This window comes from Mizuhopecten yessoensis, unplaced genomic scaffold (assembly GCF_002113885.1).
Source record: "Mizuhopecten yessoensis strain PY_sf001 unplaced genomic scaffold, ASM211388v2 scaffold213, whole genome shotgun sequence".
Classification (NCBI taxonomy): Eukaryota; Metazoa; Mollusca; class Bivalvia; order Pectinida; family Pectinidae; genus Mizuhopecten; species Mizuhopecten yessoensis.
The window spans coordinates 855,921-928,009 of record NW_018403434.1 but is presented as its reverse complement, the minus strand read 5'-3'; the positions used below and the strand labels follow the sequence as shown (position 1 = coordinate 928,009).

The following is a 72,089-nucleotide window of genomic DNA, read 5'->3' as shown; positions in this document are numbered from 1 at the left end:
AATGAAGCTATGAATGAAACACGATGAAGATCTAACTTCACATCAACGAGATTTATGGATTTATGGTCTAATGGGCCATTAGACCTCATAGCAGTCATCTTGAATGCCGATAAAAAAGCAGACCTTGGAATATATCATATTCCGCCAATGTATAACATATACAAATAATAACAAACATGGAGTTATTTGTCAAACAGATGCTAGAGCACCAAAGTCGAATTTCATTATAAAGTATATCCCTCCGTAACATTTTACGAATTTTAGATTATTTATATGTAAACTGATAATGTATATTGCGAGGTTGTTCTATTTTTGTATACATAATTCGAATTCTGTGTATAACCTTTGTATTTTGGCATTCCTGTAAAAAAGATGTTTTCAATTATATAAACTACATGCATGTTTGTGTATGCCTGTATCAACAAACATGTTCTGTTCGACAGCGGTAAATTCCGGTCCCTCAGCAGGCTTCGGAGGAGTCGAAGTGTGAAAAAGGTGTTCAGGGCTGTAGAGGGAGACAACTGCGATAGCTGGAATCGTCCAGTGTGTAACATCGATTGCAAAATAGATGCTGACTCGCCTTTCAGGAGAATCAATGGCACCTGTAACAATTTAAAGCATCCGAAATGGGGTTCAACCGGGACGCCCCAGGTTCGTCTTTTAAATGCAGAATACGAAGATGGTAGGTAATTCTTTACATTTCAATTCCATTATTATCAAGGATTTAATATGAAAGTTGCATTTACTTTACATTCATATCGGAACAGATGTCTGTGTTCCCTGATTATTTTAACTTCAAGTGCATACATGATTTGTCACAATGAACATTGAGTTCAACGCCAAAACTTCAATAAAAATATAAAAAGCGTTGTGGATCGAGACTGACACTAAACATTACATAATTAAGATTCTACATGTCTCCACGAATTATATGATAAAATAAATAACTATACGTAGAAGAACACTGGTAATTCTAGTTTTAGGTTAATCTTTCGAAAGAATTGCTTCGCACAAGAAACACGACATTATTGATATATCGGATCGGACATTGGATCCGTACACCATCTGTTAGCACAATGGTGTTTTCGTCTTTAAGGGATCGGTGGCGTACGGACGACTGGCAAGAATCACTTTAACCTACCAAGTCCCAGGACGGTATCCAGAACAGTGTTACGAAACGAGAGTGACCTCCAGACACCCGATGACCCAACCAGAAGTGTAATGGTGACGGTGTGGGGTCAGTTTCTGGACCACGACCTCACGGAAACCCCTATGACTAAAGGTATGGGTATATTATTGACAACTCCTACAAAGGAATAATGTAAGACTAACACTTAAGTAAACATGAAATCGTTGTTTTTTTTATTATGAATGTTGATAAACCTTGCAGATAACTGAAAAGCACATAGTCAGGGCAGATAAACCTTCAGTAAAAAAATGTAATCAATGCATAAGATATTTAATAAAACGAGGTCCTTGAAGGTTCATCAGATCTACAGAAGGTGATATGTTACTTAAATCTTGTTTTGTCACATGTTTGCCACTATGACAGATAATATGGTATAAGAATTGCATAACTAAACGCAAAGTTGTAGGGGGCAGGGAGACTGTTACCAAAGGGACCAAGGAGACCATCGGAAATCTGCATGTGAAATTTGACACAAATCCCTCAAGCACTTTCTGATGAATAGCGATAACTAGAAATTCAAGATGCCCAACTGTCGGTCACGTTTGCTTCCCGATCGTTCCCAAATACAATATGAATTACTAGAGAGCATACGGAACTTTCATTTCAAATTTCGGAAAGATCCCTCTGGTTCCGGCACACATGAATGCATACATAACACACATGGAGGCACGTCCTGAAATGACCTTAGCTTTTGATTGGTTTGGTTTGGTTTAGTATTGTTAAACGTCCTATCAACAGCTATGGTCATTTAAGGACGGCCTTCCAAGATACACGCGTGTAGTGTATGCGTGTGTGTTTTGGGAGGCTGCGATATGTTCGTGTTTGTCTCCTTGTGATAGCGCGGAACTGATGCCGACTTTATAGTGCTACCTCACTAACAGATACTGCCGGAAACGCCAAGCAGGACACCCCACCCGGTCACATTAAACTGACAACGGGCGAACCAGTCGCCCCATCCTAAATTGCTGAGCGTTAAGCAGGAGTAGAAACTACCATTGTTACAGACTCTGGTATGTCTCGGCCAGGGGCCAGAACCCAAAGCCTTCCGCACAGGGGCGAATACTCAACTAAAGGCCAAAAGTTGAGGCATTGTCAAGGTAGACATTAGGAAAACGAAAATTGTTTAGACGTTTAAGATTTGAATAGCTCAGTCTAACAAACGGGCATAACAAGAGAGGTTAATGCAGTCTCTCCAATTAACATGTGGTATTACAATCAGTACTCATGAAATGTAAGTATTGATTGACTCAATGTTTTTACAGGTAGAAATGGCACCAACGTGGGCTGTTGTTCGCTGTCTAGTACGGAGAGAGCAATGAGGTTAGTTATTGTTATTGTTGTTGTATTGCTTAACGGCCTATCGACAATTTGAGTCATATAGGCCCAAACAACAAAATGTAAAATAACATTCACACAAAATGAATACATGAACACCATAAACAAAAGGTTAAAAGGTAAAACATGTCAAAATAAATCAATATCAAATGAATTGTTTATGATATGTATCATATCTTACTATAGAGGTTAATTGAATGTAAATAATCATAAACTATTGCACAGAAACTGTATCAAATAAACGTTTTATAGAGGGTACATTATAAAATCTGTCACGTATTTGTTTGAAATCATCGCATTCAAATATACTGTGTTTGACTAATTGGTAGAGCACATGCATGACAGTACGGTTGGTCTTCCTTATCTCAAATTTTATGCTTCGAAGGACCCAGTGTGCTACTATTGAAATTGAACCCGGCGACCCCGTCTACACTAGAGATTGTATGGACCTAGTGCGTTCCTTACCGATCAGGGAAAACCCATGTCTTCCAGGTATGTAATTCAACAGTCTCAACACCCTTACTGATCGAAAGGGGACCCATTTAAACAAGGTACTACTCGAGCGGTGCACTCGTACAGATTTAAAGGGGCCCTATTTTCTCCAAGCTATTTTAACATCCTATTTAACAGCAAATATCACCACAGGAGTTTAGAGTGCTACCTCACTTAAAGACCATGCCGAAGGCACCCATCACAGTATTCAATCTGGTCTCATTATACCCATAACAGGTTACATGTATGCAGTGGATATCTATAGAACTTATCCACAAACCTGTCGTCAAATTCAGGGGAAAAGGTTACTTCATGACAATATTATATTGCAAACAATGTTTATGATGCGATTCTTAGTTAAGTTGCGGGTCGTGCATTACTGTTTAACACTTATTCCATCTGTCGATTGGTCAACAATCTGATGACCAATCAAGTACAAAAACAGATAAGGACCACGCCCATCGACATTTAAGAAACGGAATATTGACAAGACATACAGCACGCTATATGATGTAAGAAAGCGCTTACATCGCTGTTCACATATACACAGCCACAAAGAGAAAACATTTCTCGCGATAGAGTAATAGATCATTAAAAATCTCGACCAGGCAGAGCTTAGATAAAATGAAAGGTCTGGACTAGGCCCATAAACCACACATAAAGACAAACGTGTACATCTGATTGTCAAACATCAAATTGAACAAACTGCCATGATCCCTATCATGCCGAATATGCATATATATGCCTGTAGATCGATTGCCATCTTGTATTTAGGGGTAAGAGAACAAGTGAACGCCATCACATCCTTCGTTGATGGATCCCAGGTGTATGGTTCTGAGGAGGCTCTTGCCCAGGAACTTCGCGCGGGGACAGATGGTAAGATTAAGTTCTGTACATTTTTGCGGTCATCATAAAAATGTAAACGAAGTATTTGCAACTGAAATTTCGATACAATATTGCATTTCCTGGATTATATACTTGATTTCATTTTTTTCATACTGTAGGTCTGATGAAAGTCGAGGGTGATAACCTGTTACCGGCAAATGACAAGTCTACCTGCCTATTAAGGAATGTTAATGACCATTGTCAGTTAGCTGGTAAGATTACTATATCCCACTGTATCTTAAGAGGCAAATGCTTTTTTCGTATGCTTCTTTTATTTAAGAGACATTGAAGAAACCAATACCAATCTACTTACCAAATTTGAAAAGGGATCTCTTTTCTTTTCTGAATTTCCTTTTATTAATGGAACGGATGTACATTGTTCATCGGTGCTCTAGTTTTCAGATTGTTTGTTAGTTTTTAATTGTTGCACAGCCCATCGACAAACCAATAAGGTCATTTAGGACCAAACAACACTGTGAAGATAGAAGTGCAGTTACATCAAACTAAAAACCAACAATCAAATTAAAAATCTCTGTGTGTTAACTGATATTTAATTAACCATGTATTAGTCCTTTCCAATTTGACCTGTCGTGCAACCCTACTCTTGTCTAAAGCATATGACAATACATGAAAATAATTGTGTTCAATACACTTTCGGCTTGTTTTATATGTGATACTTTTGCTTTCATTTATGGTATCATTCATTATAACCGTTTTTTGTGTGCGAATTGTTAAAATCAACAATCCATATCTACAAGCAAATACACACAGAAATACACGCATTACTGATCAATCTTACAATCGAGCGTAGCACAATTCAATGTGTATCTGAATGCAACACGAAATTCTTAATTTGTCTTTCATCTTTTGTATTATCTGTGATTAGGTGACGTGCGTGTGAACGAGAACCCTCACCTTGGAGCCATACACATTGCCTTCGTACGATACCACAATATTCTGGCCAAACGTTTCAAGGCTCTTGGCCTTGCTGACGACGAAGAGATATACCAGAGGACCAGGAAGATCATCGGGGCAATTATGCAGCATGTGACATACGCAGTGTGGCTACCTGATGTGATCGGGGACAATGCTATGAGAAGATTCCAACTCACCTTAGACGACACAGATCCATACGAGTAAGACACATTGGCATTGTTGTGTTGACGATGGAAACAAATCGGATCATTTAACAAGTCTTAAAGTAACAGAAACCGCTTCAAATGACCATCTAGCTACCATATAGCCCAAAGGATTCGTCAAAAAGCGTTAATATAAATTTCAACCAATCAGAAGCGAGTTTTGTTTTTTCTATGTATTGCTTGACAACCTATTGACAATTAAGGTCAACTTAAAGAACTTAAAACATGTAAGTACCATACATGTTTCAAGAACAGTGCTTTGAAGGACTCATAAAAGAAAATATTCGTCTCTCTTTCGGATTCTTGTAACATATTTATGTCGGTCAACACCTCGAATTGAACTTGTTTCACCATCTTGACTGATTTAAAGAGGTTGCAAAGACGAACAGATACTATATTAATTGAACGTTTTTTTTTTAAATATTACACTTTTATGATATGGCTTATGTATTCATTTCATGGCAGTTCTATAACAGTAAGAATCTTCATTGAATCTTACAGAAAAGACGTGGACCCGTCCGGTATCAACGAATTCAGTACGGCAGCCATGCGATACGGCCACACACTAGTTTCCCAAAACTTGCTCCAACTGAACGAGGGCTTTATGATCACAAATGACTCGGATCGACTCGATAATCACTTCTTCAGACCAGACATAATCTCCGACAGTACGCAATTGCAAAATCTGGCCCGCTGGATGGTCTCCTTGTCGTGCAAGAAGAGAGACGCGTATGTATTGACTAAATAAGTGCTCAATATATAAGTGCAACAATTATGTATAGCAGAAAACAAACTTCGTTGCTTGCGGGGGTTATCATCGGTGTTTTTTCTTTAAATGACCTAGTTGAAGTATTTTTTAATGAGAATTTCTTTCCATGATTGTGTAGATATCAAGGGATACTGGACTTTGGGCGTCTTCTTAATAACTCTTCTTTTTCAGATTTTTTGTCCAATCGATACACGAAAATTTGTTCGTTCAAAAAGTTGGAGATGGGCTTGACCTTAGTTCACTTAACATACAGAGAGGCCGCGAACATGGGCTGCCAGGCTACACGAAATACAGAAGACTGTGTGGCTTACGTGTACCAACATCCTTTTCGAAACTGAGAGACCATACCCCATGGTTCCGAACAAAACTGAAGGAAGTTTACAAGTACGTATCTTTTACACTAATGATATGGTACAAATATCTGCGATTTTTGTTTTTGCATCGTCTTACGGTCGGCCCATCGACAGATTAAGCTATAATCAGAATCATATAAGATTGCGGAATTGACATTCACAACACAGAACACAAAACAGGTCACGCGTTGTTTAAAATTGGCGAATTAAATAATAAAAAGGTGAACTGTCAACTGTTAGGAATTGTCGTCTTGATCGGGTATTTATCAAGTAAATCTCCTGACTTCGTTTGTATTACAATTTCAAATAACGGGGCAAGTTATAGTTTTTTAATCTATTTTTTTCATATGTACATATGGGCACATAGCCGATGAGTTTTATTTCCAACATATATTTTATCTCTTCTTTCATGTAGTTACAGAATGTCCACAAGTTGACAGAAGATTTTGTTTGAGCATATATAACTCGAATTTGATAACGAGCAAAATATATGGGCGATTCACGGGCTGTTATTAAGGTTTCAGACAGAATTTTTCAGAAAATTACATAAACAAAATTTAATATTCTAGTTGGAAAACAAAGTAAGCTCCCATCGTTATTATCTAGAAAAATCCGACGTTATCTTTAAAGAAAGTTTCGGTAATAATTTCATTCCTATTCTATCAACGGCGAAAGTCTGGTTAGTTTTATTTATTTTAAAAAAAACTAGAATTATAATCTGACAACATATATAACTTTGCATCACACCTCATCACACTGTTTATTGATACATTATCGGGCCGTATGACGTAATACTAGCGCAGTTTTCTTTACCGTCAGCTGTGAAGCCACCCCAAGAGCATTGCTTTTATGCTAATTTAAATGAACATTATCATTTTATTAATTTAAATAAACATTCAACATAATTGTATGAATGTTAAATATAAATTAACTTGTTTGAAATAAGACGTTATAGCATATTAACTGTGATTTCCTACAAATCTAATTTTTATAATGGTACTTCATTGATAAGCTGTTCTCACTGATACATTTTCCTCACGCTCTCTCAATTGCATTTTCTTCATGGTTAAGTGAAGAAAAACAGCTTTACTTTTATTCGTACTTCCATAGATAACTAAAATGCTTTTTAAATGTAGATAAAATGAATGGCCTGGCGATTCTTGATAAATAAGTCCAGAAACCCAATGTTGTTATAACTTCATAAACGATGAAAACAAATTAAATCCAGTATTAAATATGACGACACGTTATCAATATAATGTTATTTAAGTTATATGATGACCTGTTTAGTGTTGAATGGCCGTTAGGCAACTAATACTATTAAAAATAATGCTTATCTACTTCAATCATCATAAATATAGGAGTCATCATATGGAATGAAAAAAACATCTTTCAAAAAGCAGTACCCCCATTTACCTGCAGGGAAATGGATCACATTGACATGCTTGTCTATAAAGCCCCAATCGATTTTACTGTGACATATATATTAACTACTATGACCGTTATTTAGTGAAACTAAAAAGACCGATATGAAAGATTACTGTGACGTTTCCCCTGTCTATAGTGAAGTAAATGAAATTGCCTGTTTGCTAGTTGAGAAACCAAATTCCAAGAATGATTACCGTTTGATCTGTATAAAGGGATGTGGAAGACATTGACCTGTTTGTCGGTGCGATGACAGAGAATTCCGTCGATGATGCCCACATAAGTAGCACCTTCGCTTGTCTGCTGGGATTGCAGTTCCGGGCCCTTAAAAGAGGCGACCGCTTCTGGTTTGAGCGCCCTCTGCCTCAAGGAATGTCGCAAGGTAATTGTAATTGTATTGTTTAACGGCCCATCGACAATTTGAGTCATTTAGGGCCAAACAACAATGTAAAAAATAGACATTCACAGAAAATGAATACATGAAAACTAGAAAACAAAGGTTAAAATGTGTCAAAGATGTCAAATTATATCAATAGCAAACGTATTATTTATGAAATATATCATATCTTATTATAGAGATTAATTGAATAAAAATAATCATAGATTGATTGGACAGAAACTATATCAAATAAACGTTTCATAGAGGGTGTAATGTAACATTTGCCACGTATTTGTTTAAAATCAGCGCATTCAATTATAAAGTGTTTGACTGTAAATAGTTGATCGTATGCATGATAATAAGGTTGGTCTTCCTTATGTCAAATGTAACTATGTGTGATGAAGGTATGGCCTATGCGCATTCGGGAGAGAAAAACTTCCTCTCTGAGGTCTGCTCTACCTTTTGCACTTAAACCCACATGATGTTGAACTGAAAACTATTTATTGTTTGTTTCTTCAGACCTATTATTTTGCCAATTCGTTTTATTAAAATTCGCTATTGAAGGTTTAAAATCAGAATAAGACAGTTTAATATCTTTCGTATTGAGGTTAAGTGCTGCCTTAGCAGTTCTATTCTACTTTTTCATTTCCATTTATTCCGACATCGCCAGGTAAAATGCACCATTATCTCTTCAACAAGTAACGTGTTTAAATTATGAGCACGTATTTGTCAATGCTTATGAATGCCGTCTTCTGCCTTGTACGATCTGAATGTTTAAGTTACTGGCGGCATCAGATCTGCGCTACCGCAAGGAAGCCGCAATCATACATACACGCATGCATGCATGCATATACATCACACTCATGGAAGCATATCCCGAACGGATTCTATCTGTTTTTAGGATATTAAAAAATATAACCAAATGCCGTGTTTCACCTGCCTAATCAGCACAAAAAAGTAACACTTACATCGGATACTTGCCGACGAGGACACATGTATGTACTTCATCAGTTTTGTGTTATAGGCTTATTTTTCTCTCTATTTTTTCAGCTCAGAGAGATAACATCAAATCATTGCCATTGGCTAAGATTATGTGTGAAGTATTTGGCATACAAAGAATCCAGGAAAACATCTTCGAAATACCAAGGTGAGTATTGCAGATTATATTTGCCAATCTTAATGCAGCACATAGAAAAGTTTAATAGGATATGGGCTTAGAAAAAACTTGCAATTATGTTAATGGTATACCCAACAAATTGATAGTTGCCAAAACATTTTATCGAAAGAAGACTTCCATTGGACACAATTATATAGTAAAACGGAACACACTGTAGATGTTAACTGGGACCTGGTGTTTAACTGTAATTCAGCATGATGCATGACAAAAACATTACAAGTAAAACACCAACTGTCAGGCTTTTTGACACAAGTACAGTATGATCAGATACAAATCAACAATATAAGAACGCGATGTCCGTGCGAATTTAAGATCTTAGTTACTATTGGAACGGTAGTAAAACATAGGTCTGTCCGTAAACACGTATCTATTTCTGTTGAACTATACTAAGAATATCGTTAATTTTTATTTTTATATAATTACATGTTAAACGATAAATTGTAAAATAAATATCCTCGCTATTTTATATTTAGGTGGGTTTTTTTATCGATTAAGAATACTATCACAATTAATTTTATATTTTCATTTTATTTCTGTCATATTTACCGTAAACGTCATTCGCATCTTAATAAATTCCTGTGATATTTTTGATGAGTCAACCATTATTTAAAACCGATTTCTCCTGAACTTTTTCTGAGCAAATTTCACCCAAACTTAGTAGACATTTTTGCCTGACCGCCATTTTACAATTTTGATAATTATCCAAGTGATTAAAAATCGAGCTATTATCAGTTAATCATTAAACAACTATATCTCATTATACCTTTAGTTTAAAAGTACACCTTTTGAAATTAAATAGAAATAAATAAAGGGATTTTTGTTCAGTTATTAAGAAAAATGTCAACTGTTTTTCGTCAGGGTTCAACGGTGAAAAGTGATACATTGAAAATTGTCTGAACCAAACTTCGTACAAGTATTCCCCAAAGGACCCTTACTTACTGTTGATAATATTTAAAGGCTTTCAAAAATTACTTCATGACTTCCACGAGCACTGATTGGTTAATAATAAAACTATATATCGTTACCGCCTGTAGTCCCAAGGTTGATCTTTGAATGTGATGTAGACATGGGGTGGATAAAACTCACCTTCACACCTTTATTCAAAATATATCAACTTCAAGTTTAATGATTCAAAAAGTTTAACATATTGGCAACGAACAGAGAAATGCTAGGCAGATGTCTATCACCATTTCTAGTTTTTTTTTATTTGTTTTGTTTGTGTGAATATTAAACTTTGGTGAGCGAAAACTAGGATGTTACAAGTGATCAGATATAGCGCGATGTGTGCGAATATTGAACTTACTAGATACATGATACAAATGTTTGCTACAAATGTCACAAGAGTAGCTTGATGTGCAAAACTGTTAATTTAGCAATAGAACGTTTGGTTGAACGAAATAAATTCAAATCAACTACAATATGTTAAGATTACGTTTTGTTTCTGTTAAAGGTTAAACGAATTCAAGGCATGTTCTGATCTGCCCGACATCAACGTCGACCTCTGGATGTAATGCTTTAAGGAATAGGTTTTCTTTTTCAGCAAAACGGACATAACTATCAACTGACATACTTGTATTATTTCTTTTCTTCCTTCCAAACAGCATGTTAATGTAAACTTCTGTAAACATTTAACAGTTTTTTGTCAATAAATAACACTTTTGCATAATTTTTGCTTTGTGTTTGTATTGTTGTAAGTCATTAAGAGCAAAACAACGATGTAAAATAAGAACCTCGCAGAAATGAATTCATTTAACTAGAAATACAAAACTTTAAAAGGTGTCACAAATACATCAACTACGATGGCCGACAAGAGCCTGGCAAAAAGATTTGAATTTTCATATCTTTTTGTACCACGGTACACTTTTACATGGTACACACATATTTGAATTGTCATAACTTTGTGTACCATATAAATGTGTACCGTGGTACAAAAAGATATGAAAATTCATATCTTTTTGTCAGGCTCTTGTCGGCCATCGTAATACGAATCAACAGAGACCGAATTAGTAGTAAAATAACATATCTAATTATAAAGATCAATTGAGTGTAAATAATCGTATATTAATTGCACAGAAGCTGTATGAAAAAAACCTTTTCATAGACTGTACATAGAATCTGTGACCTATTTGTTTTAAATCAATGCATTTAATCATAAACTGGTTAACAACACTGGTCCTTAAAACTACTGCACTCCCAATCTGTGTTTGTAAACTGCTCGAAGGAATGATCAAGTGTAGGCTGATAGGGTTTTTAAATTGAAATGAAATAAAATAATATCACCACTTCAGAGTGGTTTTAGTTCAAGAAAGGGTACAAACGACCATTTGGTTAGACTTCAATCCTTTGTGTCTGGGGCTTCTCTAAAGAAGGAGCATTCAGTTGCTGTCTTTGATCTGAAAAGGCCTGCGACACAACGTAGTAATACGGAATCATGAAAGATCTGTATGAAACGGGAAGGAAAGGTAATATACTGATTTTTATTTCCATCTTCCTATCAAACCGATGATTTCAAGTACAGAATGAAACAACATTTTCTTACGTCTACGAACAGGAAATCGGCGTCCCAACAGGAGGTTTTCTTTCTGCAACACGTTTTAGGCAACATACACACTGATAAATATTTATGCACCAAACAACCCACAAGACAGAAACATGTTTTTTAAAAGAATCAATGAAGTTATAAAATCTGAAGCAAAAGGCTCTCTCATCATAGGGGGTGACTATAACGACACCTTAAAACAAATAGACAGAAAAACTAATATAAATAAACGAAACACAACTACCAACAGCTTAACACAGCTCATTAAACAAAATAAACTAACTGACATTTGGAGACAAATTAATCAAAACAAGTTACAATTTACATGGAAAAGAAAAAACGGGTCAGAGAAAAGTAGAATAGACTTCTGGTTAATTAACGAGGATATCAGGCCTATTGTTAATACATGTCACATAAGACCTGCAATTATAAAACATACAGATCACATGGCTATCTCGTTAAAATTAAACCTTACTAAACCAACAAGAGGTGGATCCTTCTGGAAAATGAATAATTCCTACCTAACAGATGATTAGTATATCAAAACAATAAAACAGGTTATTAATGAATACCGACATGCAATAGACAATGGTGTACTAGATATACAAGTAGGATGGGAGTTATGTAAATCCACAATTAAAGAAAAATCAAATGATTTCGGCATGAAGAAAAGTCTAGAAAGGAAAAACAAATTAAACCAACTAGAACGACAGCTAAAAATACTGAACGAACAGACTAACCACACTGATGATGAGGCTATGGAAAACAAAAGAACAGATCTAGAAAAACAAGTAGGAGACATCTACGAATTTAAAGCAAAAGGCACCCAAATAAGAGCGAAAGAAAATTGGGTAGAGAAGGGAGAAAAAAACAACAAATATTTTCTCCAATTAGAGAACAAACGACAGATAAGAAAAAGTATATCAAAATTGAATGTTGAGGATTAAACAATAACAAAAGAATCAGAAATTTTAAAAGCAGGGCATGATTTCTATAAAAAAAACTATACACCACACAATCTCCAGACCCCACCAAAGTAAACGATTATTTAAGCAAAACAGTGTTGGAAAATAAAATAAATAAAGACACAAGTAAACTATGCGACGGTCAACTCACAGTAAAAGAATGTACAGACGCTGTAAAATATGAAATTAAATAAATCACCAGGGCTAGATGGTATAACAGCAGAACTTTATAAAACTTTCTGGAATGAGCTTAAAGACATAGTTATACAATCACTAAATGCAGGTTATACAAAAACTTAATTATCAGCCTCACAACAACAGGGCGCAATAACACTCATATGTAAAAAAGGAAACCCAGAATTACTAGAAAACTGGAGACCGATCACACTATTAAATTTTGATTATAAAATAGCAGCGTATGTATTGGCAAAACGTCTTCAAAAAGTATTACCATCCATCATTAGCTGGGATCAACAAGGTTACTTAACAAATAGATATATCGGTTATAATATCCGTCGAACACAAGATATCATTGATTATGCAGACCAATTAAATATAGAGGGGGCAATCCTTTTCTTAGATTTCAAAAAAGCTTTCGACACATGTGAGTGGGACTTTATGGTTAGAACTTTAAAAACATTTGGATTTAATAACTCTTTCATCTCATGGATAAACACTTTGTATTCAAATAGTTCTAGTTGTATGTTAAACAATGGGTGGAAATCAAAAAAAAATTAAAATAGAAAGAGGCATAAGGCAGGGTTGTCCGGCCTCGGCTTCAATTTTCGTAGCCATAGTTGAAATCCTAGCCCTTAATATCCGCAATAACAACAATTTAAGAGGGATAAAAGTAAAGGGTTTTTTGAAAGAACAAAAAATAAGCTAGTTAGCAGATGACACCACCCTGTTTATAAGTTCACCACACCACATACCAATAGCGTTGCAAATAGTATTAAATTTTGGGGAGGTATCAGACTTAAAATTAAATAGAAACAAAACTGATGATCTTTGGATTGGAAAACTAAAAAATTCTAAAAGAAAGATAGGCGGAATAAACTGGCCAGAAGTACCAATAAAGTCACTAGGGATATATTTCAGTAACAAAAAAAAATGAATGTGAAAAGCTTAACTGGGATGGAAAAATTACAAATACAAAAACATGTCTTAATATGTGGAAAAGAAGAGATCTAACTTTTATTGGTAAAACAGTAATTATTAAAAGTATTATATTACCCAAATTTACATACCTTGTACAATCTTTGATAATTCCCAAAAAAGTAATAATAGAACTGGAGAAAACTATGTACAACTTCTTAGGGTCTGGGAAAAGAGAAAAAATTAAACGAAAAACCCTAATTGGACAAGTGGTATCTGGAGGGATAAACTTTCCAGACTTGGAAGCATATTTTACAAATCTAAAAATAAAGTGGGTCAAAACTCTAATAAAAGAAAACACTCTTGCGAACTGGAAAATCATACCAAACTACTATTTAAACAAATATGGGAAAGACCTGCTTATTTTTAAAATGAATCTAGACCAAATTAAATCTCTACCAAAAATAAAAGAAACACCATTATTTTATCAGGAAGTTATAAAAGCTTGGATTACACTGGGTGGAGGACAAACGAAAAATTATCTCAATCAGCTGGAAATAAGAAAACAACCAATATGGGGAAACAAACATATCAAAATCAAAAATAAAGTACTAATTTTTACTAACTGGATTAACTCAGGTATACTTCTAATTGATGATATTTTTGAGAATGGTTCCATCTCTCAAATAAAGATTTTATCAAACTTAAAAAACAAAAGAAACTGGATGTCAGAACTAACCCAATTAAAACAGGCTATACCGAAGGAATGGATGAATAAACTCAAACTTACACCCTACCCAACATTACACTACAGAACACAATTGAAAGTTTTAGACAGCACTACCGATAAAACAATCTCTATAGAACAGCTAAACAGCAAAACTTCCTACGGCATATTAATAAAACAGAAATTTATCAAACCCTATATATATGAAGCGTGGAATAAAACATTTGATACATCTATAAGAAAATCAAGATGGTCTGAAATATCAGAATTCATATTCAAGAAAATACACGATAATAGAATTGTTCAATTTAAATATAAACTTATTAATCAAATAGTTCCTACACAGCAACAACTTGAAAAATGGAAAATTTCAAACACGCCAAATTGTAAACATTGTGGGAAATGCGAAGACTACAATCATTACTTTGAAGAATGCTCCTAGTTAAAAACGTTCGGGGAAAAGATCAATTCAGCAATGTCAACATGTAAAATAAACAAAAGCAGAATGTTAGAATTTATAGTAATGGGAAACAACATCAGCGTCCCTATATATGAAACACCCAACATTATATATACACTAATAGGATACTCCATTTACAGAACATACCACATAAGTGAATGCAAAACCTTATCAATAAATGTTATAAATATATTGAAACAAGATCTGGAAAACTATTTATGGAAAACGAAATCAATAAAACAGAAAAAAGACCTGAACCTTTTTTCTTCTAGCATCTGATACACTAGTTAATATAATGATAACGAAATATTGTAGGCCAGAGTGTTTCTAGTATATACCTACTCATCATAGCGATCCACATTTCTACTTTCTGTTTAATCGTAACGAGTTCTGCGTCTTCACAGAAACAAATAAGCTGATCTTACAACACAGCTTCATCAATATCAACCCCCAAAAAACCTTTCACAATAGAAAATTCAAAACAAACATGTTAGGCATACTCGAATGATTTACAAGCACGTTTAGGACTGCCTTATATTACCACAGCGCGGCGTGTTTCCATCTTGCTACTATTAATACACACAGCCAAGGTCAAGGCCGACTTGTCCCGGAAGTGAGGCCCAGTACAGGGTAATCCACATGGAGGCGCGGCAAAGGGAGTGTATGCATATATGCATGTAAGGATAATTTGTACGGTAACTTTGAATGTAAGTAAAAATGTTAAATAAGGCAGTGAAAAAATAAAGAAATAATAATATAATTACTAGTAAGTATGAAAGAAAGTATGACAGCCCTCTCGTATGAGGACACATGATTGTGAAGATGCTGATCGCGGGGCTCCCCAACCTCGGCAGTATCCTAAATGTGCTGGGGAAGTAAAATGTTTGGAAAAAAAACAAACACTTTTTAGGCTGAAAATTATACAATTGTCAAAACATTGACTCCACCTGTTGAATGTTCCCTGTACGTAGTAGATATCATTTATAATATGCTACAGGTCAAAACATATGAACACCATCGAAAAACAATTACAACAATCTTCAAATAACCTTCAAATCTTGGCTGATGAAAGCAGTTTTTTAAACTTTTCAAATCGAAAACCGTGGGCATGCATTTTTGTCAATAACGTTAGACCCATGACGATCCAAACCTCTCCTTTGACGGCTAACCCATTCCTGTATTAGAATAAACTAAATTCCTCGGCTTTATATTCGATAGAAAATTACTTGGCATTGTAAAGGTAGCCTCCAATACTAACTAGCACTGATGGGGAACTATTTCTAAGACTCTTTAGAAACTGGTTTATGGATCAATAGTTTACGGACTCGCAAGAGAGTCGTATCTTAAATCATTGGGTATCATACATGACCAGGGTCCAAAACTTGCACTTGGGAGTTTTCAAAATCACGCCGATTGCTAGTATCTACATGCAAGCAAACGAACCAACGATATATAACCATTGAGAGAAACTATAAATAAAATTATACACTGCAAGTGTATAATTTAATTTAAATAAAATCCTTTAAATCAATCCTATTTCGCCGGTATTCAATCCAAATTATAAAACTTTATTTTATAAGAAATCAAACTGTATTACAACCTCTGGTATTTCAATTAATAAAAATATCAAGTGGATGTATATCTAGTGGGTTTTCCTGACTCCAATAATAAACCCCCACAAAATTTCACCAATGTAGTGGGTTTATTAAATACAAGAAGACAAAAATGAAATCAGGAAACACAGAACACAAGGAAACGGCGACCTGAAATATAATGATACGTCTGCCTATATATCAAAATGGCACGTAAATGATTATATGTTCTTTCTAATTAATACTTTGAAGTATTAATAACATTCAGACTTTTATAACATTATAAATAATGTGGTTTAGTTTATTCCGGTCCCTTAATGTTACTTTCACACTTACGTTGACCCTTCCAGTTATAAAGACCATGTTTGTGGCCCCGTGGGCTGTACCTACGGGCATAAAACTAAAATTGTTAATTTAAATGTAGCCTGGGTGTATATTTATATAACGGGTTAATCAATACATAGGTTTCGCCACGTGTATGTGTGTATGTTTACGTCACACCTGATTGAGAAAACACGTACCTGACGTTCGTTGCACATATCAAAGGCATGCCAGGTACCAAGGTGCGTGTGTGGTAAGTGTAAAGATATGAGAGAAAGACGGCAGAATATATATTGTGGACGTGCTCTGCATCACCGACCACAAGCCATTTTATAACGTGTGTACCAGTGTTTATGTATTGGAGGTAGCAAACATATGTAATTGCGCGTTTTAGTAAGTTCATTAGTTTAATTGAGCAATCATTTAATAATAACACTTTCCGCAACCAAGCCTACCGTAACGTTGTTCTGTTGCAGTGGGGAAGACTGGGGCTGTTAACAGGAGGAGTATTCCCTCATGTGCAGTACTGTCTATCAGACGTGGATTTCCCAATACTGACAGACACTTTACAGGCTACTATTCTTCAGAAGAGTTGTAGTGTAGCTGTGGAATGTGGTGTTAGGAAATGATGGCTCATTGTTTTGTTTTTATATTTTCACCCCTCATTAAATATTTACCTTCCCATCTCTGTTGTCTTGTGTGAAATATGTGCAGACGTCCAGGATTCATGTTATCTGAAAGGTTTGGAGCAGATGCATCCAAATCCAGGCGTGCTGAGATACACAGTTCACAGTTACACCGTAAGAAGATCTTATGCCGTCAATTGTCAGATCATAACAAAAAGATGAAGTATGTATTCTCAAAATATATATCTACAACTACAAACATGAAAAGAAAAAAACTAAAATGCTGTAAATTGTAAGCATACAACCATGAAGTTTCATATATATAAAATATAAAAATATTTTCATGTTGCAGAATTAAGAAATAACCACTAGTGGATATGGTATACTCCCTATAATCATTTCACATTTATAACATTATCATTTATCTGCACTTGTGTTCAAAGGAATATTTCCAGCTAGGTTATTTTAGATGTGCTACGAGATTCATGCTACTGTTTAAACTTTTTTCAATCCCTTATATACATCTGGAGTTATTACTTTGAATCACTCTTCTAATTATTCATATGATTAATTAACCTAATCACAACATAGGGGCCGAAAAATGGAATTTCAGCCTGAAAGCATTTTTCTGAACGTATTTTTTGCATCGTTATACTTGGGAAAGGATATGTTCGTCCATGTAGTGCCATAATAATGTATTTATCATTCAGAATGTGAGTTATATCGAACATTTTTAGAAAATGTTAATGTAAAATATAGGATTTTCATTCTTATCATACTTGTATACCAAAGATTTTCATAGTAAGAAGAAGTTTTGTTTTTTCAAATATGTATGAGAAATTCAGTCCCAAAACAGTGGTGGAAAGTATTCATTTCACACAACAAAGTACACTGTGTACCCAAAAAGGTGAAGGCCTAAGACACCTCTCTGGCGTCCACCAAAAAGCAATGCATCTGCTTACAAGGCCGTTTTCGTTTATTGCGGTCTAAACGGCTAAACCGGTTGCACCAGAGTTGTTCGTTTATGAAATAAGGTCGGACCTAGAAGTCTGATGTTGCTTTCAGGAGAGCATTGACAAAGCCCTACAAGGCCTGCATAAACATGTGCATGTCCGCTAGTATTAATACGCGAAATGTTACATTTAAAAACAGACAAACCGTTTGTTCCACATGAACGTACAGGCCCCTAGTAATTGATAATGAAATTCGTTGCAAGCCTACAATAAACCTTTCATTGCATGTTAAGTCACAAACAATTCCAAATTTCAATTTATTTCCACACTTTGCGTGAATGATAAAGGTTTTTTTAACAATCAATTTTGAGATCAAATGTGATTTTCTTGTCAGTTTTTGGAATTTGTTCATAGACATTTTGTTATGATTTCTATTTATACATTTTATCATCAGACTTTCGTTTTTACATTGCTTTTAGGGGATATTTCTACTCATTTGTTAATATTCATCTCATAATAAGAGTACATGTTTTGGTGAAGGTCGCCATCGTCGCTTGGCGATTCTAATCTTGTAAATGTAAAGGTACACGAAATCTTAAAAACAAAACACTATAAATGTCTTTTGGATATACTGACTAAAAATGGCATAAATGGCATAGATTGCTCAAATGAAGAAGTTAGTATTGGTCCGCAGTTTTCCTCTCTTAACAATCAAGGACTTGTTTTACTGGTCAAGTTTACATAAAAATGTTGTCTTTGTTTTAACAATTTGAATTCGAAGGGAAGAAAATCAACACTACTGCAAAAACGTGCCAGGCATTAGTTAATTTTCACACACAAATTGTGGTGTGCCGCGTCATGCCGTGTATGCTCATTTCATCTTATTGGAAATGACCTAAATCCTTGTACACAGGTTATCCTATAAGGAATAGAGTCTTTGAACTCTCAATTATGAAGTAGGTCATCTGAAATAATTGATGACCTTTTAGAAGTGTCGTATCAAAGAATCAATCAGCCTTCACTCTCAATTTTTGTCTCTTGTACGACCCTGGCTGCGAAGCTTTGACAGGTTGATCAAAGAATAGTTCCTCCCAATCCATACGTACCTTGTCCCGTGTCTTTCTTCCTCAGTATATACAAAAACTACAAAATAAAAACTGATATCTCTTGTAAATAAGTGTTTCGCTCTTTTTGACATTTCCCTACCGAGTTTTTCAAAAACGTTTCATTCTGTAGTACAAGCATTGAATAAATCGATAGTTCTATGATACGTCTGACAATGACGGAAGGGAAACTTATAAGACTCGGACACAGCACTGATGACATTGCCATTAGCTTATTAGTTTATTAGTCCCCTACCGGGAACCGGAGGGGGACTATAGTTTTGCGTCATAGTCCGTCCGTCCTTCCGCTATCTTGTCCGGGCTCTATCTCCTACACTTCTAGGAACTTAATACTTGGTGTATGGGTTCACCTCGGTGAGGCGGTGTGTCATGTATCAAAAGTAGTTCACTCTGACCTGCATTTAGCTACTCTGACCTACATTTTGACCTTTGACTTGCATCAACGAAACAACGTGTCCGGGCTCTATCTCCTACACTACTAGTCCCTGGAACTTCATACTTGGGGTATGGGTTTACCTTGGTGAGGCGATGTGTCGTGTAGCAAAAGTGAGTCACTCTGTTTTTGTCCTTTGACCTGCATCAAACAAAAAATTTCTCCGGGCTCTATCTTCTACACTTCTAGTTACTGGAACTTCTTGCTTGGGGCATGGGTTCACTTACATTGAAGAAGAAGCATACATAGTGTCACCAGATGTAATTTAATAGTAAAACGGTACAACTTACCAATAAACAGAAGCAGTACTGACACTATTCCCTATTGAATACGGTGGGTCTGTCAAACATTCCTATATAGAATTAGTTCCTGCACGAATTTATCATCTGTGCATTTCAGATTCGGTGGGGGACTATAATTCGCCGAATCGTCTTGTTGATATATATAAATGTTTCTTAAACCAGTACAAGACAGTCGCTCTGATTTTTCGGGAGAACCCCCAATATTCCTTTGAGAAATGGAACAGAAATAAGGTTTATAGGGCAACTTAGTATGATCAAAAGCCAAGACAAACTACTTTGAGAAAGGATTATCCTCCTCTATGACTATATAAAGATAGTCAATGATAACTCTTAAGTGCAAGATCACCTTCTTCTTTTAACCGTTCATATATATAAAAACAAAGGGACAGGATTAAACCCGGGTTTCTTTCTATAAGGACGATATTCACTCTAGTGTCGTCAATAAGATTCGTCAGTTTGGAAATATTTAATATAAAGTTTAACTTTACTCTACACAAACAATGTACGTATTAAACGTGTTGCAATGTTTCAAGACCGTCTGGTCCCTTTCTTAAGATAGCACTTACATAGCTTGACAAAGGGACCAGTCGGTGGTCTTGAAACGTTGCGATTGGTTTAATTTGGTTAAGTATTGTTAAACGTCCTATCAACAGCTATGGTAATTTAAGGACGGCCTCCAAAACAAGTGCTTAATACGCCAGGTGCTGGATGAAGAGGTTTGTGCTCAGTACCTTATCCTGTTGTACTCAGTATTGTCTGAATATTTTTGTGCGGATAAATTGGATTGTTTTGGTTTAATTTTGTTTAACGTCCTACTAACAGCTAAGGTTATTTAGGAACCATCCTTGATATCCGGGGGTTACGCTCACTTTCGCTCTCTACACCCCTGGCATATGTCGTAGCAACATTGAAGGCTCGGTGTGCACCACCTTGTTGATGAGACAAGTAGACTAGTTCAATCCTGATATACATCAAAAGAACCTGGTGGTCACATAACGGTAATAGTTGACGGGCTTTGAAGTCGGGCGTCTCTCCTTTGTTATCTTCAAATGACAGGTATCAGCCTAGCGAACGGTCAGTGTTTATTACCCGAGACCAATCAAACAGCTATTTTCGTGCCTTCAATTTTGCTATGACATAGTTCATGGGTGTAAAGAGCGAAATTGAACATAACCCATGGATATTGGGGATGTTTAAGGACGTGCCTCCATGTGTGTGTCTGTGCAGGAGACAGGGTATGTTGGTGTGCTAGCCTCCTTGTGATAGCGCGGATCTAGAGCTGACTTTATAGTGCTATCTCACTGCAATACCATGCTGAAGGCGCCCAGCACAGCATTCCGCTCGGTCACATTATACTGAAAACGGGTGAACAATTTGTTGCCATTCCCCTAAATGCTGAACGTTAATCTGGGAATAACAACTAACATTTTTAAGGACTTCGGTATGTCCCGGCCAAGGGACAGAACCCATTGCCTTCCTCACCTACCTGGGCCAACGCTCAACATTAAGGCCAAAAGTGAGGTGTTGCCAAGCAAGGCGCTAGGAAATAAAAGGCTGTTTGAAATAGAGAGAATTGAAAAATCCGAACTATTGCAATTGGTGCATCTTATTTATATTGGTCGCTTTTGTGTCCCCTAGTGGAATGTACGAAAGCAAATCTCCAATTCTGCAGGGGGCGGTGGGTTCCAACATAGGTCGCCTCCTCCGAAGCATGCAGTTGGTAACAGCAGGTGTATTCTTTTTCCCGATCCACAACCTGCAGTGGTATAAATAAGTATAATGAGAACTTTTAACCGTAATTTACTGTCTTGTTCTCATGTTAGAATCACCAATGTTTGAACAATTGGTATTCATAAAAGGAATTAATTAAATAGCAAATTCAGAAGTGAAATTATCCAACAAACCTCCTTTTTATTATACATTTGAGTATGTTTACTAGTTACAGTTTATACCTCTGCAATTTAATATTCACCTGTAAGTTGCATATAAGCAGAAGGTAAATCGGATCCACACATATCTACATTGTTCTAACAGATTAGGTAGAAAATAATCAGGAATAACATTTAATGAATCGACGATTGACATTTCTGTGAATTCATACGTAATGTTGATCTGTAGACCATTGCGCATTAAATAAAAGATGTACTCGGCAACATTATATCTGGGCTATAAGTCGGTTGATAGCGAGCGCAGCGAGCGCTTTTTGTATCGTACGCGTGGTATATATATAGTTCAAGCAAAAGGCTATATATAGTTAAAAAAAAAACGAAAATGCAATACTATGCGATCTTTTTTCTTTACATCGTGCAGAACGGACTTTGAAATTTGCGACGCTCTGATTGGTTATTAATAGATCAGAAGCCAAGCAATCGCCGTTTTGAACATCTCTGTGAGAATAAAAAATATGTTTCAAATCGTATCTTATTTACGTGAACTTTGCAAACATATGCGTTATGTTTGAAGTGTTTCTTCCTTAAAACGTGTTTGAAAGTTATAGACGTTTTTGACGAATCAGGATTCGCAATAAAAAATATTTGCGGTTTGAAAATCGCGGGCTTAAAAAATTGCCACACTCTGATTGGTTGAAAAAGACCGGAACAGAAAACTTCACCGGGAAGCCTGCATGTTCAATATAAGAGTATGGGGTGATTTTTTTACCAGTTTTGACCTCATCATAGACAAGATCCATGTTGGACTCAAAGGTCTACCAATTTTTATATGTGTTTGTCACTTTTTCAACAAGAAAACAAACGTCGGCTTCACGAAAGATAGGCCTGTGCAAGTCTAGTCACTTCAGTGCAAAGGAAAACCGGTCAGAGGAAGATATTCTTTGTTAATCAACGACAATGCTGATGAGCCGCCTGAGATACATGTATGTACGTGCATGTGTGGGTTAAAAGTAAGTATGCGTAACCTACTTTGTCAGTTCGTGTCTGTGTCACAACATGACTCACCCGTCCCCCTCCCTACCCTGATCCGATTTGCTTCAAGTCAGTAAGTGTCTGAAACACAAATGCTATACTGATATGGGTCACAGAACACATAATGCTGTTACCCATATCAGCATAGCATAGAGTGTATTTCAGAGGTTCAAGATGGGAAGTCGAGGGGGATTTGGGATTCATTTATATATAATAAGGCGGCAATTGCTGGTAGTTTGTAATGTGTTAAGCACAATACATTGTCATAAAAAATGTGTTGAAAAAAAGTTTCTTTTTACAAGTTATTTAATCAGTTTTGTCTCTTGTAGTTAATTAAAAACAACTAAACTTACAAAAAATGACAAACATCAAGCATTCCATTGAGTCTCCTTAATGCATAATATATATATATGTGTGTGTGTATGTGAGGATGAGTGTGTATGTGTGTTATGGACTGTGGTCTGAGTGTACAAACATATTTATGATTTGCTAAGAAAGTATTTTATAAGTTTTCAAATGTCATCAAATAAAGTTTCTTTTTCTTTCTTATAATTATAACTTGGTTGAATATATGAGTGTGTCTTGTTGAGCAATGTATTAAATTTATGCTTTCTGTCCTTCTATACCGGTTAGGAGAAGACTTATATAAGCTAAGCCTCTTGTCTCATCCAATTGTTCAGTTTGTTTGTACAATAAAATTTGTTGAAATAAATAATTCCCTTTACATGTACAATGTCTTTTACCATTAACGTTATTATTTCTAGTATTTGTTCTACCCTTTAACTGTATCTGTACTTTATGATGGCGTCAATTGCACTTTGTTTTGTAAACAAATGATATATGGTTATAAATGATAAATTTTTCGAAACGTGTGAAATAATCAGTTCTTAAATATGAAAATGAAAAATTGATTAACTGATTACATGTAACGTTTAAGTCAATTTTCAACCGCGTGTATAAGCCATTCAGATACGTGGTCATTCACAAACTCTACTTACAGATCTTAGATACAAAGGAATTGGGCAACAGATAAAGCCTATGAGCGCCCTCGCCTCACAAAAAATATAGTTCACTGAGATACCTTAACACGAAAACTTACTATAGACCACTGAGATCCCTGGTTACAAACTCTCACTATAGACCACTGAGATACCTGGTTACAAACTCTCACTATAGACCACTGAGATCCCTGGTTACAAACACTTATTATATATAGACCATTCATATACCTGGTCACAAACACCTACATTAGACTATTGATGCAACACTTCCTCAGAGATCAAGTCCAGTCAAGATAAAAATAAATAAAGAAATATCACGTTCGTGAGGTGTTTACATAATGGAGTTGTTAGTTTGTAAACAACTGAATGACGAGCACTGCTTAACTATGTTATTGCATTCATAGCCTTACGTATCGAGATATATAGATATATACAGGTGTGAAAGTTAAGTGTATACTTTACAAAAAGAAATATAATGTAGTATGGCAGGTGTTGACTGTATTGTATTGGAGGTAGTTTAAAAGCCTTGCAGCTGTGAACACGTCCGGTTTGTTTTCAGAAGCTGAAATCATTAATATAGTCTTGAGCAAATCTAAATAATTTCATAACTGACGCACCCTTAAAAGCTTTTGAATTGTTGATGTATTAGATTTGTGCATCCAAAACGTTTGTTATAGTCATGAATATGAATAACATATCTTCTGATGTCGAGATTACATTTTAGATTAATTATAGAGATACAGTTTGAAGATGATTCACGATCTGTAGATTTCTTTACACACGTGTACCACGCCACCAGTCGTAAAAGTTCAGGCGATATATTGACAAAGGTGTTGAAATAACAGTAAATTAGTAGCAACAAAAAGGCCTACATGAAATATCTGGCAGATTTTATTAATTAAGTTACTATTTTTTATACCCACCCTTTATTTCTTTTTCATGTCAGAATATTCGACGCACCTTTGTCCTAAGGAGGGATTCTGTTCGTTTTGTAACCTTAAAGCCCTTAGCTGGGGCGCCGCAGGCGCCCGAAATCTACACTATCAACACAAAGGTTACCGAACTTTGTGCGCTCGCTTATAGGCAGTGCCTATTTCATATTATAGAAGTTATTGTTAATATTGGATTCCCCACTGCATTTGTTTCTTGCGTGAATCTTCGAAAAAAACATCATTTCCATTGCATAAGAAGGACCATTTAGAATGTCATAATGGTCGATTCCAAAGTATCGACAAGCAAGATTGACAGTTAAAGTAGCGGTGCTGACACACCTCTACTGTGTAGCTCTACTGCTCGACTACCTTGAAGCTGTGTCCACACCTTCTATAACACATTTCTCATTTTTAGGTAGACAAAACGTGGAGACAGAGAAAAGCAAAAGCAGGGGTCATCTGTTAAATGGCTTAACTTTTTTTATCTCGAACGTAGCGTATCGGGTATGTTACAGTGTGTACACACACCTGCACGTGACCACAGATAAACAAACAGGTAACATCATATGGATACATATGTACACGGCATTTCCGCAACGCCTTATAACAAATGTGGGACCAGTCGTTACAGTCTTTGTTGGCTCGCTGCAAGCATTGTACACATTCAAAATATGTTACAGTGGTCGTTACATTTTAATGCCTCCACTAAGGATCTGACACAGAATGTGCTAAAAAAATCCCTATTGCAATGGTAACATGATGGCGGCGAAGTGACCCTTATCATTATTTCATCTGTTTTAACATTATATAAGCTATATAATTTGGCAACAAAAGAAGTGAAAGAAGTACAGAAGAAATCTGAGCGGTTTTCTGCATTTTTTACTCCGTTTTTAATCGACGGGATCATGGTATTTTTCTTGTGCAATATAACCAAAATGTGTATATTTGGGACGCAAAGCTTTATGAAGGGATTAGTTCAGGGAGGTGAATTTGTGCACATACGCCTTTCGAATCTCAATACTGCTGCCAACAAATGAAGCATGCACTAAAGATTCTTTTCAGTAAAACAAATCAATCATTTCTGAAAAGAAAATCAGTAAGATGAGGTCCATCAAAAGAAGTTACTCGCTTGTCATAATGTAACCAGGGCATGTACCTGCAAAAAATGCATTTTATTGGCAATGACCTAAACCATTGTACACAGGTTATCCTACAAGGAAGAGAGTCTTTGAACTCTCAATTACAATGTATGAAATAGGTCGTCCGAAATAATTGACGACCTTCTAGTGTCTTACATCTTATCAAAGAATCTATCAGCCTTCACTCTCAATTTTTGTCTCTTGTACGAACCTGGCTGCAAAGATTTGGACAAGTTGGTCAAAAAACTTTTTTTCTAATCCATTACGTAATTTGTCCCATTTCTTTCTTCTTCAGTATATACCAAAACTACATAAAATGCTTTTTGGGTTAAGATGAAAACTGATACCTCTTGAAATTTAGCGTTCCGCTCTTTTTTTGTATTTCCCTGCCTAGTATTTCAAAAACCTTTCATTATGTAGTACAAGCATTGAATAAATCTATAGTTCCAGTGTTCCTTGGTTCTGAACATTTGAGCAGGGAACATTTAATTTCGCGAAATAGTTTATTCTCAGAACCCTTTGGAGACAAAGTAAACGCCTGAATAGATGGTACATATATTTATATTTTAAAAAAAGGGCTGTCAATAAGCTTCAGAGAATGTCTAACGGTGGCTAGAAGGAAAGTAATTATCAATTCATGAGCATAGCTCTACATGATGGGTACATTTTGGACACAGAAGGACCATTTTATGGAAGCCAAAATGAAGCAAGCATTACAAAATCATCATAGATAAGCTCACATGGTTGGGGCAAGACGACCATGTAGTCGTTGATCGTGGTTTTAAAGATGTCCTGCCAACGTTAGATGCATCTGGTATTAATACCAGTTTGCACTCATATCTTAAGACTGGTCAGAGACAACACTCTGATCTACAGGCTAACATTGACAGAACAGTTTCTAAATCCCGAAGGATTGTAGTTTTTTCATGGCCGTCTTAAGCATTGGATATTTTTTAGAACTCAATTAATATTAAACTACTTCATTGATATAATTGAGGAAGTGCCAAAGATTGTGTCTGCATCTCTCCAAGAGAGTAAAATCAGAATTCGTAAAGATTATAAAATAAGGGTGAATCAGCACTCTCAAGACCTCTGTTCCAGAGACAAAAGCCAGACTAAATATAAGGTTTGGATTCAGTACAGAACGACACCAAATGATAATATTCACATAAAAGATTACTACTGCCAATGCCCAGTTGGTCAAAGAACTTTGGGAATGTGTGCTCATATATATATTATACTTTATTATCTTAGCTATCATAGCAACATTCAAAATCCAAATCAGTTGACACAAGGGCTAAAAAGTTCTTACAAAGCTTGAAATTAGTTGTTTTCTTGTGAATCTAGAATCACCAGTTAGAAAACAAACTCAAAGCTTCGCATCATTTTTTCTTCCTTCTTTTTTTTAGTCTGCCATTCGAACGCATAATACTCTTGCATCTTGAAAAACATTATCTGTAAATGTCATAAGTTGTTAATACGGCGTCTAACTTTAATAAATATATAAAAACAAAGTATCTTACAAACATACAATCTCTGAATTCCATTTATATTGCAAGAAAATGGTCTGGGAATCTGACAACTGATTAGGCAGTAGAATGAATGTTTTGGTGGCCATCTTGAAAAGGAATAAACCAACGAATCTTTTCCAAACATGTTCTTTGTTTATTAAATATTCATTCCGTTTTAACTGGAACAAATATTTCCTTCTTTTCTGTAAGTTTCAGTTCAGTCATAATAAATAGACTATACACATAGCCATGAATTTTGATGCATATACCATATGGTCTATTGATTTAATATTCATCCCATCTTAACTGGAACAAATATTTTCTTCTTTTCTGTCAGTTTTCAGACATAATGATTAGACTATACACATAGCCATGAATTTTGATGCATAGACCATATGGTCAATTGATTTAATATTCATCCCATCTTAACTGGAACAAATATTTTCTTCTTTTCTGTCAGTTTTCAGACATAATGATTAGACTATACACATAGCCATGCATTCTGATGTATAAACAATATGGTCATTTGATCTCTTCTTTGAATATGTTCCACCACATATTTTGGATTGATTTTTTTGTCACTGGTAGTTCATGACCTAGTCCGTCTATAATCAAAATATTTGAGGTATACAAAAGTTATAAGATGTTTTATAACAAGATGAAAACATTTTTTATCTGGAAAATATCAATGCTTGAGATGGCTTCCGGTTGTTGATTTGTCTGTTAATGTCTGATAACTCACCATAGCAAAATATTTTAACATGTATAATGTAGCAATGATCCGTAGTTTTCGTTGAATCAAAAATGATCCTTCAATGCATTATTAGTCTTTTGGGGAAAAACTCAGATTTCAGTTTTATGCTCCTACGAAAAACGCACCAAGTGCTCATTTGAATTTTAGTGGGTGTGTTTGTTGTGATAAGATTAAGGTCTACCAAAAGGAAATTTAAATCAAAGGAGGGGTCAATTTGTAAACACCCCCAGCCCCCTGTAGAAAGATGTCCACCTTGATTTACATATGAGAGACTAATTAACAAATTGCCACAACCCTGTAATTTAAGCACCTACAATTTGTGGACACCAACCGAGAACTACAGTCTAGTTAGTGTGCCCCTCCTTTTCTATTTGGTCAACTCTTACAAACTTGTAAATGTGACTCAGACTAAAATGAAGAAGCCGCCAACCAATCAAAGTCCACCAGAAATAGAAACACACAATGTCGTCAAATTAACAAACTCAAAGTGTCATAACATAGAATGCTTGATCATCACTTCAGTTCAACTAGCATAATATGACATTTAACAAAAAAAATCAGCTAGGAAATGTGATTTATTTTTCTTCAAACCGATGACAATTTCCTGGCGTTTGAAAAAAATATATACACCCTACCTTAACCACACGGAAAAACCGAACGAAACAAAAAAAAATCTAGTACAGTTCCTTAACGGAATCATCAATACGCCCTGCCTCCAGCACACGTACACACAGACATACTTACATTACACGCATGCAGGTTCATTCTTAAAAATCTGTTAACAGAACGTAACGGTATAAATAAGAAGCAATTGTTAGTACAGGTTTGGAAACGCACAACATATGTTTGCTAACTTTTAAAAATCTTAGTTCATTGTCCTTCATTTGTTGTCTATGTACATTCATTCGTATTCTCAATTCACATCCGGTCTGTCCGATATAAAATTCGTAGTCTTTACATTTAATGATAATGTACCACACCTTGGTTTCTTACATTTTTTTTACACCAGTGACAACATTTGTGGTATTCATATCAAATTTGGATGTACATAGTAAACGTTTCAAGTTTTTAGGTTGTCTTTTACAGTTTATAATCTTCTTCTTATCAAAAATACACTTCAAGTTCTCACTGTTTGTCATGAAATTAACAAAATGTTTAACGACAGGAAACATATTACAATTATATGGATTGTAAGTAGTAACAAATGGTATGATATCAGCATCTTTGGTGTTAGCTCTTTCTAAATTAACACTGACAGGGCCTTTCTCTTTAGCTCTTTGTATGGCGTTTAGTACCACTTCAGCAGGATAACGAAGTTATATGAAAAACAGTACTGTACTGTACATATTGTTTCATTAGTATAAACTACGTGTACTTTACTATACATAAATAAGCCCATCTTTCATTCTATAATGAATGCTTGAAATTTAATTTGTGTCTCCAAATCGAGAAAACTTTTAGCTATCTGTAAAATACATACAAAATGTACTTTTATGTTTGGTGACTGCAAACTACATTGATTTGGGCTTATTGCAAGATAAATTTAGATACACGTACATGTATATATTAAATGAATATATATCTTGTGAACCATTAAGATATTTCATACACCATCTTTGCCATAATTAATGCTCCTCACTCAATAAGTACCCCTCCCACTTTTTTCAGGAGGTATTTACGCCTGGTGATTATGGATTTGATGCTTACAAATAAGTCTTAAAAAACAACAAGGGACTTGAATGCTGTCTTGTCACAGTTTTTCTAATGATCATGATTATATATATAGTATAAGTAACCTTTTTTCTGCTTAAGCTCTTGTCTTATTACCCTTATAAGAACCCCATTTCAACAATTTTTGAGTGCCCTCTTTGCTATTTATAGCAAATATGATAATAATGATAATAAAAATCTATAGAAAGTAACAAGGAAATTGACCTTGATCTTTTTACATATGAGAAGCAATGTAAGTCATGAAATGTTTCACATAATATAGGTTTAGTGTGGGTAACGGACTGAATTCACAGTACTCAGTGTCAAATTCTATCTTTCGGACAAGCATGTCTATACATGTACAACAAAGTACATCATATATAAGAAACGGAAACATCTTGCTGGTTGTGATAAATGATGTGCGACCTAAAAATGGATATCTTATTTCAAACAGTCCAGCCCTCTTCACATGTAACATCATTGTTTGTTCAAATTTGGTTAAAGCCTTCTTTTCATAATTTTGTCCATGCTGAATGGCCTTTGTGTTAAGAGTCCAAGATGAAACAAGACTCTCACAAAGTTCCACCATGTTTCGACGACAGGTACATGTAGCAAGATGCAGTAATCCTCCACTGTCTCTCCTCCACCCATTTTTTAGCTCGCCTGGCACGAAGTGCCAAGTGAGCTTATGCCGTGGTGCAGCGTCCGTCCGTCGTCCGGCGTCAATATTTTACTTTAAACGACTTCTTCTTAATAACCGAAAGGCCTAGGGTGATGATATTTGGCCAGAAGCAAACTGGGATGAAGGGCTACCAAGTTTGTTCAAATAAATGACCTTCATTTATTTTCAAGGTCACAGGGGTCAAATATGTTAAAAACTTTAAACAACTTCTTCTCAATAACCAAACTGCCCAGGGAGATGATATTTGGTCAGTAGCATGCTAAAGTGAAGGGCTACCAAGGTCACAGGGGTCAAATATGTTAAAAACTTAAAACAACTTCTTCCGAATAACCAAAATGCCCAGGGTGATGATATTTGGCGAGTAGCTAGCTGAGATGAAGGGCTACAATGTTTGTTCAAATGAATGACCTTCACCCATATTCAAGGTCACAGGGGTCAAATATGTTAAAAACTTTAAACAACTTCTTCTGAATAACCAAAATGCCCTGGGTGATGATATTTAGTCAGTAGCATACTAGGATCAAGGGCTACCAAGTTTGTTTAAATGTATGACCTTGAATCATATTCAAGGTCACAAGGAGCAAATATGTTTAAAATATTTCAACAACTTGTTCTGAATAACCAAAAGGCTCAGGATGTTGATATTTAGTTAGTAGCATATGCTGGGATCAAGGACTACTATGTTTGTTAAAGTGAATGACTTTGACTTATATTCAAGGTCACAGGGGTCAAATTTGTTTAAAATCTTTAAACAACCTCTTATGAATAACCATGGGTCCCAGGATGTTTATACTTTGCAAGTTGCATCCTGAGATGAAAGGCTATACAATGTGTTCAACATAATGACTTTGTTCGACTTTCAATCACAGGGGTGAAATGTTTTTTAACATGGTCTTTTGAACGAATTTTAATCATAAATACTGATATTTTGCCTGTAGCTTTATTTTAGATCACTTTTAAGGTTACAAGTGTGAGTTTTTTACTAGGTGAGCGATGCAGGCCCATTGGGCCTCTTGTTTTACTTTTCACTTGGAATTTGGTTTGGGTCTCCAACTCCCGAGCACCTTCTTCAGTAATCTGTAAAAGTATTGATATGAATGATTTTTACCAAAAACAGTCTGAAGTTGAATTGCAGTAAATCTGGGTTATTAAAACCAAGGTTAATTTAAATAAAGAAAACTACAACGTTTATGATAAAAAAAAACCGGAGTTAATCTTAACTTAGGGAAGTTAAAAAATAAAGATGTATATAGGTTGGCTACTCAAAAAAAAAATGTAATAAACATTAACAAAGTGCGATGGATAAATTATTTCGGTTTAGATGGATCAATAGAAATCAAACAGATGCTACAATTTGTTTTCAGTAAATTATTAGACAATAAGTATAAAGTATTCAAATGGAAATTTTATGTCATCATATAATACCAACTAGACAGATGTTAAAAAGAATTACCCTAGCTGACTCAGAGCTCTGTAACGTCTGTCAAGAGGTAGAAAATTTTGAACATTATTTTATCAACTGTAGATATCTTGACAATTATTGGAACAAAATGGATAAAGGTTTTCAAAACATAGGTATCTGTAAAAATATGAGACAGCTAAGGTATTTGATATTAAGATACAAAATGCAAGAAAAAAATTACGATTGCACGAATATAATATTGTATTTGATAGGTTTCGCGGTATTTAAGACCTACCATTTAAGCGAACAAAAAACAAAGCAAATTAGCCTGATTAACATTTTTAAACGGGAGCTAGAACATGTTTGCAGATTTACGCACGTAGGTAGCAAACTGTTACATACATTTATGAAGGATTTATGACAGATTAGTCTACATGCATATACTTTACTAATGGAACTATCAGTAAGAAAGTGTTGTCATTTTCATTCATATGGTTTATTATGGTGACTAACGCAGCGTGTAAAGTATGGCTCGTAGTAAGGTGTACACATGTATACACCTTGACCGCGGGGTCACGCGTGCAGACAGTTAACATCTGAAATGTGTACATGTAAACAGCATGAATAACTTTGTTTGTTACTAATATGAAAGAAACTTTGTGTATCAATTACAATCATTATTCACTAGTGCAAGTATAAGCGAACAAAACTTACCCAATTCGGAAAAATATAAATCCTGTCCAACACCTGAATAGTACCCGCACATGGTTAGACACCACTAGAAAACTAGAAAATAATCTGGACAAATTTTCCGGAATACATGGGTAACTTTTTTTAATGTCACTTACATGTACCCATACCTAAATAAAATACCTATACAATGTAGTCATAACAAACTTTACGGATGTATGAAAGTGGACGAGTGGAATTAGTGGGGTTCTTTCAATCTAGCCTTTAAAAGTGAATTATATACATACGGACTTGATTAGAATACGATCATTGGATAAACAAAATGAGTCTTTACTTTTTTGTATTGTTAAAAATAATTGTAACAAAAATACAAAAACAATAAACAGTAATATACCGCGTGCATGTAGGTAATGGACGTCCCCATTCTTGTCCGGGTGCAAAGTAAAAGACTTTACAGGGACATGACGCAGACGGATACAGTTTTGGGGCGGCTGATACATGCATGCGCGGGGACAACTTACAAACTTAATATAACTATATAATATATATATATATATGGGGCAAAGAAGTAATTCCAACAGTGTGGACAAGTTTCGGTTGTCAAATTTTCGGAGCGTTCCGCTCCCTTTTCAAGACACAGTGAAACAGAACAGTTACAGGTACATATACATCATATTACAAGAAGATAGAATTGATATACTATAATTGAAAATATAGCTATTATATAAAACCAATAGTCCCCTCGGCTAAAGACAGCCGAAGGCAGCAATTACGCTGAGAGCATCGCGGACAAGGAACGCTGATGTAGAGGACCTATTCTTGCGCAAGATGCACTGTCATATAAAGTGAGTCAACGAGAGATATCAAAAACGTGGAACATGTGCATTTGGAAATCTGGCCCGGTAAATGTGAAAAATCTCCAATCTGCTACGGAATGTCTCATTAGTCGCCTCTCAATACTGCGATGGATCTAAGTCACAGCAGGGGGTCCCACTTAGTCGCCTCTTTTGGTTTGCAGGAATAATGCATGTGCCTCTATTGGTTTGCAGGAATTATGCATGTAATTATCAAATAAGTGAGTGCAGGAGGAATAAGTAGATAAAATGGCTAAGATACTGTATAAATCTGCAAAATAAATCTGACAACGGCTGTTGGTCACACACACTGACATGAAGCAGCAGGTAGGCGAGATAGCAGACCAACTGTGCAGTAATGAATCATTAGGTCAAATGCCCCCTGGAAGGAAAACGAGCGGATGGCAACCGCCTATCGTTCGTTCATACCTCGAGGGTAGCGGGTTTGTAGATTGGTGATCCAAAACCGTTCTCTCGTACGTCGTCTCGTTTCATCCCATGTAGGGCATTGATCTATGGCAACAACCTGCATGTCTTTCCAACTATGGCTAGGCATATTAAAATGCCTTGCCACAGGGAAGTCTGGTTTGTTCTGCATGATGGAGCAGCGGTGGTTATATATATATATATAACACATGTATAAACATAGCTATTGAATGTAAGGTGTACGAATAGCGAAAGACCACCTACGTGTGGACACTTTATTGTTCGGGGGGCTGATCCCAGGGCTCCTCAACCCCGGCAGCCTCCAACAACCACTTAATATTCGCATATGCATATGTCAAAGATCTATTACAATGAGAATATCAAAATGCTGAGGGATTAAAATTTGTATAAAAAAAACATCTGGGTCATTTTTAAACAATGAATATTTATAAGAGATTGGTAGAAATTAAGGGCTCCAACTGTCTGCTTGCCAACCTATGACTCCATTTAAGCTTAATACTTTCAATTTTATTCCACATTAAGAGCTTACAAAGGTCAGCTGGGCATTGTGAGACCATGTGATTGGTCATGGTGTGATGATCATGACATTATTACACCTGTTAGCTGACTTGTGTTCGTTGTTCTATTCATTAAACATTTATATATGAAATTTTGATATCTATAAATTGTAAACATTAATTGAAAATAGGAATACAATGTACAAAGAATTGAGCTAGCTGCATTACATTAAGAGTTGCAGGACTATGACTCATTAAAATGCTGTGTAATGCTTCAATGAAATAAAATTCACTTGTAACATGACCAATGACACTCAATTGTATTTAAAACTTTTGATTATAAATACCTGCCAATCTGTACAAGAAGTACTCCTCTATCTGCAGCCAAGTCAATTTGGGAAGGATAATCTTGTGATCTGGTATCAATTGCTGAAATCCAGCAACTGGCCGAACACATCAATGACATCGGGCAGGTCAACATCAGATTGTCTTGCACATTACTCAAAATAACTGTATGCATATTCCTGTGATCAAATAGGTCCTGGCTGTGTTCCAACAAATACACAACTAAATAACGCCGTTTTTACCATATGTAAAACTCTTTTATCTTATGGCAAAACCCCTCAAAGTAAATATTAATCACATTTTGTTGTTAATCCCCTAACATGTTTATAATCATCAATTCTGTGATGGAGGACATAACAAGAAAGAAGACGGTGGGATTGTGCCGCCTTGATCTCAATCATTATTGATAGGAATGGAGATCTCCGCCGATCAAAAAAATAAACGAATATAATAATTATGTATTTCGGACTGTCCCCACACCTTACTTTCACTTTCGATGACACCGACAGTGACAGACGATTAACCGAACAGCTGACGGGTGAAACTGATAGAAAGGCAACAATAAATGCAGCTTTTATTCAGTATGAAATATAATATGTTTTACCTCTCAACTAAATCACATTTTCTGCCATGGGTAGTAGCACTCCGTTTCCTCAATTCAATCTTCAGCTTCTGTACCGACCAGTTCTGAAAACACTCGTCCGCCATCTTGGCATCGGTAGTAACCCCCTAGTACACGCGCGCCCCCTGGTGTCATGATTAACACTATTAGTGTGCTAATGCCCAATGGTTTCTATCTCTCTCTGAACTGAGCATAATTAACGCATAGCATTCTCGAAAATATGGTATCCAACATAAAAGGTATATTACTTAAAATACTTCAATAAATCCCATATATATCATCGGTCTTTCACGTGCATAGATATACACCCACACACAAAAACATTATTATGAACTATTAGTCTTCGTGGTGTAGACGCTTCACTAGCAAAACACGTGCAAAATGCGACACTCCCAGCTGTGTAGTCAACAATGTGAAATTCGATAATTGAACCGTTCTCATGGAAATAATTGGAATTAGTATTAGGGATATTCAAACCCTGCGTCCGTGGTCCGTCCCTAAGCAATTCTTGTTCTCGCTTTTACTCAGGAAGTACCGGAGGGATCTTTGTTAAATTTTGTATGTAGGTTCCCCTTGGTCTCTTATTGTGCGTCTTTACTTTTGAGACTGATCAGATAAACAAACTGGCCGACAGGCAGCCATCTTGGATTTTGACAGTGAATGTTTGTTATGGCTATTTCTCAGGAATACCTTGTCAATAATTACTAGAGAGATCTTTCTCAAATTTAACATGTAGGTTCCACTTGGTCTGTCGTTGTGTATGTTAAATTTTGAGAATGATGATTTATACAAAATGACCGACAGGCAGCCATCTTGTATTTTTACAGTGAAAGTTTGTTATCGCTATTTCTTGGGTAGCACTAAAGGGATCTTTCTCAAATTTTGTATGTGGGTTCCCCTTCGTCCCTCGTTGTGCATGTTTACTTTTTCAACTGATCAGATAAACAAAAAGGCCGACAGGCAGCAAAGGACTAAAAAGATCTTTCTCAAATTTGACATATAGGTTCCATTCGGTATGTAGTTGTGCATATTGTCTTCTGAGACTGATCGGATAAACAAATCTTCGATTTTGACAGTTAAAGTTTGTGACCGCTATCATAGCGATTAGCAACACAGGGTTCAAGGCACAGCTCATTATGCGTCTTTCGGAACAAAAATCGGAATAAGCAATACGGTCATATCATAGATAATGGTCGTCTTTATAACGAAAGTCATTTCTAGTCGTGTTCAACACACAAAAGCATATGTCTATGTCAGTAAACATGGAGTGCCGACAATATGAAATGGATTTGCATGGATAAATTATTTAGGTCTGTCGCTGGCGCATCAATGTCATCAAATTCTGAACTCATTATTTGCATTAAAGTACGCTAGATCACATCGTTGACCTTTATCGATATAATTGCTATGTGTATAAAAGGATTATATCATTATCGTACTGGACACACTTGTTTGATATGTTATCAGATATGTTTGGCTAGAGTCAACATGTAACCCTCTTCTGACTGTGTCTTATAATTGGATCGAATTTTAAATTAGTTGTTTAATGTCAGTCCTGAGGCAATTATAGGTGCCAGTTAGCTGATTTGTAAGAGACATTTTACAGATAAAGGAATTAAAATCAAATAAGGAAAGTTTCATTAGCCATTCGTATGCTATATAGGAGACATTTCTATCGCGTCATTATATATAACAAGTGTTTGTAATGATCATTATATTCTCAATAATGAAAAACGTCTGAAATTGATGTTTGTAGAATGTGACCATCCAAATTGATACGAATGGTCCGTTTTAAATATGACGAATTCTTTTTTTTATTAAAATCGATCCGTATGGTCCCGATATTCACAGAATACTAACGTCATTGGTCGATTGTTTTGTTTAATTTGCTTGGCACGTTTCGTTAATGGTTTGCGTAGTTAAGTTTATCACCCTATCGACATGTACGACACTGTCGGCACGTTCCCTCGTGTGTCGAGTGGTTATACGATAGCGATTGGATTTTTCTTGTTAAACGTCCTATTAACGGCCAAAATCCTTGAAGAGTGCTGTGTCACTGAAATGCCATGCCGAAGACACCCAAAACAATCTTCCATCCGATCACATTAGTGACAACGGTTAAACCATTCTTTTCAACATAATACCCCTGGCTGTTGTGGGGTTGTTAAACACCAGACTAACACTTCAACATCATCATTTCATACCCGCGTCCTGTATCACAAAAGTTCGTTCTGCACTATCGTTTTCATCTTGATCTATTTGTATATAATTAATTTCTCTTTTATGTGTGCTGGAGGCGGTAACTTTATCTCGTATTGGTGTATTTTTGGGTCACATTTTAATTCTACTGCGATATGTAGCGATGGTTTTGAAGTCCTACATAACATGCACCTGGTCTTATTTCTCGATGGATTTTGTGAAGGATCTCTAATAACAATCTCTCTTGTTCTTTGAGAAGGTTACAAGCATTACAAATAGTACCGTTTCTTTTTTGCCAAAAATAACTTAGAAAGGGAAATATTTGTTTCTACCAAAAACATAAACACTATATTCTACAATAATGACTACACAATTTACATTTATAAACATACCGCTTTGAAAGAATCCTTTTGTTTGAAAAAATAGCGTTCTATTTATAGCTAAGGTAAAGCGTGCCTCCCTCCATATGTGTTATATTTGTGTTTTTGCCTCCTTGTGACAGCGCGGATATGAGGACGACATTTGAGTGCTACCTCACTGAAAAACCGTGCCGTTTAAGATATACACTGGTTCAAATATTTTCAGTAAACGAAATGAGGCTCAGATTGTACATTTTGAATTATGCTCATATCACTTCGGGAAAATATGCTTAATTATCATACTCTTAACGGATCATTAACACAAAGGAAATCTTTATGGCCAGTTAATGACCCATGGAAAGATGTCTCTAAGTAATATCAGGTTGTAGAGATATGTTAATGTATTAATTAGAGATTTAAATATTTGTGTCGTTATATAAATATCCTCGTACAGGATCAATATCAATAGAATCTAATAACAAGTGTTTTACTGAAAACGGATCGTGATATGTAATGCATCGAGAGTGGCCTTCACGTGTAAACGAATAAGAATGGATTATGTATGAATGACCTCGTCTCTATAGCTAGGACCCCAGTCAACGATTACAGGTGTTACAGTTTTATAGTTTCTAACTAATACCATTATCCATAGATGTTGTATATCATTATTATTATTTATTATTTCGTATCTATTGTGATCAGTTGACCAGTATGACCCGATAACACCCCTGCCGGTTGGGGATCGAGTATGACCCGATAACCCCCTGCCGGTTGGCGATCGAATATGACCCGATAACACCCCCTCCCCTGACGCTGTAGAAAAGAGAAGGACTCAGATTAGATAATTGATTTCATCTTTTGATTTTAATTCTACAAAGGTAAGATATGTAACGTGTATAGTAACGCATCATTTGATATGACAAAGCAAGAAGGGGATAAAGAATGTCATATTTTCAATAATCAAATAAAATCATGTATCTCTGTACATATATCTAAGAATTAAAAACAAAACAGAGCCCCACAGTCGTCAGAGATATACAAACATTGAGTTTGACGTAGGAATTTTAATTAGGTCAATAAAGATCGTATCTCGTGTTTACGACAAGTTGTAAGGTATCGCTAAGTACGTAAAATATAATCCTCGGAAACGTGTTCCCTGACACGACTGTGGGCGTAAACCAAGGCACCCTGGGTCTTCTGCCTATATAAGGAACGTGTGTGAAATCTTATAACAGAGAGAAAGAAAGGAACTTTACAGATCTATAAACTGTAGAAGCAGGACAATAAAGGTAAGATTCTGCATTTAAAACTACTGTGTTAAGTTAACTTCATTTGTATACGTTATATTCCAAACAAATGCTTTTAGTCAATGTTTATTATACAATTATAGCATGGTGATGAGGTCGATACATGGTTTTATCAACCTAGGTTAGTAATATTGCTAACCTAGGTCGATAAAACCATGTATCGACCGAAATCACCAAGCTACAATGGTTTTATTATTTTAATTCATTTTTTCAAAATTGATGAAAAAATGTAAAAAAATATTTTTTTCATTTTTTTTCTCCATTTTTTTTAGTCACAAATTTTAAAATCAACTAAACACAATATCAGAAAAATAACAAAATATCAGAAAAATAACAAAATATCAGAAAAGAACACCTGTTCCAGAATCTATTTGTAGCAGGTCAATAACACTTGTTCTACCAACTTTTTTGAACACCTGAAAACCACTCAGGTTTATAACTACTTTTACAGGTGGTCACCTCCAGAGATATGACCATTAAAACTGATTGATTGAATAAAATACATTGAAAATGCGAAAGCCAAGATAATATTATAAACGGGTTTCAAGGGAGACACCAAGGGTTGGTTGGTTAGTTATTAAGGTTTAACATCAACATCTCAGTTCATATGATATGTGCTGGAGGCAGGGAATGATGGTGTATTTGCCTCCTTGTTATAGCGCGAATCTGATGCCGACTTCATAGTTCTACCTCGTTGAAATATCATGCCGAAGACACACAGCAGCCATGAGTTGTTGCCAGTACTCTAAATGCCGAACGTTAAGCAGGGAATATAAATCCCCTTCAGAATTAGGGATTTGCTTTTTAAAAAGTGACCAAAATAAATATGCTTCACCCATTGCAATATTTCGGATCTTTATATCTCTTTCTACTTCTAAATACCTCTTATTTCATAGCGCCTAACTTGGCAATAATTCACTTTTGGTGTTATTCTTGAACGTTTGCCCAGGTGAGGAAGGCAATTGGTTCGCACATGCACGCTTGTACAATACACTTGGAGACACGTCCTTAAATAACCTTGCCTGTTTATAGAACGTTAAACAAAATAAAAACACTCCCCAGGCCGGGACATACCAAGGTCCTTAAACACGATACGTATCACTTCCTGCTTAACGACCAGCATGTAGGGTAATGGCTACAACTTGTTCACCCGTTGTCACTATAACGTGACAAGGCGGAATGCTTTGCTGGCTGCCTTCGGTATTGTATTTCATGACATTACCTCGTGATAGGACGTTAAACCCGGTACAACCAACCAACAATTGTTATTAGATTGCATTGGCCATCAACCAACAAGAGATTTTTTATATTGATATAACAGGTATCGCATGTCTTTTTATACCCCCTCAACGAAGTTAGGGGGAGGGGGGTATACTGGAATCACCCTGTCTGGATGTCTGAATGTCTGTCGTCCACAGTAACTTGTTCGGAGAACTCCTCCTTAACTACAATATAACAGGTGGATTTCATTGCAACTTTGCATGAATGATCGGTATCTTATGTTGCTGTGCACTGGCATTTTACTTTGGGATTTCGACCCTTTTTGATGGAGTTATGCTCCTTTGTGCGAAATACTTGTTTTTTTTTGTTGTTGTTGGTTGGTTTTTTTAATAAAATAGTGATTAACTCCTTAATGGTAGGAGACTAAATTGCTTTGCATTAGTTATCCTTTAGCTTACAGTTCTGGTTTATAATGGAGCGGGGGTAGTTGTTAGCCTTTGGGTTACAGTTTTAGTTGAAACAGAAGATATCTTATCCAATTCCAACCTACCTAAAACTATTTGTCTGCAGCCACTGTCACTTTTCAGGTTGACGCTTGTTACGTTTGTTGACGTCGCTGAAGTTATCTGCTTTAGTAGATATGACGTTGTCGGCTACAACTGCCGTGCTGTTGATATGTTGTCTAAGCATTGGCAACGTGATGACAAAATCGACATCGGATATCTACCGGGAGTTGGAGGAAGTCTTGGAAGGCTTAAATGAGGAGACGAGAGGGGAAAATACGGAGGAATCGGATTTGTATTCTGACACATTAAATGGCGATGCTGTTGACGTCATGACGCGAATGTCTAATGCCAACTATGAAGCCGCAAAGACCGCCATTGACAGCGCTAAAGAGAAGCTGAAGGACGAGTTCGCGGTACGGAATCTTCACTTTACAACAGGTATGCTTTATTACATTAATTTACTTGGCCTTAGAAATATTGATAAAGTGCGGTATATCTTTAAATATATTAGAAACAATTGTTCGTCGTGCTTATAATGTTCGTATATCTGGTGTTGTCTGAAGTGAGCGGATGACGGTGAATTATTCGTTAATATGTGTATCCAAGAATATTGTTGTGTTTTTCCCCAAACTAATATGTACTACGATTTCTAGCCCTTAAATCCTTATATTGACAAGTTTATAAAATTTGTCTCCAGCACACACACATACACACATAGAAGCACGCTCTTGGCTTCCAATTGGACGCCAAACTCGATCAACTAATCAACAAAAATATGACAATCGTTTACTAAAACGAATTTACCACTCACATTTAAAATATTCGTTTTATATTCAATATAACTGCATTCCTAATATACTTATATACAAACTCAACAATCTACGACCCAATGACAATTTTTTGATAATGGTAGATAATGAAATATCAATGTTATGATCAGTTTATGATAACGACCATTACATTTGACTTTATAATAATAATAATAATAACAGTCTTTATTTAAATTTGATTACATATTGAGTCAAAGACTCGTCTCCTCCCATATGGTCAAGAATATTAAAAAATGTACATTATAAAATATACAACAATGATAAAATAGTACTATGAATAGTTAATTGGTAAGATAATTTTACAGGTACATTTTAAATCCACTATTATCACAGAGGCAACTCTAAATGAAACAATGGCCCGAGCTTTCCAGCGGTGGGGGAGAGCCCTACCAGCATGGTCAGCCCAGGTTACATTTTAACTAAACAATAGTTACATAAATAAGGCTAAATTACAAAAATTACAAAAATGATGAGCATACATGTTTTTAACCCATAAAATACTTTTTGGCACACTTCTTAAAAGATAATAGACTTTTACAATTCTGTACATATGATGGTAAACTATTCAATATATATGGACCTTGATATGTAAAAGACCTTCTAAAAACATTTGTTTTAAAAGATGGCATATAAAATACATTCTGTGTTGATGATCTGGTAGGTCTTGAATGGATATCGGATGTCAAAGTAAAATTGTTCAAGTAATCTGGAGCCAGGTTGTTTAAGACTTTGTACATTAAAATGCAGTGGTTGTAGGAAATTCGTTTTTTAAAAGGCAACCATTTAAGTTTGCTAAACATTTCATTTGAAGCTGTACAAAAATCACATTTCAAAATAACTCTGGCAGCTCGTTTTTGCAGTTTTTCAATCTTTGCAAAGTGGTTCTGTTTGGCATTTCCACAGATATTAGATAAGTAGTCAAAATGGGGATGAATGAAGCAATTGTAATATGTGAGACAAGATGATTGGGTCAGGAAAGGTCGAAAGCGTCTCATTTGGAAAATTTGATATGCAATCTTTTCTGCAGTATCTGCAATTTGTTTATCCCAAGATAAACAATCGTCAATAGTAAGTTTTTTCTTGTTTCACATTTTCTAATTGTCTGTCATTTATAAAAACAGATAAATTTTCAGATTGTCTACATTTTCTTTGTAAAGTTCCAATTAACATAACTTTAGTTTTTTCTGTTTTCATCACACCATTTCTGAACTAATTTGGCATCATAATTTAAACTGGAATTGATGTTTTCAATTGATTTGCCATGTGTGTGAGCAGCTGTGTCATTAGCATACATGTTTACTGTTGAGTTTAGGGTAGATCATTTACATACAAGATGAACATTAAGGGCCCAGGGATTGATCCCTGGGGGACACCGACTGTGAGGGGTTGAGGATCACTTAATGATTTTTTGAAATTAACTGTTTGAAAACGATCAGTAATGTAGCTAGTAAAAAAGATGATAGTGTCTTTAGAACAACCATACAATCTTAATTTGGCAAGTAATCTGCTGTGGTCTACAAGGTCAAAGGCCTTTCTAAAGTCTAAAAATAAAACCCCTGACAAGTATCCCTTTTCAATGGAATCATACCACGTGTTTGTAATTTTTGTCAGTGCAGTCTGAAAGGAATGTTATATTCTAAAGCCTGATTGGCTTTCTAAAATTAGATCCTGGCTGCATAAAAAGTTTTAAAGTTGTTGATGAATATGTTTTTCGAGACATTTGGACAGAATTGGTAGTACTGATATTAGTCTATAATTACTGTTTTTTCTTTATTCCCTTTCTTAAAGACAGGAATAACTTTAGCATTTTTCCAAAAACTTGGAAAGGTCAATAATTTACAAACTATAGGTGCAATTGCTTTGGTACAACATTTCAAAAAATTAGCTCCAATATTGTCAAGTCCAGTTGCTTTGGAAGTATCTATATCTATGAAGTATTTGTGTTGCCTGTGTTGGAATATGCCTGTGAAGTTTGGGATGGGTTGTTCTCTGGCAGATCTAACTAAACTTGAACAAGTTCAGCTTGAAGGAGAAAGAATTATTACTGGCCTGCCCTCTTTTTCTAGTAAACAATCGCTGTATCAAGAGTCCCAACATGAACCTCTATCTGAAAGAAGTAAACTTAAGAAACTTTCCCTAATGTACAAACTCCATAATAAACAAACACCTTCTTATTTAACTAACATTCTTCCTCCTAAAGTATGCGAACGCAATAGCTACAACTTGAGAAATACTGAAAACTTCACTGTTCCCAATTTCCGACTGTCTAGTTCATTCCAATCCTTTATTCCTTCTTCTATAAGACTATGGAACGATTTACCAAATACTGTCAGAGAGCAGCCATCCGTTAACATNATGTAGCTAGTAAAAAAGATGATAGTGTCTTTAGAACAACCATACAATCTTAATTTGGCAAGTAATCTGCTGTGGTCTACAAGGTCAAAGGCCTTTCTAAAGTCTAAAAATAAAACCCCTGACAAGTATCCCTTTTCAATGGAATCATACCACGTGTTTGTAATTTTTGTCAGTGCAGTCTGAAAGGAATGTTATATTCTAAAGCCTGATTGGCTTTCTAAAATTAGATCCTGGCTGCATAAAAAGTTTTAAAGTTGTTGATGAATATGTTTTTCGAGACATTTGGACAGAATTGGTAGTACTGATATTAGTCTATAATTACTGTTTTTTCTTTATTCCCTTTCTTAAAGACAGGAATAACTTTAGCATTTTTCCAAAAACTTGGAAAGGTCAATAATTTACAAACTATAGGTGCAATTGCTTTGGTACAACATTTCAAAAAATTAGCTCCAATATTGTCAAGTCCAGTTGCTTTGGAAGTATCTATATCTATGAAGTATTTGTGTTGCCTGTGTTGGAATATGCCTGTGAAGTTTGGGATGGGTTGTTCTCTGGCAGATCTAACTAAACTTGAACAAGTTCAGCTTGAAGGAGAAAGAATTATTACTGGCCTGCCCTCTTTTTCTAGTAAACAATCGCTGTATCAAGAGTCCCAACTTGAACCTCTATCTGAAAGAAGTAAACTTAAGAAACTTTCCCTAATGTACAAACTCCATAATAAACAAACACCTTCTTATTTAACTAACATTCTTCCTCCTAAAGTATGCGAACGCAATAGCTACAACTTGAGAAATACTGAAAACTTCACTGTTCCCAATTTCCGACTGTCTAGTTCATTCCAATCCTTTATTCCTTCTTCTATAAGACTATGGAAGGATTTACCAAATGCTGTCAGAGAGCAGCCATCCGTTAACATGTTTTAATCATCGATTCAGCGTAACCAAGGTTACTTGTTGCCTGTTTTTTTTCATGTAGGAAATCGAAACTAAATATTTTACATACAAGATTGTGTCATTCATGTAGTAGTTTAAACTATGATTTGTATAGAGTTCATATTATAGGTGATCCAATGTGTGCATGTGGAAATGAGTGTGAAAATGCGGTCCATTATTTTTTTGATTGTATGCTGTATATCAGACAAAGACAAATTTTGATTGATGATATCTCACGTTATTGTAGTATTTCTCTCAATGTTAATCTGTACGGTTCTCCAAACTTGTCAGATGAAGACAATGAAAATATCTCCCATATAGTCCAAACCTACATTAAAAATAGTAACAGTTTTTAAGGTCAGTAGTATTATCCTATCATCTCTCTTTCTTATTCTTCTAAATTTCCCTTTTTTCCCTTTTCTCTTCCTTTCTTCTTTGTTCATATCTATATATATATATTATAAATATATTTGTTGTTGTTGTCATGTAATCAATATAATGAAATGTATTGGAGAGGGCGTTTCTAAGTTGAGTTAACTTGTGCCTAATTCTTTTTGTTGAATTACAAATAAAATATGTTTAAATCAAAATCTGTATTTACCAAAAACCTTTCAACAAATTCTTCTTCAACTTTTGGTATATCAAAGGAAGCACCCTTGAGTTTTTCCTCATTGAAAAACCAGAAATCATGTCATCTATACAATCAAAGGCATCGAGAGAGGACCATGGAATATTTTCAATATCTTTGTTGAATTTTGAGTCATCAAAGTTCTTTAAACATCTATATTTAATTGTATGTTGTTCCTTTGTAAATGTTTTGCCTCTTCTTCTAACTTTTCATAATCTGGGGGTCTGTATATGGTTCCTAGGATAATGGGATTATTGTGGGACTGCTTAACTTCCACCCATAGAGATTCTATATCTTCAGTTTGTAGATCGTGTCTTAGTTTGTACGTCATGTCACTTTCAATGTAAAAGGCTACTCCTCCGCCTATTTTATGTAATCTGTCACAACGAATTAAATCATATCCACGGATTTGGAAATCTTTGTCCGGGTGCTTGTCAGTGAGCCATGTTTTACTTAGTCGAAGAATTTCTAAGTTTGAATATAAAACGACAGATTGAACCTTATCAAATTTACTGTTCAGACTTCGAACGCTCCATGATGAAAAACGAAAAACTTCTGGTGCATTTATAGACAGAAGTGTTTCAGGAAACTTAGGTTGTTCACTGGCACTTTTATCTTCACATATGAAGACTTACGTATGTACATTATACCTGAGGTGCTTTAACACGCCTATAATATAGCAACACATTTGCGATATGCAGGTGTTCACTATTATCTCATTACATCATATTTTTAGTACTTTAAATTTAGTGCCTGTGATATCTAACTAAATGCTGCTATATTATTGTATGTTTACTCGCTGATTATGTGCTAGCTTTCTGTGATAGTGTATAGCTTGTTTGTTGTTTTCTGTTTGCTTTTAATCATGTTTGTTGCAAAAATAGCGCAACAGCGCTAATGTTTCTCTGTTTGATATATGCGACGTTAAATAAAGTTTCTTGTATCTTGTATCTTGTATCTTGTATCCCGACTTTGTCTCATTCGTAGATTAGTTTATCTTGCTACATTAATAATGTGAAATTTTCCCGCAGGTATTGACAGTCCTCCCGGAGGATCAACTGCAGCCTCGATGGCTGGTCTGAACGACTTGACACACGGGTCAGAAGGGGAACACGAGGAAAATAAAACTCTGATAGCTCTGTTTGCTGCGGATATACTTATTAAAAAGTGAGCAGCATCCGTAACATCGGGAATCGCTATGAATATTGCTTTAGAAAGATTTAAAAACTTACAAATCCAAAATATCTGTCTTATTTCGTCCGTACTATAAGGTATTAATAATCAGAATTTTATTAATATTCTCCTACGAAAAGTGCCCGTGGAATTTAAGAAAGATACAGCTATTCAAATTGACGCTTGTCTCTTAATTACTCGTTTATTTGATGTCATTTCCTTAATAATGTGTTATCGACCTTGTATTAGCCCTTATGACCTCTTTTGTGTTGATGGGCCGTTTAGAATGAAGAATTGATATAGAACATTATCCTTCCTATTAACACGATTTTAATGTTCTGACAGGTCTGGAATAACTGAAAATAAGAGAGTAGTTTAGGACTGCCCTTAAACTACATTCAACAGATATTAAACTGCCTTACTCTGAGTTTAAACTTTCCATTAAAAATTAATTACAAAAATTGTCTGAAGAAATGAATTTATTTTCGGTAAGACAATGTAGGAACAAGCGCATCAGATAAACGTGCGTGCAGGGCAGAAGTTGTCCCTAGAAACTGACCTTAACAACCTTCATTAGGTATGCTTACAATTAACGAAATTAAAATTAATCTTATTTCCCGAATCCAAACAAATACGTGAAAATGCCAGTTTTACTTTGAATCATTTGGATAATACAGTTTCTGTGCCATTAATAAATTATTATCTACATTCCAATCATTTGTACAGAAATATGTGATATCATGTTCTACAATCAATTCGTATGCTATGGATGTGTTGTTGCATTTTTAACATTTTATCCTTTAAGTTTAGGTTTAAGCTTGATGTAATCCTTTTTGTAAACTCTGTATTTAGTGTTTTATGGCCAAAAATTTCAAACGTTTCTGACGCGAAGTAAAACAATACTGTATTGAAGCTATATGTATGAACTGTTTTCCAGAAGCTTTAAAACACAACTCTGGGGGCGGGTCCTGCTTCAATCTTTATCCAATATCGTTTAAATGAAGAGCAATTTGTAATGATGTAAATGGAAAAATAGTACATGATCCATTTCAATCATTTTATTTATTTAATATCTACTTTTGTGTAATTGTACACACAATATATTTCCGACAGCGGCCAATTCACGTCCATCGAGAAGATGCAGGAGGATAAAAACGTGAAAAATGCGTTTAGTGATGAAGACGGAGACTGCGATGGAAGAAATCGTCCAGTGGTTCACGTCGATTGCTCGATGGAGGCTGACTCGAAATACAGGAGAATCAATGGCACCTGTAATAACATACAGAATCCGTTATGGGGGTCGACAGGGACGCCCCAGGTTCGTCTTTTAGATGCTGAGTACGAAGATGGTACGTATACTTAGTCTTCTTTGTATTTTCACATGTTCACACGTTGTCAGTATAATGTGACCGGGCGGGAAGCTCTGCTAGATACCTTCGGCATGGTATTTCAGTGAGGTAGCACTATAAAGTCGGCATCAGATCCGTGCTATTACAAAGAGGCAAATACCCAAACAGACCCTGTTTCTAGCACACGTCCTTAAATGTACACATATACAACACACATGGAGGCACGTCCTTAAATGTACACATATACAACACACATGGAGGCACGTCTGTAAATGTACACATATACAACACACATGGAGGCACGTCCGTAAATGTACACATATACAACACACATGGAGGCACGTCCGTAATTGAACTTAGCTGTTGAAAGGACGTTAAACCCTAAACAAGCAACCAACATCTAGGCCTAATTTTTTTAAACTGCATTTACTTGGCATTTATACTTTGTACGGATGTCTGCCTTCCTCCAATCAGTCCCAAACTAAGACGCCAAGAGGGCTTGACTTGATATTTAAGCTACAGGGATATAATTTAATTAAATATCATTCTGCAGCTTTTTTTCAAATATTGGCTCTGTCTCCAAGCAACACCCGTCCCTCATTGAGTCTTTTCTTTTTACGTCCATGAAGCAGGGTGGATTTTAAACATTTACATCAACTTTCCCTTATTTTACCCCGCCCAAACCTCGAATCCAATTTGCCTAAGGATGCACTACACAAAATTTCTTTTAAATTCCTCCAATCGTAATGAACGAGAAGACTTTTAAACATCTATTACTATGCTACTCCTATTTGTCAAAGGGGCCACACTCTCTGAAACAAAAGGGAGTCCCCATTGTCACACAAACCCTGGTTAAAATCCCTCCAACCGTACAGAAGGAGAAAGATTAACCTCGATTTCCTTATCCGGCTCCGCCTCTATTATGGCAACATTATTCGTGTATGCAGAATGTTCCATTGGCTATTGATGCTCAAGTAAAAATCATCTAAGCTGTTCAGGACTTGTGGCGTTTTAAACGAAAAGTTGACGGATGGACGCCGCGCCACGGCGAAAAATCACTGGTCCTCTGGACCGAGGTGAACCTGCATATAAAATTTGAGAAAAATTAAGTGTTTTCCTCGCAACGAAGATGGCTGCCTGGCAGCCACCTGGTTTTTACCATCAGTCTTTCAATGAAACATATACAACTATAGACTAAGGGAAAAATTCATATAAAATCTGAAAATCTGTTCAGCATTTTGTGAGAACTAGAGATAAAAATTGTTTAAGATCAGTCGGCCAACGATGATTTTAGTTTGGAAATTAATAGTCAGTACATCCGGAAGTCTCCAATCAAGTGTGCCTTTACCTGCTATCATGGTAACATTGAATGATAAACCACTTGTAAGATCCCTTCCGAGTCTCCGGCAACACCACCAAACAACACTGATGACGTACAAAAATTGAACTTAGACCTCCAATGTGTTTGTTGTTTTTCATATGTCCTGATTTGAAATGAAAGGTAGAGATATTGAGCATGATAATACGGAAGTTACCTTCCGGCTGCGCATGTGCAGTGAATATGTTAATACATCTTGATCAGGTTGTTGTGAATGACGTCATTGTAACCTTCTGAACTAACATGCGAGAGTTGTTTGTATCGATTTACGATTACAAAAAGGTCGGTAAGATTCAAGGAAGAAAATATAATGTTATCAGCGACGAACTCTGTTCACAGAGTGTTGATATTTGTATCTCTCATGTTATATATATATATTGGATATTAAAGTAGGGGAAAAGGCTTTTTCCTAGTTTTACACCGAAATATAACTTTTATAATCGTTGTAAATTGTTAACTTCTCAGGGATTGGTGCAGTACGGACAACTGGAGTGAATGGCGATCTACCAAGTGCCAGGACACTGTCCATAACAGTGCTACGAAACGAGAGTGACCCCCAGACACCCGATGACCCTATCAGAAGTGTGATGGTGACGGTGTGGGGTCAGTTTCTTGACCACGACCTCACAGAAACCCCTATGACTAAAGGTATATATATAACAATTCATAACTCCTACAAGGCAATGCTATGTAATTTAAAAATGGGTTGTATAGTAGAGATTATAACGTTATAATAGATATTTAATGAAATCAAATCATATTTTCAATAAGATTTATCAGTTTGAACATAATGTGATATCAAAGTTTAACTTTCTACACATTAAAGGTGTTGCAACGTTTATCAAGCTATGGCTCAGGGCTCGTCATTGGTATTTCAAATTCGTAAAAAGATAAGCCAGGATATATAATGTCAATGTTCTTGCAGGTAGGAAGGACACCAATGTTGGTTGTTGTTCACTACCCAAGGCGGTGAGAGACCTCAGGTAAGATCATGAATGGAATTTCTTTATTCTATTTTTTGGACTTCCTTTCAAAAACAAAAGCAGTAATCATGCACAGATTTGGGGAAAGAGTATTCCTGCTGTAACCCACTGCATAAAGTCAGAGGCGACCTAGCGGGTCCCACTGCATAAAGTCAGAGGCGACCTAGCGGGTCCCACTATAGACTGGGTTATTTATTCCGTGTCTTTTACATATTGAACTCTGGCCACCACTGCAACATTCTGATCTTTTCTCACTTCCCTAGTCTTTGCTCCTGAATCGGAGCGTTGTTTCTTCTGTATACTCTGTTACGGGGAACGTTTTATAAACAATGGTTCTGCTGCCCCCATTGCACCTTTATGTGTTTCCTTAACATTTCCTATTGCTTCCTACCGCCTTCACTGGCAATACCTCTCTTTAGATCCAAGTGCTGAACGTTCGCCAAATGAGGAAAACGATACGTTTAGTCCACAGACCGGACCATACAAAAGTCCTTGACATGGTAGTTGTCGTTGCCTGCTGAACATCCAACATTAAAGGCAGTTGAACATTTTGTTAACCTGTTGTCAGTTTAATGTGAGCAGTCGGAATTCTTTGCTTGGTGTCTTCGGCATCGTATTTGTTGTTAATTCAATTTGAGCGGAGAGAACATTATCTTTGGTGTCGTCGGCATCAGATCCATGCTATCGCAAAGAGGCAAATGGTACATTACACACTTGGAGGCACATACACATAACCTTACCTGGGTCATGTTGTACTCTGTTTAACGTCCTATCAACAGCTGAGGTCATTTAAGGACGTGCCTCCATGTGAGTTGTAAATGCGTGCATGTTTGTATGTGTGCCGGTGACTGGGCATTTACTGTTAACGGGACGTTTAACTAGAGTTAACCTTTATGACAGTGTCTCCTTTTATAATTAGGCACCCGTCCCCATATGACCATAGATTATGTGAAGGCTAAAACTCCAAACAAACAAACAAAATCGGCTCGGGGAAAGAATAGGCCTTCTGTATCATATTGCATAGTCGTAAGAGGCTTGTAAAGTGGAGCTCCCTGCAGAATTCGAGTTGGTTTCATACCTCGTCTTTTATATATGAGACACTCACACTTATAACAGACCTGCTGTAACATACTGCATGATTCTAAGAGGGGAGAATACTGTTGGGGCCCCTGCACAATCGAGGTCGTCTGCTGTCTCTCTACAATGAAGACATGGAAGCGGCCACGATTGATCTGCTGCCCTAATGCCAACATTTGGGATCTTTTAGTTCTCTATCATTGTGTTATCTTCTTTCTCTCTTATCTTTTTTTCTGACGGTGACCCTCGATGCATTCGTCTTCACGTAAACATGTCAACTCTAAACAAACTAAAGCATTACTGAAACAAACAAAAATATCTGCTACCTCCAATGGAACACTTGGAGCATATTCTATTTCTATGATGAAATTTTATGACGAGTGCAGAATACTTTATCCGGATGAATATGAATTGTACTGTACTGTTCAATATTTGTTCAGTTTACGTCCATGTTATTTGATCCATGTACTTAAACATTTTGTTGTCATCATGATGTGTTAAGGGCAACGGGTTATTGCGGATTCTTGTCTTTTTTGGGGGGGAGGGGTAAACATCGGGTAGTTGATCGGGAGTCTGGAGCCAGAACAAACACTAGTTAAAATATTTCCTCCATATATTTTAATAACGATTTTGGTAAAGTGTCATTATCACGCAAATCTTGTTACTTTGTGAATAAATGCTTTCCAGGACGACTCAGTGCGCAACTATTGAAATTGAACCCAACGACTACCATTTCACAACAGATTGTATGGACCTAGTGCGATCCTTACCGACCAGAGAAAACCCATGTGTTCCAGGTATGTAAACATGTATTACTACGGCTAAAGTAGACGAAATCATATGACGTATCTTAATTTACAATGAAGATAATTAACTTACAATGAAACATCCTTAGCGATCAAATCAAGACCGTTTATTTCCCTTTTTGCCGAACCGTGTAACACTCTTTCTTAAAGTAAGGGTGTTTGTTGAACCTATTAACTATTTATTGTGACAGGGCACCCTAGGAAAAATAATGAAATCAAAAGAGCAGTAACATCGGGAATTCAATGATATTCTGATACAGAACATTACCTTTCCTATTTACAAGGTTTTATTATGATGACTCCTGATCTTAATTTTGATATCGAGTCATGTCGGATTAACTGAAATGAGAGTAGATAAAAGCAGCGATAAGTCTACAATCAGCAGAAATTAAACCGTCTTATTCTGATTTTAAACCTTCATAAGGATTTTTTTTATTAAAATCGGTCGGTAACATAAATGACCCTATAGTTCAGCGTTCGCCCATGTGAGGAAGGCTTTGGGTTCTGTCCCCTGGCCGAGACATACCAAAGTCTTTAAAAATGGTTGTTTCTACTCCTGCTTAACGCTCAGCAAATTAGGAGTGGGACGACTGGTTCACCAGTTGTCAGTATAATGTGACCGGGTGGGGTGTCCTGCTGGGTGTCTTCGGCAGTATGTTTCAATGAGGTAGCACTATAAAGTCGGCACCAGTTCCGCGCTATCACAAGGAGACAAACACGAACATATCGCAGGCTCCCAAAATACACACACATACACTACACGCATACATCTTGCACACAGGGGAGGCCGTCCTTAAATGACCTTAGCTGTTAATAGGACGTTAAACAAAATCAAACAAACAAACAAACAAACAAACCTTCAGCCAATAAGAACAAATATTTAACAATGACATTGCAGATCTCAAATCACTTTTCGAAACGGTCAGTATTTCTACAATTCTAACCCACCTAACAACTTGATCTTTTCAAAAATATATAACTAAATCATAGCCACTTATACATTTATCAAGTTGACGTTGTCTTTTAAAACATAATGTTTTACAACTAATTTGTCGCTATTGATTTTTGCCTGCTTTGAACATTTTAAAATTTAGATTTAATGTGTTCCGTTCTGGTGAACGTCAGTGTTGTTTGCCCTTAAATGACCTATTGTCGATAGACCGTGAAACTAAACAAATCCCTAGGCAGGTCTATCCTAGGTTTCTTCGATGTTCCCTAAACAGATGTAACAGGGGTTATTATTTTTTTAATGCCTACGCTAGGAGTCGAACGCGGAAACTCTAGTTGACCTGTCTTACGCGCTACGAACGAGCTAAAGAGAAGTTTTTCCCATCAGAGTCGGTATGAAGCGGGTGACATACTCCCCTATCTCACACTCACGTAAGAATTGTAGCTGCTGCCCCAAATGCATAATCGTAAGAGGCGACTAAATTTGGGATATTATCTTTTCTCTTCTTTTTAACAACTTTCTTCTTCCTAATGTCTCCCTTGACAATGCCCCACTTTTGGCCTTTAGTTAAGCGTTCGCTCCTGTGAGGAAGGCTTTGGGTTCTGTCCCCTGGTCGAGACATAACAGAGTCTGTAAAAATAGTAGTTTCTACTCCTGCTTAACGCTCGGCGATTTAGGAGTGGAACGTTGTCAGTATAATGTGACCGCAGTATATTTCAGTGAGGTAGCACTATAAAGTCGGCATCAGTTCCGCGCTATCACTAGGAGACAAACACGAACATATCGCAGCCTCCCAAAACACGCACGCATACACTACACGCATGTATCTTGCACACAGAGGAGGCCGTCATTAAATTACCATAATTGTTGATAGGACGTTAAACAATTCTAAACCAAACCAAACCATCACATACACGCATGTTTGCATACACAACACACATGGACACGTGTCCTTTAATGACCTTAGCTTTTGATCGGACGTTTCAGCCTATAAAACAAAAACAAGATTCGTTTTCCTCGTCTTTTCGGCGCCGTCCCCAGTCTTTGTAGAACCTAATCTGTTCCGAGGACGTTAAACCAAAACACTTATTATCGAACTCTAGGGTAGACACAGAAAACAGATCCAAAATGTATCGTGCTGACCAAGTAGTATTGTAATCCGTTGTGTGTATGACGATTCGGGCATAAAAACACATTCGCTGTATAATGATGGCGATAAATATACATTAACCCCCGTACTAATGCGTGATATCTATTTTAGGAGTTCGAGAACAAATCAACGCCATCACAATTTTCATCGACGGATCCCAGGTATATGGATCTGAGGAATCTGTTGCTGGGAGTCTTCGCTCTTGGACCGACGGTTTAATGAAGGTCAAGGGAGACAACCTTCTACCTGCAAATGAAGATACCGCATGTCTGCTGACAAAACGCAAAACCCATTGCCTGTTAGCTGGTACGAAACACTTCCTGCATATCATAGAAAAAAGAAAGTACTGCAAAACCCCGATGTATCCAGTTTTATCAAACGTAATAGGCAACGAATATGGTCAGATTAAATAAGCACTTAACTTTGCAATTTAACCCACGGTGAGTTCCTTTGTTTTTGAATCTCTATTGCGTTTCTTATTGAGTGATATTAAAAACAAATAACTGTTGTCCCTATGGAAACACCTCGGCTCTATATATTTTCTTTTTCTCACATCCCTTATCTCTCTTTTGAGGGGGTGTATCCGAATGTGTTCTTTTTACCTTAGCTCTGTAGAAAATTGGTATAACACGTACGAATATGATCTTACATTTTGGATGTAGAAATAGTTCCAGTATCGTTAGAGTGAAAGGAATGCGGAGCTGGGTGTTTGTGGAGTGGTATTCCGAAATGGTAGCAGTCTTAAAGTTAGCTTTAGAACTCCGCTTTCACAAGAAGCAAAATACAGAAACACACTGCCGCAAACATTACTAATGGTGGCACGTCCTGAAATGACATTATCTGTTAATAGGACGTTGAACAAACTAAAACTAAATCAATTGTGATAGGACGCTTATACCATATGAAGCAGAGTAAACATAATCAATATGTACATAGATGTTATGGATGAAATGTCTGTTTCTCGTTGTTTTATTTCGTCACTTAATTGTAATACTTGTTTCTCTTACACTCACTAAGATAATAAGGATATGAAAACCCTTGCCCCATATACTATGTCAACCTATACATATAAAATAATCACAAGAAAAACGGAGATATGAAGCACAAATCAAATGATTTCTAAATTACTTGGGTGTTTCTGCATTTTCTACTGTTTTGAATTTAGGTGACGTGCGTGTGAACGAGAACCCTCACCTTGGAGCCATACACATTGCCTTCGTACGATACCACAATATTCTGGCCAACCGTTTCAAGGCTCTTGGCCTTGCTGACGACGAAGAGATATACCAGAGGACCAGGAAGATCATCGGTGCCATTATGCAGCACGTGACCTTCTCGGTTTGGTTACCTGATGTGATCGGGGAGAGGGCCATGAGGAAATACAGACTCACCTTAGACGACACGGATCCATACGAGTAAGAGGAACTGCTGCTTATGTTAACGATAAAAACAATATCATCCCAAAGAAAACTCTGTACCGAATTTAGTCATTCATTTTACAACTGTTATTTTTCGTATTTAACAATGATGAATATATATTTCAACAGAAAAAAAGTCAAATGCAACTGCTTTTCAAATATGGACTTAAATTTGTCTTGCGAAACTTTTAATTTTCAAGACAATTAACTATTTGAAATATTGCACTTTAGAGTTGGTAAAATCAGAGATTTCCGTTATTTTCGTCAGATCACAGAGGATGGAAAACATTTTTCTCGACGATTCATTGGCACTTTTTTCTTCTAAAAGACTGATATTCATCATGATCAAAAGCATTTTTTTATATTGAATCGTAAGTTGACTGGACCCATAAGTTGACCCATTCGATGAAATTTAAACAATAGGCTAATGCGCCTGCACAAGGTAAATGTGAGTCAGCTCCAGGCTTCTAATGAAATCATACATAGTAATACTATTGTAGCCAACCATGTCGGTGTGTGCCTTGGTTGGCCTTGTATTATGTAGGGACCTTGGCCTGTTCTTCTGTGGTCAGAGACGACAAATGTAGAAGTCCTTGCAGAATTAGGTGTTTACATTCTTGTCCTCTGTTTAAGGGGCATCGCAGAAACCAAAAGCGATTCGCATTCCCAATTGGATTTCTAATCAGTTCCTTTCTCTCTTACCTACTCTTTCATTTTGCCAGTCTCTCCTTAGAAACCCGTTATCATATTACCTAATGCATTTAACTAATGCAAAACCGTAAAATCCCAAATAAACAAAAGTACAATTTGTTTCTTTAATGAACATATTTGAAAACAAAGCAGTTCACAGTTCTTGCCAGCCCCAGATTTAATATCCCTAAAGCCAAGGTAAAACTCCCAAATACCTGCCAAGTGTCCCGAAGTGTCTTAATCTCTCTCCCATCTAGTCGACATCTCCTATAAAATGTCAGTTTGATGTTTGTCTGGTCGAGTTCATCATTTCTGAGAGACCCTCTAATAAAAGCTGCACGACTCCTCTGTGTGACAACTTCGTGTTCCAGTGCTTTATCTTGGTTTTCACCTCATTTTATGGAAGATCCTTCACGGCAATATCATACAATTACATTATATTTGATAGCTGCAGCGACATATTTACGTAAACTTGTCCTCGTACTAAAGGCTACCCTTTACCTAGGGAACGTTGTTCCGGTGCAGGACGCCATCAACGCGTGCAGATGTTCTCTTTTGAGAAAAAACAACCAAATATCCATTCTAAAGTCGTTCTCAGTTTTTCATGAGGTATTTTCACACTGACACCCTGTGATAATGGATTACTTCTACTCGTAGGCGGTGTTAAATTATATACAGATCATAAAAATATATCAATCATGAACCGATAATTATATTATATAAATATGCTGATAACAATTGTTTGTTGCGAATGAAGTAGGACTTATGGTAGGAAGCTTCTGTATTGATATTGTAATCTGTATATATATATATATATATATGTAAAGTTAAGTGACAATAACAACCTTGCCTGTATTTTGCAGCATTCGATTCAACCCGTCTGCCATTAACGAATTCAGTACGGCAGCCATGCGATACGGCCACACACTAGTTTCCCAAAACTTGCTCCAGCTGGACGATGGTTTCAAGATCACAGATGATTCGGATCGGCTCGATAATCACTTCTTTAGACCAGACATGGTCTCTGACAAAACGCAGCTACAAAACTTAGCCCGCTGGATGGTCTCTTTGTCGTGCAAGAAGTCGGACGCGTACGTAAATTTTAATAAAAGTTTCCTAGGACAGAAATATTTGATAAACCGCCCCTTTGTAGAGCAATAGAGCCAAAATGATAATTTACAACGAACTAATAAAGGTGTATCATTTTGCGGTATACTTTTGTATTCAGTTTTTAACATTTTACTAGATAAAAGATCAGTATTCATTCAGTTTAATCATTAATCATTTCTGCCAGACTTATCCCGATCTATCTTCTGAATGACTTTATCGTTGCTTTGGCATTAAAGCAAAAAATCACAAAACGTCTATGTTTAGACTTCTTGTTCCAGATTTTTTGTCCCAGCGATACATGATGACTTATTCTTCCCACACCTTCTAGACGGACTTGACCTTGGTGCACTCAACATACAGCGAGGACGCGAACACGGGCTGCCAGGTTACACGAAATACAGGAAATTATGTAAATTAAGTGTTCCTGCGGACTTTGATGATCTGAAAGACCATACCCCATGGTTCCAAGAGAAACTGCGTAAAGCCTATACGTAAGCCTCTTTGATGTTCATGAGTCAAATAACGCTATGAAAAAAGGCCGTGGGATTGCATATCTTGAATACTTATCAAGCAGATATCCAGGTTTGATTTGCACGAGCAAACCCATATTTAATGTGTTTAGGTAGGAGAGTACTTTTACCTTTATTTTTTTATTTGTATACAGGTACATGGCCGATAGAAACTCGAAAATATTATATTTTCAGATGTTTTGTCCAATTCATCATTGGGGATAACTTTCAAAGTGGCAAAATAATTTGAATAAATGCGCAGACAACAAATTTTACTCTGTAAAACCCTAAATCAGTAAATGGTCCATGCAAGTCTTCGGGTGGGCCATTCATACATTACCCATTCTTATTTATCAAAACGCGAGGACCAGCCTCATTGTGTAGCATGTCACGAATCATTTACAGTAAAGCACTTGCTATTAGATTTCATTGACCTTCAGCCTACACGAGCAAAAAATCATAGTCATATAACAATTCTCAAATATCTCTTCGAAACGGTATATATCACAACCATTCTATCCTACCAGAAAACTGTTAGTTTGTTCACTAGATACAATTTACCATAACCACTTTTGCTTTCCAAGTTATGTCATTTACTTTTACAATTTTTGTCTATCTTTTTTTGGCCCTAAAGACTTCTTCCCTGTTGATGGGCCGTTAGGAAGTAAATACATAAATAAATCGTCGTTTAGACGAAATGAGGACATTGACTGTTTGCCGATAGAATGATTGACTTCTATCAATGTTTACTGTTTTATCTGTATGTAGGGATGTGGACGACATTGACCTGTTTGTCGGTGCGATGTCGGAGACTCCTGTGAGTGATGGACACATAGGAAGCACCTTCGCCTGTCTGATAGGATTGCAGTTCCGGGCCCTGAAACGAGGCGACCGCTTCTGGTTTGAACGTCCTCAACCGCAAGGATTGACGCAAGGTAAAAAGACATTAGTGCTGCAATGATTATTATAACAAATGCTTTCTTATCAAACGTTTAACTTCGATGCCTTTGGTTGCGGGTTCGAGTCCCGGCACTGCACTGTGTTGTATCTTTAAGCAAGATACTTTACTCCGCTTGTTCTAGTCTACTCAGCTGTGAATGAGTACGTGATTGGGCTTAGCTAGAATTGTAGAATCCTAGCTGTAAGCGCCGAAATGGCAGTGCCGGCTGTATGCTCCCCATGGAGTTAAGAAAGACATTGGCTGGTTGCAAAGGGCCTATAACCACGGATAAGAATTTGTGAACCGCTTTGAGACGGCCTATGAACTAGGTTGTGATAAAACCTCGAATTATTATTATTATAATTGGTTTATATTTTCTGTACAGAAGCTCATGATATCTATCTGGCTATTAAACACATGACATAAAATGATGTACCGAATTCAGTCATCTATTATGATATCCAATCTATTCTACAGAACCTTCGAAATAAAACTTTTTTTAAGAGTATTTCACTTAGTAAAATATTAACAGCATTGCAGAGACGCAAAAACGGTTTTATTACTACCACCTGTTGATTTTAAACTTCATTTTACTGATTATTTTAACCGTGAAAGATAAATTGTGTAAGGCAAATAATTAGAAGCGATGTGTCGACAACGTAAAATCGGTAAATGGTATCCAACCTTTAGAAGAAGAAAAAACGAGACGAGGTTGTTCTTGCCCGTCTCCATTTCGATTATTGAGAAGCGAAGACCAGCCTCAATGTATAGCATGTCACGAACCATTCACTGTAAAATACGTGTTATTAGATTGCATTGACCTTCAGCCAACACGAGAAAAGTTTTAGTATATTACAAATCTCAAATCCTTCTTTTTACCCTGCATAAACAAATCGGTCTGTTCCAAAATATCTAACTAATCATAATTACTATGGTTTTTATTTTAAGTTCACATTTTTCTTTTCATTTTCTTTTTCATTTCTATTTCTTTTCATTTTGTCTATTTTATCTACGTTTTATTGGCACCGAAGACCTCTTCTGTGAGATTGGCCAATAAGAATGCAATAACCAACTATTTTTGGAATGGTATTCTAAATACCGCGCGAGGAGGTGCTTTAAATCGTTATGTCTTTTAACATTTGCTGTTGGATTTGTTTATGTATTATATGTTTCTTTTTTGTCTTTCCAGCTCAGAGAAATAATATAAAAGCATTTCCTTTGGCTAAGGTTTTCTGTGAAGTATTTGGCTTACAAAAGATTCAGAAAAACATTTTCCAAGTACCAAGGTAAGTTAGTTAAATCGTACAACATCTAAATGCCTAGCGTTATGAATAGTATTAACTTGTACAGAATATCTCAAACGCGTCATCACGGGAATATGGACTGGAAGGGAGTCTTTTTTACGTGCGCCAAAAAGTATATTGACTGAAATAATCGTATGTAAATAACATCCTAATGCACTGCTACAATGTACCGTTAAACTAAACGAGGACAAAGTGTAAGTCAAAACGAGAACGTTAGGATACGGTGTATTGCATTGAGGAAGCAAATCAATGTTGCGTCTTGAATGTCCCCGAATCAGATGTTATAGAAAACAATCCCGAATTTGAATAGTGTCCCATATTAGTTGCCACTAAGGGTCATACATTGGAATACCTCGGGCCTTATTTTCCACGAACCTGCACGCGTAAATGACCACTGTATGTGTGTTCCTTCACATTTTCACGTTGTCAGTATAGTGTGACCGGGCGGAATGCTGTACTGGGTTCCTTCAGCATGGTATTTCAGTGGAGATAGCACTCTAAAGTCGGCATCAGATCCGCGCTATCACAAGGAGGCAAGCACACCAACATATCCTGTCTCTACTCCTACATGGAGGCTTGTCCTTAAATGACCTTAGCTGTTAATAGGACGTTAAACAAAATTAAACAAATCAAAACCAAACCTTTTACAGGTCGTTAATGTATTTGATGTTATTGCAAGCATTATGTAAAATATATTCAAATCAATTGTATTTTTCAATGAAAAGTAATCCATTTTTATTTATTTCTGTTAAAGGTTAAGTGAATTCATCCCCTGTTCTGATCTGCCCGACATCAACGTCGACCTTTGGATGATGTGAGACCAGGTGGTACCGAATCGATGTCAAGCGGATAGAAATTCTACACTATATATAATGGCTCTTTGTTATATCTCCAGACAGTACCCTATAATGTAAACGGCTGCTTACATGTAACAGTTATCTGTCAATAAATCACACTTTTGCATCAGAGTTTGTAAATAAAATCTTCATTTTAAACATGAAACATGAGATATTATGACACTATAGTTGTTAATTATCAAATATTAATTAGAGGTTATTTTTCTGGCTGAAAATCTTTACGCTGATACTTATTAACCCCTCGCGACAAGTCGTTGACGTGAAACCCAATACAACCGACCAACCACCCAACGTTATGACGTATCTAAAACAAAATTTTACATTTCTAATCATATGAAGTAACATTTATGTCTCCAAATATATAATAACAGGTCTGTCTACTGTCTACTAGACACATGTTCAAGATATCAACACTCTACAACCTTCAACTTAGTACGGGGCCCGCGAAGGGGCATGGTAACTCACGGGTTCGTAAATGTATAACATGTCCCTTCGCGGGCTCCGTAGTTATGGGGTGAATGAGCTTGCTGGTTTTCTTTTGTGGGTTGTTTCCCTTATACCACATCAACGGCTAATCGTTTCGTGATTCGAAGGCTAACTAAATTATTTCTCTCGTCATTTGACTCACACAGTGCAGCGTTGTATTTATTGGTTAACAATGCCGTTTCTACCTCATTCAAATATGGCTATTAGCGTATAGAAGGCTATAACTGTGTTTGGATATGATAACAAAGAGACTTATACATCATCGTGGGATACATTTACAGCTTTAGAATAATTCCAGAGATATTAAACAAAAATCATATTATTTCTACAGAAACTTTCTTGGCTATGGCTATTGGCGTATAGAAGGCTATAACCGTGTTTGGATATGATAACAAAGAGACTGATACATCATCGTGGGATACATTTACAGCTTTAGAATAATTCCAGAGATATTAAACAAAAATCATATTATTTCTACAGAAACTTTCTTGGCTATGGCTATTGGCGTATAGAAGGCTATAACCGTGTTTGGATATGATAACAAAGAGACTGATACATCATCGTGGGATACATTTACAGCTTTAGAATAATTCCAGAGATATTAAACAAAAATCATATTATTTCTACAGAAACTTTCTTGGCTATGGCTATTGGCGTATAGAAGGCTATAACCGTGTTTGGATATGATAACAAAGAGACTGATACATCATCGTGGGATACATTTACAGCTTTAGAATAATTCCAGAGATATTAAACAAAAATCATATTATTTCTACAGAAACTTTCTTGGCTATGGCTATTGGCGTATAGAAGGCTATAACCGTGTTTGGATATGATAACAAAGAGACTGATACATCATCGTGGGATACATTTACAGCTTTAGAATAATTCCAGAGATATTAAACAAAAATCATATTATTTCTACAGAAACTTTCTTGGCTATGGCTATTGGCGTATAGAAGGCTATAACCGTGTTTGGATATGATAACAAAGAGACTGATACATCATCGTGGGATACATTTACAGCTTTAGAATAATTCCAGAGATATTAAACAAAAATCATATTATTTCTACAGAAACTTTCTTTAATGGTCCCTAATTGGTCATATATTCGATACCAAATTTTCAAAACGACATTTATATATTTCTCGTTCAAATCCTTTATGTGTTCTTTGAATCGGTGAATAGCTATATGGTGAATCTGGATTCTAAATGGCAAGGATATTTAGCAATTGGGCAACAATGATATGACGTCACAAAATCGGATTTTTTTCTATAGTGCGGTGCAGAAACTGAAACGTTTTGTGTGGTTTCTGAGCTTGTTTAAAAGAAAAGAAAAGTACTCCTTCATTCCAAATGATGTTGAATAGGAAAATTCCTCTCTCGGAAATACTTTAAATCAATTTGAAAACCACTTGGGTGGAAGGTCAAGATCGTACACTCCTTGGCATTAAAGATTCGTATCGAAAATACGAGTTGCCTCCCGTTGAACTACCAGCACGTGTCGGTTTCTTACGCCTATCAAAGGTACAAGGTAACTTGTTATCGGACACGAACACTCTGCCTGTTTAAGACTCTCTTATTATCACTAACATACTCTCATGTTGTTCATACAATAACCAAAAGTATGTCGTTTTAACATCAGTGTAACCATTGAGTAACATATGGCAAAACTAAAAATACTACTCCAGATTTAACAGTGACAGATGATCTACAGTGTCAGATGAAATCACAAATTGCTGGGTGTGGCTGGCACCTCCTCATTAATATAGTGACACATCCGCCCAGAGTCTGAGAAATGGTTGGGTGGCACAGGGGATGGCCCCTCGCCTTTTGCCAAGACGCCCAGGGATTGCTATAGAAGTGGGAAAATAAATTTTATAATATAGGACGTCCTGAATTCATATTTAAGAAAACTACCCACTATACCTATGATATGTCCCAGACGAGATGTTTATTACTAGGTCGTCCTAAGTACATACAATGTATATGTGGAACAGATGTTAATGACTAGGTCGTCCTAAGTTCATATATGTGGATCAGATGAGAATTACTAGGTCGTCCTAAGTACATTATGTGGAACAGATGGTAATGACTAGCTCGTCCTAAGTACATATATGTGGAACATATGGTAATGGCTAGCTCGTCCTAAGTACATATATGTGGAACAGATGGTAATGACTAGCTCGACCTAAGTACATATATGTGGAACAGATGGGAATTAGAAGCGGAGTGTCGAGTACCGCAATTTGGCCACGCGGACCTTTATTTCCAGAGTTATGGCCCTTTTGTTAAATTTTACTTGTCAGAGTTACATCTCCAAACCTATTTCATGCAGCAACCTCAGACTATGCATGCAGACACCACTTGGGATTCCGGGGTGCAAATCCAGGCTATTGCAAGGAGGCAAATACACCAAAATACCCCTGCTTGCAGCTCATATACACCAAAATACCCTGCTTGCAGCTCATACACACCAACATACCCTGCTTTCAGCACATATACACATGCACGATACACAAGACACATGGAGGCAAATAAACCAACATACCCTGCTTCCAGCACATATACACCAACATACCCTGCTTCCAGCACATATACACATGCACGATACACAAGACACATGGAGGCACGTCCTTCATGACCTTACCTGTTCCCAGATGTTTAACCCTTTACCAACAACCAGTTAAAAATAGGATTTTGTCTAATGCAACAGAATTTGTTCCCCGTTACTGCTCTTTGACATTGTATTATTTATAGAAATAAGTGTTATGTACTGCCATGGGACACTCCGCGTGGCTGGATGGGTTACGATCGTTAAGGCAATGCTAGACTTTCTCTTGGGAATCACTGGAGTAAACTAAAGACCATACCAACCAACTAACAACTTTTGTCGACACATATATATACAATACAATATACAATAAGTCTGAACCAATCGATGGATGTGACTGATCTGTTATATATTGACACGTATATGTGTAATACACGTCACAAACATTATCTAGCGTTACGTACTAATGAATCCTTTAAATATTGAATGAGGCATCTACCAGGTGTAGGATTCTGAGAATAAAATAGCAATTGGAATAGTTGGCCACGGCGTCGGGCTTACAGAATGGATGTTGTGGCTATTAGAATGACTGGTTGGCTGTCCGTGGCCCTACTGACCACCCTGTGTTGTACCGTCGTCCTCCAGACACAAGGTCAGTGTATGTTACGCTCAAACATATCTCAATGTTAACCGAAGTGTCCCATTGCTCATAGATATGTTCATTTAATAGTTACATCGACGCCTATCATATATCTGAAAAGATCACCAAACGGGGTTTTGGTCGATTTGAATTTTCTAATGACGGGATATTGAAAAATGTTGTGCAACCAATAGTTTTCTTTAGATTATACCAATAAAATAACGAAAAAACAAACTGGTAGTGTTTAAACGAACAGTGGGAACAACAGACCGATACCCCGTGAACATTTTCAGCGATAGTTATACTTGGAAATTAAAAACCTTAACAGTAAGTAGACTTGGTGCGTTTTGCTATATATATTTTTTTACAAATTGTTGTTGACTGATTCAAAGGTATTTCCTCTGTCAACCAAACAACTAAATCAGTCATTAATTAAACATATTTGATCGATCTTTTACTTTCGTTGACAGCGACGGTTACCCAACCGGTCCCGGAGTTATGTGAATGCGACTGTGTTTATTACGAAAAGCTCAACAAATGGCAGGAAAAGACCGAAAAGGAAAAAAAACGCAACATCAGCACCGAAGAAAAATTGGAGGAAGCAGAAACCGAACTGAAGAATACCCAGAAGAAACTGTCAGTGAACACATCCACGCTCTCGTCCACTGCCCGGAAGTTTGTTAGTGCTGAAGACAACCGCACTTCCGCTGTAGGTATAGGTTACTTTGGCGCTGCGTTTCTTGGCATCATCTTCGCCAGCATCGTTATGTGTGACTTGATTTCAATCAAACGCCATTGGCACAACGGAAAGACTGGTTCCTCTGTCAAGGTAGAGAAACGTCCCTAACAAAAGACAGATCAGTGTAGCCGATGACCGCGAAGTGTCTCGGAGGATCCTTTGTGGGGGAAAGTGTCTGACAAGTTTCCAAAGTTGTTTGTGTGATTAGGTATTTGTTAATTGTGAAAGGGCTCTTAGTGTTCCGTTCTGTTCTATTTTGATATCATAGTAGACATTTTTCGATCTCCATAGATTTATTAAGAACAAATATAAAGCAAAATAATTCTAAAATATTTTTTAAATAAAACTTGATACATTGTCTCTTCTTTACTGTTTACACATTTTTCAATACAAATGTGTTCCCCTAAATTTGTTTGCCATTGTTTTTCAATATTGCACAAATATTTGCACAGATGTTGTAAACGATATCATGCTGTGTTATCAAAGCGTCGTGACATCATGGTTTTACGTTTATTACATAACTACAACTGTTCTTTATATTGTATCTTGAAAACTTGGACCGAACAATACTAATGAAAGCCACATCGAGGTTGGAGTAATGATGTCACCTCACCGTAAAATGACGCTAAAATGTCCTGAACCCATTTTTATTTAAATCTGTCGATTTAATTATTGAATTTAAACCGAATACTTGCTGCTTAAACGCGATCTTACTACCTGGGTATTACAACATCTCGTATTATAGCTGTATTGAATATTGTACCAATTATTGCATGACCCGAAAACCTACTGTATCACTGCAATAAATGTACAACATCTACTATCTAGCGTGAGTTCCATGGCCAACGTGGGTATCACTAACGCCAGATCACAAAATGTGTAATACCATACGCTGTATAATGAGAGTCCAATACGAGTGTGAATCGATGTTATGATATCGCGATATAGCGTTATACCTATAAGTAACTCTTTCATATGGGCACGCGCCACTGAAATCTTAACGACATGCTAGTGTTCCGTTAATTCTATCTCGACAAGGTGCCCAGGAGGTTTTCCGAATTCATCAGTGGTGTGCCGAAAGCCATTATGATATTTTATGGAGAATATCACGAGATTTTCTCGGCAGTCTAGACATCAGTGCTCATTTTAAGTAAATTACAACTATGGCCGCCTCTCTGATGTTATTCTAAAACCGCCATCTGAACGCATTTAGGCACGCTCTGTTGTAAGCGCGCGCCGCACGAGGGCTGCGCGAGAGGTAAAGGTTAAAGTTGAAACATTTTTTTTTATCAATTTAAAAAGTATGGCTAACTTATCAAGTTAAGCGGCATTACAGAATCGAGAAGGGTACATGGTATCAATAACAATTCGAGCTCTTATCGACGGTAGCCTGCTCGTTACATACAAACTGGTGTAAAACTGCTGATAACAGGCGCTGTGTAATACACACCGCCAGTGTATAGAGATCATTTGGATTGTAAAATGGAATTGTAAAAATAACGACCACTGACAATGGGATTCAAAGTCTCCGTATAGACGCGGACGATTTATGGTAATGAGAGTCGTTAATAGTTTCTCTGGTGATATATTTGTGGGTTTCGAAAGCGACAAAATTGTGTGCTTACTTATTTGGTGAGTGGAATTTGAAAGAAAAGTAGAATGAAATTGTGACGAAGAACTAATCTGTGTAAGTTACTATGGAATACCTGTTAATTGGATATGTACACCTGTAGTAAGATGGAGAACCGAACGAACAGCACATTATATACTTAGAATCTTCTATCAAATCAGAGGTAAGTTAACATTCTTGGACTTGTCTTTTCTAATAATCGCTTTGGAGCAGAATGTTGCATATATACAGGTGTCGGGTACCTACATGTCGACTTTCTAATATTTGCGGCAAACATCGTGACGGGCGCCACTTGTGGTGCAGAGACACGTTTGTACTTCCGGGTCACAGAGTGTAGCCACACACTAAGTTTATTGACTTTCTGTTCCTGCTTTTATTTTGTTTCGTGCCAACTTCGAGTTCAAACACGGACAACCGGTTTTAGAGTACTGACTTTGTAGACAGGTTTGGAGGACAGTGTTTTTTAGTACCGTTTTAGTGTATGGTTATAGATAACTGGTTTTGGGGACCGAATATACATAACTGGTTTTGGGGACCGATTATAGATTACTGGTTTTGGAGACCGAATATAGATTAATGTTTTTTGGGAACGGATATAGATTACTGGTTTTGGGAACCGATTATACATAACTGGTTTTGGGGACCGATTATAGATTACTGGTTTTGGGGACCGATTATGGATTACTGGTTTTGGGGACCGATTATACATAACTGGTTTTGGGGACCGATTATACATAACTGGTTTTGGGGATCGATTATAGATTACTATTTTTGGAGACCGAATATAGATTACTTGTTTTTGGGAACAGATATAGAGTACTGGTTTTTGGAGACCGAATATAGAGTACTGGTTTTGGAGACCGATAATAGATTACTTGTTTTTGGGAACAGATATAGAGTACTGGTTTTTGGAGACCGAATATAGAGTACTGGTTTTGGGGACCGAATATAGAGTACTGGTTTTGGAGACCGATAATAGATTACTTGTTTTGGGGAACGAATATAAATAATTGGTTTTGAGGACCGAATATAGAATACAGGTTTTGGGGACCGATTATAGATTACTGGTTTTGGGGACCGAATATAGATTACTAGTTTTGGGGACCGAATATAGATTACTGTTTTTGGGGACCGAATATACATTACTGGTTTTGGGGACCGAATATACATTACTGGTTTTGGGGACCGAATATACATTACTGGTTTTGGGGACCGAATATAGATTACTGTTTTTGGGGACCGAATATAGATTACTGGTTTTGGGGACCGAATATAGATTACTGGTTTTGGGGACCGAATATAGAGTACTGGTTTGGATGACCAATTTTTGAGCAGTTGTTTTGAAAACCGAATTTTGGTACCAATTATGAAGTAGTGGTTTTGAGTACACAAACTTTGGGGACTGATTTCTTGCTCAAACATGGAGTTTGAGCTCAAATCAACTTTTTTTAAACTCGCTTAAATCATGCCAAACGATCGAAAAGTTAAATGTAAACGGTGAAAACAGTATTTGGCTTTAAGCATTCTCAATGTTTTATCCAAATCATTGACAAAGTAAGATTGTGAGATGTTTTATTAGTTTATTCCGGGAAATACGGCTTGAGCACAAAATCCATGCTCGAGCATGAGAATGGTTTATGAATACGGGCCCTGGCTTTGAGGGCCGACATTTCAGACTGACTTTAGAGTACTGGTTTCGAGGACCGACTTTGCGGGCCGATTCTAGTCGTTGATCTACACATACTTTACCGGGTTTTAGAGGAGGGTCTAGGACAAACGGAAAGATTTATACCATACAACCAGTACTAACATATCTAATAACAGTATCACAAGGGCTGATATAACGTCCGACCATTATTGTTAACCAATTTATTTGACTCGTCAAATTTTACGTCCCAAATATACCCATGAAGTCTATCCCTCACTCCTATTCCCTAAAACATAAACTCGTTATTGTGTCAAACTGGTTGACGAAAATGTGTTCATTTATGTCTTATTCGTTTTTTAAGACAGTCCTTTTTAGTTTGAAAGACTTGTTGTCCAATCAATTAAGTGTTTATTATAAACATAATAATAGATTTGACTTAAACGATACATGTCTATGCAGTTATTTAATAACAGGACGTTTTTGGTAAAAGTTAAACGTTTTACAAAAGATTTTTGTTATAGTATGTTAATTCGTTAAATAAAAGTGTTACGTATTTTTATACGTTAATAAGAAAGTATTTCTAGTGTGTTTTCATAAAAAAATGTGTAAAGCTAAGCTACATTTATGACGGGTTTTTGTCGGGGAATTGTAGTATGTTTATAGACAGTTTTTTAGTATACGAACGTTATAAGAAAGTATTCGTGTCGTGTTTTATCACGTTTAGTACAAGTTTATATAAAAAAAATATATACAAAGTGTATCATATTTCTTAGTAGGTTTTCTAAATCCAGTCCATACGGAAATGAAACAAAGTTGTTTTTCGTTTTATATTATATAAGCGAAGTAAAGAATTTTATATGAATCAGCTGCCAAACCATTAAAAATACGTTTCATACAAATGACACGTGCTGTTCGTATAGGTAAAAACATTGGTATCAAACCGTTATTTATCAGGTCCTGACGTCGGAGAGGCAGTATATCTTCATTAGGTCGACAACGTTATATGATGTGTGTCAAAACCTGGAAATTAGCCGTTTATATCTATAGTGATTGTTAGTTAACGTGTTAACACAGTGATAAACGCACTGTCAGCTTACTGAGATTGTACAGAGAAATCAAATATTAAATTCGTTTAAACAAACTTTACTGCATTTTTTGCAAATTGTCAACATGTTCTCCTACAAATGATAAATACACATTAAAGTACTGGTAGCTTGTGGAGATAGCCCTTTGTGTCAAAAACAGACGTGAAAAAGATTCGAGGGGTGGTCGGGTTGCGCAGTGGTGGCGCACTGGCTTCTCACCAACACGGCCGAAGGTTCGATTCCTATCGGAGGGAATGCTCGACCACGCGGATTTTCTTCAGGCACTCCGGGTTCCTTCCATATTTAGACCCTCTTCTCGCTTCCATCTGCCAGCATGAGTGATTAAAATAAGTTATTTATTTTATAATTGACGTAAAATCATATAAAGTTTATATTAAAATATTAAATTCGTTTAAACTTATTTTACTGCGACAATTTTTGCAACTTGTTTATGTGTTCTTCTGCTATGATTAATAAACATGATAAATACACGGCGAAATATTGTAATCTTGTCGAGATAACACATTACTGCCAATACCAGGCATGATGAGGATTCGATGTTTGATCATTGTTGGATAGTGACGATGCTAAGGGCACGACCAATTACAATAGAACTTTCCAAAGTTCGGTGCCTTTCCCATACAGTGTAGCCATGTTTTCTAGGGTTTATTTGATTTCTTTCTCTTAAACGTTCTGTGTAAAATACAGTAGTTCTTTTCGTTGTGTACTGTTTAATTAGTATCACCCAGGCCTTCTACACATTGACGGAATTAAATTTCATTTTATGTTTGAGAAATGTAAATAAGCTAACGATACTGACAGAGTACGTCACAATATACATATACCTCCCCGCTCACTGATAAAGTTAACTAACACCTCGTCATCTAAACCATTTAACATCTAAACCCCTCAGTAAACTCCAAGTACTGCAGTGTCAAGCGAAATATAATCCCTATACGTCACACATTTCTCCTTAAAGAAACCGTGTCAGATTGGACCTCTCTTTAGTGACATTCAAATCAAAAGGAATAGAAAATAAGTTTGATATTTATATTATCATCTTAATCTTAAGAACCAAAATAAGACTGGACAACTAAAACTAGAAAGTAAAACTTCAAGCGTTCCTTTTGTCATAGATATGCGATGCCAATGTCTTGTTGTTCCTTATCATATCAAAATGAGCGATATGACATACATTACAAACTGTACATATCGTGATAAAAGGTGCTATTACATTTGAAGATCGTAACAAAGGGTGATATAACACCATTAAATATCGTCATAAAGGGCCATTTAACACCCAATAAGGATGGTAACAAAGCGAGTTATCACGACCATTAAACATCGTCACAATGGGTGATATTACACACGTTATATATCGTCACCAGGGGTGATATGACATAGTCATATATCGTCATCAGGGGTGATATTACACATGTTATATATCGTCACCAGGGGTGATATAACATAGTTATATATCGTCACCAGGG

General features: G+C 36.3%; 3 protein-coding genes and 1 long non-coding RNA gene across 4 annotated transcripts in view; 3 read left to right on the top strand and 1 right to left on the bottom strand.

Moving 5' to 3' along the window:
* The window catches only part of LOC110466141 (myeloperoxidase-like), a 16,928-nt gene extending 6,119 nt beyond the window's left edge, over nucleotides 1-10,809 (top strand). The window contains exons 4-15 of the mRNA XM_021522516.1: nucleotides 444-682; nucleotides 1,097-1,282; nucleotides 2,452-2,509; nucleotides 2,910-3,016; nucleotides 3,791-3,892; nucleotides 4,021-4,113; nucleotides 4,788-5,037; nucleotides 5,542-5,769; nucleotides 5,981-6,193; nucleotides 7,803-7,969; nucleotides 9,017-9,113; nucleotides 10,594-10,809. Coding sequence (XP_021378191.1) covers nucleotides 444-682; nucleotides 1,097-1,282; nucleotides 2,452-2,509; nucleotides 2,910-3,016; nucleotides 3,791-3,892; nucleotides 4,021-4,113; nucleotides 4,788-5,037; nucleotides 5,542-5,769; nucleotides 5,981-6,193; nucleotides 7,803-7,969; nucleotides 9,017-9,113; nucleotides 10,594-10,654 — 1,801 coding nt within the window. The 3' untranslated portion in view covers nucleotides 10,655-10,809. The remainder of the gene's footprint in view (nucleotides 1-443; nucleotides 683-1,096; nucleotides 1,283-2,451; nucleotides 2,510-2,909; nucleotides 3,017-3,790; nucleotides 3,893-4,020; nucleotides 4,114-4,787; nucleotides 5,038-5,541; nucleotides 5,770-5,980; nucleotides 6,194-7,802; nucleotides 7,970-9,016; nucleotides 9,114-10,593) is intronic.
* A 21,138-nt stretch (nucleotides 10,810-31,947) lies between these two features.
* LOC110463912 lies at nucleotides 31,948-35,268 on the bottom strand. The gene is made up of 2 exons (XR_002464449.1): nucleotides 35,168-35,268; nucleotides 31,948-32,007 (listed from the first exon to the last, which is right to left on the bottom strand). It is a non-coding gene; the product is annotated as an uncharacterized LOC110463912 (long non-coding RNA).
* A 4,320-nt stretch (nucleotides 35,269-39,588) lies between these two features.
* LOC110463843 (myeloperoxidase-like) lies at nucleotides 39,589-61,960 on the top strand. Its single transcript, XM_021518771.1, has 14 exons — nucleotides 39,589-39,634; nucleotides 41,461-41,817; nucleotides 47,156-47,291; nucleotides 48,411-48,646; nucleotides 50,490-50,672; nucleotides 50,950-51,007; nucleotides 52,772-52,881; nucleotides 55,101-55,295; nucleotides 56,155-56,404; nucleotides 57,961-58,188; nucleotides 58,486-58,698; nucleotides 59,485-59,651; nucleotides 60,846-60,942; nucleotides 61,715-61,960. The coding sequence occupies exons 2-14, from the start codon at nucleotides 41,514-41,516 to the stop codon at nucleotides 61,776-61,778; spliced, it is 2,241 nt and encodes a 746-aa protein (XP_021374446.1). The 5' UTR covers nucleotides 39,589-39,634; nucleotides 41,461-41,513; the 3' UTR covers nucleotides 61,779-61,960.
* A 3,407-nt stretch (nucleotides 61,961-65,367) lies between these two features.
* Nucleotides 65,368-66,634, top strand: LOC110463765. Its single transcript, XM_021518652.1, has 2 exons — nucleotides 65,368-65,509; nucleotides 65,968-66,634. Exons 1-2 carry the CDS (start codon nucleotides 65,422-65,424, stop codon nucleotides 66,342-66,344), a joined length of 465 nt encoding a protein of 154 aa, XP_021374327.1. The 5' UTR covers nucleotides 65,368-65,421; the 3' UTR covers nucleotides 66,345-66,634.
* The last annotated feature ends 5,455 nt before the right edge of the window (nucleotides 66,635-72,089 follow it).

Bases quoted from the DNA above. Each gene is read 5' to 3' on its own strand.
- LOC110463843 (XM_021518771.1), top strand. From the start codon at position 41,514: ATGACGTTGTCGGCTACAACTGCCGTGCTGTTGATATGTTGTCTAAGC. The intron at 56,405-57,960 runs GTAAGAGGAACT...TGTATTTTGCAG, and splicing joins GACGACACGGATCCATACGA to CATTCGATTCAACCCGTCTG. The intron at 58,699-59,484 runs GTAAGCCTCTTT...ATCTGTATGTAG, and splicing joins AAACTGCGTAAAGCCTATAC to GGATGTGGACGACATTGACC.
- LOC110463765 (XM_021518652.1), top strand. From the start codon at position 65,422: ATGGATGTTGTGGCTATTAGAATGACTGGTTGGCTGTCCGTGGCCCTA. The intron at 65,510-65,967 runs GTCAGTGTATGT...TTTCGTTGACAG, and splicing joins CGTCGTCCTCCAGACACAAG to CGACGGTTACCCAACCGGTC.